Consider the following 72,089-nt stretch of genomic DNA (forward strand, 5'->3'; position numbering starts at 1 on the left):
GAGGGAGGGAGGGAGGGAGGGAGGGAGGGAGGAAGGAAGGGCAGCCATAAAATCAGATTGACTGGAGAAGGCTTGTGTTAGACCCAGTTATAAAGGGCTTTAAATGCTAGATAAAAGATTGTAAAACATTGCCCTGCCAGAAACTAGTACGTTTTAAAAGTAGAGGGCAATTGCTCTCCTATACGTGGTTTAGGAAGGTTAACAAAACAGTGGTAGACAGTGGGTTGTAGGGAGGCTCGTCTTCAGAGTGGGACACCAGTGAGGAATCTTTCATAATAATATAGGGAAGAGGTGCCAAACTGAACCAGGGAGGCTAAAATGTGGATTGAAAAGAAATGGATGTGCCTCTCCCTTTATAGTGCTTTTATTTACATGTGATACACAGTAATGTGGCACAGGAAGAATAATAACTAACTTAGGTTCTCATAAAGACATCAAGATAGAACATGTGTGAATTTTTTTTAACTATATGTAGGCAGAGGCAGAATCAGCCACAGAAAACACTTTCACTGCCTCAGAGGGCAGATCTGTGGTTCTCTTCTCAGCATATAATCTAACTGTCATGGAGGTTTCTGGTCAAGAATTAAAAAATGAATATTTTAGGAGAAATTGAATATTACAACTTAAGTGCTTCACCAATGATGACTTGCAGTGGCTCAGCAATTCAATGTCATTCCACTGTTGACATTTTTGTGACTGCGACAGTTTGTAAAGGCATTATGTCCACACCCAACCTGCGGCCATGTAATCAGTAGTTTATAGTTGGTGACTTCATGGGACCAGCTGTGAACCAAAATTTTGGCTACTTTATTAAGCAAGATTGAATTTAGGGGCAAGGAGACTCAGTCAGGACCTCCAAGGATTGCCAGCAGGTTGTGTCCGGCACATGGCACTCAGCTGAAGGGGTGAGCAGAAGCAGGTTCTGCTTCCCAAGCCACGCACGCTGTGGCTAGGCTGCTTCCTTTTTTTCAATGATCCACATGGAAGGCCTCATAGGCTAGGCCAAGGAGACTTCTAGAGGGAAAAGGAGAGTCACAATGGAGAGTATCAGAGGAGAGTCAGGAACATATCTGCATTTTGGAAGAGCTCCTTTGCCCCCAGGGAGGAATCAGAGGAGGGAATCCATATTTTCTATTTGAAAAAAATAAAATATTTCTGAAAGAGACTGGACATGCACACATCATCAAAAGAAATTTCATTACACACATCATCAAAATAAATGTAACACTATAATAGACTAATTACCAGTTAAAATGGACTAACTTCTCCAAGCATCACTTAGATACTAAACATTGGTTCTGACTTTCCAAAGAATTCCGTCCTAGATATTTTGGTACAGTAGATTTTAAAATGATGACCAAAAATGATGGAACAATATCAGAATCACCTTGGGTGCTTCATAATTCAGATTATGAATCAGTAGGACTGGATTCAGATGTAAAAATATGTGGCCACAGATTTTGGAAATATTGCTCCAAGACAAACTGTGACCAATAAATAGTTCACATGCAACTCATGAGAATAAATTAGTTTTTACCTTTAAATGCCATAATAGCTTCTATTTTTCAGTGTATTTCATGCCATTCTTTCCCAAGCAACCAATCTCTGTCTTTCAAGATAATTACAGTAATGGTTGATACTAACTATATATGAAAACCACGTATTCTTTTGTGTCTGACATCTTTTAAGATTATTCATGGTATAGTGTGCATCAGTATTGTGTTCATTTTTATTACTGAGCATAATAAGAAGGTTGGAAATGAAGGAGTAATCCTGATAACAAGTGAGATTTTTTCAGTCATGAAAATTTTTCTTTTTTTTTTTTTTTTTTTTTTTGAGACGGAGTCTCGCGCTGTGTCACCCAGGCTGGAGTGCAGTGGCGCGATCTCGGCTCACTGCAAGCTCCGCCTCCCAGGTTCAGGCCATTCTCCTGCCTCAGCCTCCGAGTAGCTGGGACTACAGGCGCCCGCCACCACGCCCGGCTAGTTTTTTGTATTTTTAGTAGAGACGGGGTTTCTTGATTAGTAAATGTTTACATATATAGGCACACACATATATACATGCTACAAACTTCATTTACAGTTTCGAGATTGTTCTATTTGTATCTATAAGGTATAATTTATTGGCTTTGAACAACTATTATATATTTAATGTCTCCCAAAAAGTGTTATTCAACAAAGAGAAGAACAAAAAGGTCATTTTGGTCAAATTCTTTGAAGGACAGACCTTTTAGGTTATTGCATTTATAATGAATTTACTCCACTTCTCTAGTAAAATATCTTCAATACTTCTTGATTATTCTAGAGAAACAAACATAAATATCTGATAGGTATTTTGTATAAACTCTAAAAAGTCATCAGGGAAAGGACCAGGAAAAAATACTCCAAAGCAAATCTCCACAGACATTTTCTGTGAAGAGCCAGACAGTAATAGTTTAGACTTTGTGGGCCATATGGTGTCGGTGACAACTCTGCCATTGTTGCATGAGAGCAGCCACAGGCAATATGTAAACGAATGAGCATGGCTATGTTCCAGTAAAATTATATTTACAAAAACAGGCAATTAGAAGCTATGAGATACCACTAAGCACCTACTAGAGTGGCTAAAATACAAAACACTGTCAACAGTAAATGCTGGCAAGAATGTGAAGCAACGAAATCTCTCATTCATTGCTGGTGTCAATGCAAAATGGTACAACCGCTTTAGAAGACATCTTGACAGTTTCTTACAAAGCTAAGCATAGTATATTACCAAATGACCCAGCAATGGTCCTCCTAGATATTTACTTAAATAAGATAACACTAACATTCATACCAAAACCTGCACATGGGTGTTTGCAGTAGCTTTTTTCATAATCTCCAATAATGGGAAGCAATTAAGATAAACAACCTGTGATACAGTTGAACAATGGGATATCATTCAGCAATTAGAATAAATGTGCTATCAAATCATGACTAGACATAGAGGAACCTAAAATGCATATTGCTAAGCGAAAGAAGCCAGTCTGAAAAGGCTACATACTGTATGCTTCCCACTATATAACATTCTGCAAAAGTCAAACTAAACGACAATGGTTACGGGTAGGGTGGGGAAGGATGAACAGGTGGAGCACAGGAGAATTTGAGAGCAGTGAAGGTATTTGATGACACTGTGATAGTGTGTATGTGACATTAGGCACTGGGAAAGACCCATACAATATACAACACAAACAGTGAACCCTAATGTAAACTATGGACTTTAGTTAATAATAATGCATCAATATTGGTTTACAAATTTTAACACATATACCAAAGGGAAGATATTAATAGCAATGGAAACTATGGTCGGGGTGGACAGAGTATAGGGGAACTCCCTATAGTTTCTGTTCAGTATTTTTGTAAACCATAAATCAGATCTAAGAAAAAAAACAAAACAAAACAGAAAACAGGCAATGAGCCCCATTTGGCCTGTGGGCTACAGTTTGCTGATACCTGTTCTAAACAATGAAAACGTCATCAGAGAACACTTGGAATATATAAAGTTGTCATTGTGAATTTCACTTACTTTGAGGAAATTCATTCAATGTGGCTTTCAGAATTTTTTTGGAAAAGGAGTCTTCTCATAATAGCCATCCTGACAATTACACTCATATGCTTATTTCTACAGCAGAAAGTTATCCATTATATCATCTTTTCATACATGCCAACAGTTAAGCCTATCCTTGCTCCAGCATTAAGGGACTTCCCCGTAACCCAGCAGAACCCCTGAGCTGGAAAACCTGGCACACTTTATCTCAAACACAAGCAGAGCTCAAGCTATGTCTCACCGAGGCTGCTGGAAAATTCTCCATGTGATTGGATACTTTATGGCTCTCTTTAATAGTTTCATCTTCTATACTTTAGAAAGCTTCATCTTCTACAGTTTTCCCTTGTTATGTTGCCACTAGTAGCACAGGAAATAAGCCTAGCATTATTTTTTAGGTTCTATAAACTTAATCTTCCTCAATCTTCATGGATGCTTACCGAATAAATGTTTATTGCATTTTAAGATACTTAACAGAATATGAGTAGAATTTGTTTTACTCAAAATGATACATGTATTCTTGGTAACAATACCATAAATAATCTGTTTTACATTTAATGTGACATTAAAAATACATATTCAATGCTGTCATTATTATTCTACATACTGAGTTGTTTTGGTTTGTGTTGCAAAATTGTAGCAATAAAATTTAATTGCAATTGTGGATGCAAGTATGACTTTTATTTTCTTATAATTTGCCATAAATCATAAATAATATAATGCTTATAAAAAGCACAGCTGTCCTTCTTGGAAAAAAAAATGGTTTTTTATTCTTGTAATTAGAGTAGAATCTGTTAGGAGTCAAGAGTAGAATTTAGCTAACCCGGCATCCCTCAGCTGCTAGGTGATATCGGATGTGTAAAAGCCTTATTTTCTTTAGGAAAAAACTATAGCTGCTCTGAGAAATGTAACATGCACAGTCTTGTCCCATTTATGTAATTTTTAACGGAGAATATACTGAGTAAAAGTGGTAAAAGAGTCAAACTTCACGTAGCATGAGGATCAGATTGATTAGCTTGTGGGGGTAGGATGTCTGAGTTGAAATGAAAGATTTTTCTTAATATTTGTACACATAGTTACTTTCTATCTATAAAAGACTGACAATGTTCTTTCCTGACCATGTCCATAACTAGGCTAGCAGCCATTTTGAAAAGTGGTGGATGTGTGTATATTGTGGAGAGGGTAAAATAGAAAAGGGAGTAGCCGGAATATTCTATTAAGTAGAAGCAAGAGTATCTCAGTTATGAATTGAGTTTATCAAGTGTTCTATTCCTGAGAAAGTATAAATAATCTTTAGAGACATAACAGAGACATCTTAGACAACCAGCTATTTATCACATGCAATGCTATCACAGAAGCCAATACATAAATAAAGCAAGGTTAAATACATAAGACTCCCTGTGCCATATAACTGCAGTTTGTCCCAATATCCTTTTTCTTTTTGTCTCTGGATTTGTATGTGTCGGAGGAAGGCAAGGAGAGAATCAGAGCTTGCAAGGAGAATTTCGCCTTGTTATTTTGCTAATTTAATGTTCAGTATCTGGTCCACCTGCTGCTGTGCATGAGCTGCGGTGATCTGACACCGATCATGAAATGCTGATTGAAAAATAATGAAGAGTTGACTTTAGACTGAAATTCTTTGTCAGTGAACTAGCAACATTCAAGCTTATTAGGAGCAGTCAATAACTAACCAAATTTGCGCTTTTGAACTATTTTAACAGATGGCTGCTTTATGTGGTTTCATATATCTTTCATAAGCTCGAAAACTACTCATTTGCATTTTCTTTACATCTTAGAAACTAATTGCTGTGTTTTTTCACTTTTTATTCCCTTATGCATTTAAATTTCCATGTTGAAATTGTCACCTGGACTTTTTCTACTTTACAGTGGCAAGATTAGAATAAGTTAGTAATAATTAAGTGTGAGCCAGAAGCATATGTAATTTTTAACATATGCCTTGGAAATTCAAGTTGCCTAAGGAAAACACTTATTTCCTCAACTGAAAAATGTGAGATTTTGAGTTTGTCAGAGTATCTTCTTATATAAGAAAATTTTTCAAAAGTTAGAAAAATCTTAAGGCAATAACATGATTTTTCTAATAGTGACAGTGACTTTTCATAACTGCAAACAGATATTTAAGCAATTATGACAAAGCCACATCTCCAAGGTGCTTATAGGGCAAAGTTTTTCAATGGCTCTGTGCAATTTATACACCATCCTAAATCTAGAAATCTTTAACAAGTATCATATATAATATGGTGCATTACACCAATATGAAATTTATCCCAATCAGTAGATACTTTCCTCTCCTATTGTCTAACATAATTTACTTCTTCCAGAAACACTTGAAAGACTTTTTTTCCTCTCACTGACAGGGCTTCCCTTTAATCAAGTGCAATAACTGTTGTATGAAAGAAAGAGTAAGCTTTGATCTTCGAGAAGAAACATATAGACATGTATGGTGAAGAGATGATCAATTAAAGTATTCAAAAAACGTCTTAAAAAATGGTAGCAGGTCTAAGAATATCATCACCATCTGAAAAAAACAAGCAAACTACTTTACTATACAAACTAGTTCAATGATTCTGCAGCCAATCAGTAACATTACATCCAAAGTTACCCGAAGTACTCAGAGAGAACAAAGCTTGTTCTTCCTGTTACACTTCCCAAACACAAATAAAACCTAGGATGAGGTGGTAGATTGGTTGCATGAATATTCCCAAATACTACCTTCCCTACACCCAGGATCTTTGCCCTTAACTGTATTCCTGTCTCACTCTGACTCTGGGATTGAACATTCGACTTGTTTTGCCCAATGGGATATTAGTCCATGTGTTGCAAGCAGAGCAGAAGGCATGGACATTTCTGCTTGCTCTCCTGCATAATTGGACTGACTCATTCCTGGAACTTACTACCACCAAATGAGCATGGCTAGGCTTCTCTGATGAAAAGATATGAGAGACTTATGGAGTAAAGCTCCAAAGGCAAACAAAGCTCCAAAGTAAAACACAGTGATTTTCTCCATTTCTCCCATGCTTCCTCAATACTTTGAAATAAAATGCTTCATTACAGCTTTAAATATCTCTCTATTATTACCATTAATAATATGTACATTTCAGGTGTGATTATTTATTCAGCTTCCAGGTCAATGTTTCACAGTTGCAGTACACCTTTTACCTAAAAGTAGTCTTAGATATGAAGAGAAACTTCTAAAAAAGAGAATGCTTAATCTGAAAAATAAAAATCCTTAAGAGCTTTGAGTAAACAAACCAAACAACAAACAAACAAAACCCTATTCCAGAATATCAGATAAGATCTTACTTACTTTGAGTAATGCAATTTCTTGCTACTATATTTTTCTCTTTTTGCATTTTCAACCAAAGACAGCTGATGATAATTAGAATCCATCAATCTACGTATTTCTTGTTGTTACAGTCAAATGTCCTTTTATAGGGACCCTCGGCTTCTTGCCAAGTTTTCCACAACTTTCTCAAGGACAGTATATATCAACATGAGCATACTCATCAGATGAAGTGAAATACTTAAATAAATTATTTTACCATGGAGGGCATTCCAAGATGGCCAAATGGGAACAGCTGTGGTCTGCAGCACCCAGTGTGATTGACACAGAAGATGGGTGATTTCTGCATTTCCAACTGAGGTACCTGGTTCATCTTATTGGGACTGGCTGGACAGTGGGTGCAGCCCACAGAGGGCAAGCTGAAGCATGGCAGGGCATTGCTTCACCCACGAAGTGCAAGGAGTTGGGGGATTTCCCTTTCCTAGCCAAGGGAAGCTGTGACAGACTACCTGGAAAATCGGGACACTCCTGCCCAAATACTGTGCTTTTCCCAAGGTGTCAGTCACCGACAGACAAGGTGATTCTCTCCCATGCCTGGCTTGGTGGCTTCCACGCCCACAAAGCCTTGCTCACTGTAAATGCAGTGGTCTGAGATCAATCTGGGAGACAGCAGCCTGGCTGGGGGAGGGGCGTCCTCCATTGCTGAGGCTTCAGTAGATAAACAAAGCCACCGGGAAGCTTGAACTGGGTGGAGCCCACTGCAGCTCAACAAGGCCTACTGTCTCTAGACTCCACCTCTGTAGGCAGGGCATAGCCGAACAAAAGGCAGAAGACAACTTTTGCAGACTTAAACGTTCCTGTCTGACAGCTCTGAAGAGAGCAGTGGTTCTGCCAGCACAGCATTTGAGCTCTGAGAATGGACAGACTGCCTCCTCAAGTGGGTTCCTGACCCCTGTGAAGCCTAACTGAGAGACACTTCCCAGTAGGGGCTGACAGACACCTCATAGAGGCAGCTGCCCCTCTGGGATGAAGCTTCCCAAGGAAGGATCAGGCAGCAATACTTGCTGTTCTGCAATATTTGCTGTTCTGCAGCCTCTGCTGGTGATACCAGGCAAAGAGGATCTGGAGTGGACCCCCAGCAAACTCGAACAGACCTGCAGCTGAGGGACTTGACTGTTAGAAGGAAAACTAACAAACAGAAAGGAATAGTAATGACGTCAACAAAAAGGTCATCTACACCAAAACCTCATCCGTAGGTCACCAACATCAAAGACCAAAGGTAGATAAAACCGCAAATATGGGGAGAAACCAGAGCAGAAAAGCTGAAAATTCTAAAACTCAGAGCACCTCTTCTCCTCCAAAGGATTGCAGTTCCTCCCCAGTAATGGAACAAAGCTGCACGAAGAATGACTCTGACGAGTTGACAGAAGTAGGCTTCAAAAGGTTGATAACAACAAACTTCTCTGAGCTAAAGGAGGATGTTCAAACCCATTGCAAGGAAGCTAAAAACTTTGAAAAAAGAGGAGATGAATGGCTAACTAGAATAAACAGTGTAGAGAAGATGTTAAATGACCTGATGGAGCTGAAAACCATGGCACGAGAACTTTGTGACATATGCACAAGTTTCAATAGCTGATTCGATCAAGTGGAAGAAAGGGTATCAGTGATTGAAGATCAAATTAATGAAAAAAAAAAAACAAGAAAAACAAAGTTAGAGAAAAAAGAGTAAAAAGAAACGAACAAAGCCTCCAAGATATATGGGACTATGTGAAAAAAAACAAAACTATGTTTGATTGGTGTACATGAAAGTGAGGGGGAGAATGGAACCAAGTTGGAAAACACTCTTCAGGGTATAATCCAGGAGAACTTCCCCAACCTAGAAGGCAGGCCAACATTCAAATTCAGAAAATACAGAGAATACCACAAAGATACTCTGTGAGAAGAGCAACCCCAAGACACATAATCATCACATTCACCAAAGTTGAAATGAGGGAAAAAGTGTTAAGGGCAGCCAGAGAGAAAAGTCAAGTTACCCACAAAGGAAAGCCCATCAGACTAACAGCAGATCTCTCTGCAGAAACCCTACAAGCCAGAAGAGAGTGGGAGCCAAAATTCAACATTCTTAAAGAAAAGAATTTTCAAACCAGAATGTCATATCCAGCCAAACTAAGCTTCATAAATGAAGGAGAAATAAAATCCTTTACAGACAACCAAATGCTGAGAGATTTTGTCACCACCAGGCCTGCCTTACAAGAGATCCTGAAGGAAGCACTAAACATGGAAAGGAACAAGTGGTACCAGCCACTGCAAAAACATGCTAAATTGTAAAGACCATTGATGCTATGAAGAAACTGTATCAATTAATGGGCAAAATAACCAGTGAACTTTAGAATGACAGGATCAAATTCACACATAACAATATTAAAATTAAATGTAAATGAGCTAAATGCCCCAATTAAAAGACACAGACTGGCAAATTGGATAAAGAGTCAAGACCCATCAGTGTGCTGTATTCAGAAGACCCACCTCATGTGCAGAGACACACATAGGCTCAAAATAAAGGGATGGAGGAATACTTAGCAAGCAAATGGAAAGCAATAAAAAAAAGCAGGAGTTTCATTTGTAGTCTCAGATAAAACAGACTTTAAAGCAACAAAGATCAAAAGAGACAAAGACGACCATTACATAATGATAAAGGGATCAATTCAAGAAGAAGAGCTAACTATCCTAAATATATATGCACCCAATACAGGAGCACCCAGATTCATAAACCAAGTACATAGAGACCTACGAAGAGACTTAGACTCCCACACAATAATAATGGGAGACTTTAACACCCTACTGTCAATATTACACAGATCAATGAGACAGAAGGTTAACAAGGATAACCAGGACTTAAACTCAGCTCTGCACCAAGTGGACCTAAAGACATCTACAGAACTCTCCACCCCAAATCAACAGAATATACATTCTTCTCAGCACCACATCACACTTATTCTAAAAGTGACCACATAATTCAAAGTAAAGCACTCCTCAGCAAATGTAAAAGAACAGAAATCACAACAAACTGTCTCTCAGACCATAGTGCAATCAAATTACAAGTCAGGATTAAAAAACTCACTCAAAACTGCACAACTACATGGAAACTGAACAACCTGCTCCTGAATGACTACTGGGTAAATAACGAAATTAAGGCAGAAATAAATAAGTTCTTTGAAACCAATGAGAACAAAGACCCAACATACCAGAATCTCTGGAATGCATTTAAAGCAGTGTGTAGAAGGAAAGTTATAGCACTAAATGCCCACAAGAGAAAGCAGGAAACATCTAAAATTGACACCCTAACATCACAATTAAAAGATCTAGAGAAGCAAGGGCAAACAAATTCAAAAGCTAGCAGAAGGCAAGAAACAACTAAGATCAGAGCAGAACTGAAAGAGATAGAGACACAAAAAACCTTTCAAAAAATCAATGAATCCAGGAGCTGGTTTTTCAAAAAGATCAACAAAATTGGTAGACCTGTACCCAGACTAACAAAGAAGAAAAGAGAGAAGAATCAAATAGACACAGTAAAAAATTATAAATGGGATATCACCACCGATCTCACAGAAATACAAACTACCATCAGAGAACACTATAAACACTTCTGTGCAAATAAACTAGAAAATATAGAAGAAATGGATAAATTCATGAACACATACACCCACCCAAGACTAAACCAGGAAGAAGTTGAATCTCCGAATAGACCAATAACAGGCTCTGAAATTGAGGCAATAATTAATAGCCTACCAACCAAAAAAAGTCCAGGACCAGATGGATTCACAGCCAAATTCCACCAGAGGTACAAAAAGGAGCTGGTACCATTCCTTCTGAAACTATTCCAATCACTAGAAAAAGAGGGAATCCTCCCTAACTCATTTTATGAGGCCAACATCATTCTGATACCAAAACCTGGCAGAGACACAACAAAAAAAGAGAATTTTAGACCAATATGCCTGATGAACATCGATGGGAAAATCCTCAATACAATACTGGCAACCCGAATCCAGCAGCACATCAAAAAGCTCATCCACCGTGATCAAGTTGGCTTCATCCCTGGGATGCAAGGCTGGTTCAATATATGCAAATCAATAAACGTAATCCATCACATAAACAGAAAGAAAGACAAAAACCACATGATTATCTCAATAGATGCAGAAAGGCCTTCAACAAAATTAAACAGCCCTTCATGCTAAAAACTCTCAATAAAATAGGTATTGATGAAACATATCTCAAAATAACAAAAGCTATTTATGACAAACCCACAGCCAATATCATACTGAATGGGCAAAAACTGGAACCATTCCCTTTGAAAACCGGCACAGGACAAGAATGCCTTCTCTCAACACTCCTATTCAACATAGTGTTGGAAGTGCTGGCCAGGGTAATCAGGCAAGAGAAAGAAATAAAGGGTATTCAATTAGGAAATGAGGAAGTCAAATTGTCCCTATTTGCAGATGACATGATTGTATATTTAGAAAACCCCATTGTCTCAGCCCCAAATCTCCTTAAGCTGATAAGCAACTTCAGCAAGGTCTCAGGATACAAAATCAATGTGCAAAAATCACAAGCATTCCTATACACCATTAACAGACAGAGAGCTAAATCATGAGTGAACTCCCATTCACAATTGCTACAAAGAGAATGAAACACCTAGGAATACAACTTACAAGGGATGTGAAGGACCTCTTCAAGGAGAACAACAAACCACAGCTCAACGAAATAAAAGAAGACACAAACAAATGGAAGAATATTCCATGCTCATGGATAGGAAGAATCAATATTGTGAAAATGGCCATACTGCCCAAAGTAATTTATAGATTCAATATCATCCCCATCAAGCTACCAATAACTTTCCTCACAGAATTAGAAAAAAACTACTTTAAAGTTCATATGGAACCAAAAAAGAGTTGCATTGCCAAGACAATCCTAAGGAAAAAGAACAAAACTGGAGACATCACACTACCTGACTTCAAACTATACTACAAGGCTACAGTAACCAAAACAGCAAGGTACTGGTACCAAAACAGATATATAGACCAAAGGAACAGAACAGAGGCCTCAGAAATAACACCACACATCTACAACCATCTATTCTTTGACAAACCTGACAAAAACAAGATATGGGGAAATGATTCCCTGTTTAATAAATGGTGATGGGAAAACTGGCTAGCCATATGTAGAAGGCTGAAACTGGATCCCTTCCTTACACCTTATACAAAAATTAATTCAAGACGGATTAAAGACTTAAATGTTAGACCTAAAACCATAAAAACCCGAGAAGAAAACCTAGGCAATACCATTTAGGACGTAGGCATGGGCAAGGACTTCATGACTAAAACACCAAAAGCAATGGCAACAAAAGCCAAAATAGACGAATGGGATCTAATTAAAGAGCTTCTGCACAGCAAAAGAAACTATCATCAGAGTGAACATGCAACCTACAGAATAGGAAAAAATTTTTGCAATCTATCCATCTGACAAAGGGCTAATATCCAGAATCTACAAAGAACTCAAACAAATTTACAAGAAGAAAACAAACAACCCCATCAAAAAGTGGGCATAGGATATGAACAGATACTTCTCAAAAGAAGACATCTATGCAGCCAACAGACACATGAAAAAAATGCTCATCATCACTGGTTATCAGAGAAATGCAATTCAAAACCACAATGAGATAACACCTCACACCAGTTAGAATGGCAATCATTAAAAAGTCAGGAAACAACAGATGCTGGAGAGGATGTGGAGAAATAGGAATGCTTTTACACTGTGGGTGGGAGTGTAAACTAGTTCAACCATTGTGGAAGACAGTGTGGCGATTCCTCAAGGATCTAGAACTAGAATTACCATTTGACCCAGCAATCCCATTACTGGGTATATATCCGAAGGATTATAAATCATGCTACTATAAAGACATATGCACATGTACATTTATTGCCACGCTATTCACAACAGAAAAGATTTGGAACCAACCCAAATGTCCATCAATGATAGACTGGATTAAGAAAATGTGGCACACATACACCATGGAATACTATGTAGCCATAAAAAAGGATGAGTTCATGTCCTTTGCAGGGACATGGATGAAGCTGGAAACCATCATTCTTAGCAAACTATCACAAGGATAGAAAAACCAAACACTGCATGTTCTCACTCATAGGTGGGATTGGAACAATGAGATCACTTGGACACAGGGTGGGGAACATCGCACACTGGGCATGTCATGGGGTGAGGGGTTGGGAGAGGGATAGCATTAGGAGAAATACCTAATGTAAATGATTAGTTGATGGGTGCAGCAAACCAACATGGCACATGCATACCTATTTCTCAAACCTGCACGTTGTACACATGTACCCTAGGACTTAAAGTATAATAAAAATAAATAAGTAAATAATTTTACCTTATTCCTGTGATGTCTTTCACGGAGGGACAGGAAATTATCAATAATTATATATAAGGGAAACCTGGGGCATTGTGGATATCATTTGCTTTTTGCTCAACCTCTTAGAATCTTGTTTTTTCCTCTTATCACAAATCAAATGATGTTGCTGGGCAGCGAAAGGCTTGGAAAATATGGTACCCTGCCCCCCAAAATGATTCTTTTCTCCATATTTCTGTGGGAGTAGGAAATACTACAAACCAGAACCTAGAAATCATTTGTTTATATCTTAAATTCATCAACCCCAGTTAAAGTTATACATAGAAATTTAATGAGAAAGTGGTAAATTTTTACTTTTTAAAGACAGAATATCATTATTTCCAGTGACTTTCTCACACGAAAAGATAGTGTAAGATAAGAAAACAAGTGGTGACATTGCCAAGCTAACAATCACTTCTTATTTCCTTGATATTGATAATAACTATGATACATCTGCTTCCTATAAGTCTTATTCTCTGCTAAGTGATTTTCAGACATTTTATTTAATCCTACAACAATGATGATTCAACAGCAAACGTCTCTAGTTGGCAGATCCAAGAGTCAATTCCCTTATCCTTCTTTCATACTGCCTTCCCCTGTTGTGGCTAGAAAAGTGAAATACTCAATTTTCTAATCTTTCTTACGGCAAGAGATGGCTATGACAAGTATTGGCCAACAATCTATAAACAGAAGTAGATTTAAGAGATTTCTAGAAAAGCTTTTGGTTTTCTGATTGAAGAAACTGCCAAAATGGACATAATTGCTCTTCCTTTCTTCTGCTTTGAATGTGGATCTGATGCCTAGAGCTGTGGCAGTCATCTTGTCACCATATGAAGAAGACCAAGAGCATTGCAGAAGACCCAACCCTGGTATTACTGAACCATCAAACCAATTCCAGCAGCCATCTATCTCCAGATTTCTTGCCATGAAAAGGAAAATAAGCCCCTACTTATTATAATTATTGTTAGTCAAATGTTTTACTATCGCAACATGTAAATATTCCTCACTCAAGTTTCATATCCCATTTTCTTAACCAAGCCCAATATTTCTTCTCTCCCTGTACTCAGTATTAAACTAGATATTGCATCAGTAATATCTCCCAAACTTCCCAACACAAATTTTTATGCTAAGTTCCAAGTACATGTGAGGTGCTGGTTGCAAGATGAAGCCAATTGATTGCTGATTTTAGTATACTCATCATGAAGAGAAGGACAGTAACTAGTAACTGCCACAGGTTTCCTTATAATCTGTCTGTAACTTAAATATTAAAAAAAAAAAAAAAGAAAGCAAGACTAACACCAAAGTATAAAATGTAGGACTTTAAGAGAGCTTATTTCTTGGGTATAGAACTTTCATTCATCCTTTTATTTCTGAAGGCTCTGGAATCATCAAGCTGCTCCTAATTTAGATAACCTTAGAACTACTAGAATCATTTCCTGGGAAATTTGAGTTATGAAGACAATTGAAGTGAAATCGCATTCACAGATTGTAGTATCATAGAAAGAGGACAGACTTTGAAGCCAGATAGTAGCTTAAGCACCTGGGATGATTTATTTAGCCTGCTTGTGTTTCAGAATTCTCATCTGCAACAGGTAAGTTGCAGACCAAAGATATCATTTCTGTAACACGCTTTGTACAGATGATGGAATATATTAAATGTTCAGTAAATATTTCCTATTTTTCTTAATTTGATTATCTTTCTGATATCTTGGCTTTTAAAAAATCTTTAGACAAAGCCAGAGAAGAAACATCCCAGTAGGTTCAACCAGTCTTATCCTTACTCAAAATGACTTTCAGGCCTCAAAATAAAATCTTTTTTTCAACTTATAAATCTCTAAGTACAAAGCAAGGATATTGTGGTGAGAGCAGTCATTGATTCTGATGAGATCTCTGACTGGGTTGAGCAAACACTGGGTAAACTCCAAGTTCAATGAGGGCTGAGCAAATAAAATCACAGCCTGTTCTGTTTGCTCCATCTGCCTAAGATGTGAAGAAAGTGCAAATGGGGTGTTCTGTTAGCCTTCATTTTATTTATTTAGCAAATGTAAAATCGGTCATGGAACCTGTAGTACATTCTACAGCCCAGGTCACAAAATGTTAGCAATAAATGAAAACCAAGATTTTATAACATCTTCATAGTTTTTTTCCCCCTCCAGACAGTTCATGTAACAAGTATTTGAGATCCTTCTGTTTGTTAGGCATTGAGGATACAAAGATTAATAAGATACTGCTCCTGCCCCCTTGAAAGGCTCTTAATCTCTTAGAATCAGAAGCTGGTTTCTGGGGTGACCATGATGGGTAGCAACGGCAGTTCAGAATGAGTTTTTGGTAGAGATCATGGAAAATAAATGCTTGACAGCTCAAGTGATGTGATAAAAGGTCTTCCCTTCTTGTGCCTCCCACAAAAGTCTTCTCTACGCAAGTGCCAAGGCTGCGAGACTGGATCAAGTCAGACAAGATTATCTAGGCTTGGGCAGAACTAAGATTATAAAATCAGCCCAAGAAAGGACAGAACTGTAAGTCACCTGTTCCATGGGTCTGACTCAAATGTCAAATGTCTATTCTGCCAAGCAGCTCAGGTGGGCAACCTGGAAGCTTGGCTTATGTCTTCATGTGGTAGCTTCATCCTGAGCAGCAATAGTGGAAATAGTGCCCTGATAACAAATTGAGAGGCTCTCTTCTTGCCAAACCCAACCATATACAATTTGTCTGCAGCTACTGTGCTTCCTCTCCCTGCAATAGCTGAGTGAACAGAGATGGAGGAGTAATAACGAAACAGACATGCACATAAGTCATTAAAATGCAATGAACTATGGAAGTATAGATTAATGATCAATTAATTCATCTTGTTCCCAGAAACAGATGCTCACAGAAAACTCAGAAGACTTCTCAAGTGCTGATACTTCACAGAGAATATAGAGGTTTTGTTGAGCTGGTGCATGAAAAGAGGAGAAGGTAAGGAGAGAGCATGCTGGCCAATGGAAGAGCATGCAAAGCGCAAAAAGGTAGGAAAGCAACTGATGTATTCTGGAAACGTCAAACAACTCAACATTGGACATGAGGTGTTCCGTATGTGTAAAGGGTGAGAGCAGCCATTGATGCGGATGCAGTGTCCCTGGAGGGGCTAATCATTAGACAACACATACATGCATCAAAACATCACACTGTACCTTAGAAATAGGTACAATCATTATCTGTCAATTAAGAAATAAGTATTAATATCTTAATCTGTGGTGGGAAAAAGAAAATTAAAATCAGTTGGATCTCGCTTTTTGTGATTAAAGAGTCAGTGCAGCTCAAATTTGCTTCATAAAAGGACACATTTTTCATTTCCTATAGATTACATAGCAGGGAGATATCACATGTTAAAAACCCATATTTTTGTTTTTTCTTGAAAACTCAGATGTGGCAGCATTCATGGAGGTGAAAGGCAGCAGTCATTTAGAAAAATATGATCCAGTTGGCCACCAACCCTGACCAGCCCATTTCATTTTTGTTTCCTGCCAGGCCTTGGAAAGAAGTGAGTTTTTTCCTTCTGCACTCAGGGATGAAAAGATACAATTTTTAAACAGGAGACCAATGGGATTACATTAGTTTTGTGTTCAACATGGTGAGCAGAGAAGGAAGGGATACCACACACACTCTGCTATCCCCTGCCAGGATTTTAGTAATTTAAAAATCCCTCGCTGCTGCTTAGGCAAGTTTTAATAGTGGGTAAGTGGACCTCTGAAATCTAGCTTCCTTGCTACCAAATTCCCCTTTTTCTCTCCTTTAGTAAAAGGATTTTCAAATTATAGAGTCCATTTTCAGAAAACCACATGAGATAATCGATTTTATTGTGTTGAATGTCTTTAAATAATTCAAATCAAAGTACACCATGAACTTAATATCACTCATCTATGATGTTTTAATGGTTATTAAATACCTAGATTTGCTCCAATGAGTTAAATTAAAAGTTTATCCTGAATGTGTGATGTTTGCAAAGCCCTTCGGCATGTGTGTTGCTGTGGCATGTGGACTCAGTACTCAATGGTGGTTAAGAAGTTTTGCCCCCAAGTCAGAGGAAAGTTGAGTTTAATAATATCAACATATATCATTGCAATGCACTGATTTAAAACCAAATTAATATTTTATCCTCAGGTAATTCTTACTATAATCCAAAAAGTCTCATCAAAAGAGATTTATTTGAAAAACTTTTCTTTTATTAAGTTTACTAACCAGAGTTATTTTTAAGAGTCTCCAAGATGAATACCTGAGATGTAGTAAGATGTAAAATTTCTGGAGAAATTGAGGTTGCAAGATCCTGTAAAGTGAAATACTGACTAATGGGAATTTTGAACAGATATGTCTAATGCTATTATAATGAACGAACACAAGTGGATAAAAATGATTGACAAAAGGATAGAAGATCTCTAATATTTACTGAGTTCCTTCTACGTGTCAGGTACTATTTTAGGTCTTTCATAAATCATATAATACATCTAAACCTCACAATAAACCTGTGTCAGGTTACTATCCTCACTTTACAGGTGCAGAAACTGAAACACAGAGAGGTTAAGTAACATATACAAGGTTGCACAGTTGCAAATGGCAATCAATTTTGAACTTAAGATTTGTCTAATTCCAAGGCTATGCTTTGGAGAGAAAGTAAACACTGAAAATGATCAAGAGTTTCACCAAGCATTACCCAATCCTGCTGAAAGACTGCTGCTAACCTTAGTTGTATGGGTGAATCTGAAGCCAAATGTACACATTGGGAAAGGCAGGTTCACAGGTCCCCTACATTAGTTCTTCTGTTCAGGGGTGCTCCTGCAATATTACATAGGCCCCTTTCCCCACTTTCTCTCTCTCACACACACACACCACAGCAGTGCTAAATGTCTAGGAAGTTATGACAGGATGGGCCATTACTTCTACCCAAAGATATAAATCCTTTTAAAAAATACCAAATGTTGGGCACCTGGACAGACAGTGCCCCATTCATTAGCATAGGTAAATATATACAATCCACTATAAGAAAACTGAAATAAATACACTCACACGCTGTCAATCTTTGCCAACATTATGAAGTGAAGTGAGCACCAGAGGCCATTGGTAACCTTCAGATAAGAAATCCTTAAGCCAGAGACCCTCTTTCACTTTTTCTTTCATGTTTTACTAGGTTTAAATAAAGGCTGGCAAATCACTGCACCACAGTAGCAATAGTTCCACCTCGATATTTTTATATGTGAAGAAACCAACCAATAAGACTTAAGAACAAGAACAAAGCTGCTAAAGGAGATGGATGTGATGGCAGCATGAAAGACCATGATGTCCACCTGATGTGCAAGAGGAGGAGGGCTGCACTGCACAGGCTAGGAAACCAAACGTGGCTCATTGGGTTCATCTGAAGCTCTTTAAGTGAAGACCAGGTCACAACAGAAATCCCCAAAGAGAAGTTCTGAAAGAGCTGTTCTTTTCCTGATGACTTCGTTTCATTTAGGGATTCGCAAAAGTACATGCCTACTTTCAAATTTTGTTACTTACCTGCTATGAACAAGCAAAAAGAGCAGAAAATAATGTCCTCCAAAAAAAAAGTCACTTGTAATAGCAGTTATCAGAATTTTTAATGGAATCATCATTCTACTTGATGGCAACAGCTCTTCTGTAGATAGGCACATTTCGAGAATCTTGACACTTGTTTTATATCCAGATTTCACAATTTTCTCCAGTTACAGTAAAATGTGCAGGGAGTACTTTTGTTCCTGCTCATATATTATCTTAGATTTTAAAATCTTGGAGGCAATGATATATTCTATACTTATTTTTATATAACCTACTGCACTTTCTTTTAAATAATAACTCATTGCCTTCATAAAGCAGATTATATATTTCATTTGAGTACTTCCATTATGTCATTTTATTTGACTCTTATTATCCTGTGAGAGAAAGTAGGATGGCATTATTTCTATTTTACAGATAAAGCCTTAAAAGAAGATAGTTTCCCAAGAACACACAGCTGTTCAACAAGAGGGTTGAGGCAAGATCCTGAATCTTCTGATCTATGGATAAATGAACCCAATTTTTTTGATTCATTCATTTTCAAAAAAGAATAAGGGTGTAGTGATTTTCATGTAATCCTCTTAAGTCTACTCAGCCTAAAGCATGGATCAAATGCTGGGAACCGTTGGCAAAAATCTTTAGAATACATGGTGTTTAGCACAGCTGCTGCAGTAAAGGGCAATAGCAAATTAGTAGTTTGTGGAAATGTGGGTTAGATAGCTCCTTTAAGGACAAAGTTCATTTTCATTGGGTTTATGTTAGTTTTTAATGAATATAATGGTCTATCAAATGGCTTAAAAATAAAGCAAAGGTCATTGCTATGAACTGAATATTTGTGTCCCCTTAAATTCATGTGATGGTATTTGGAGAAGCAGTTTTGGGGAGGTAACTAAGATTAGGTTAGATCATGAGGGTTTGTTCCCGTAATGAGATTAGTGTCCTTATTAAATAAAAATTTAAAAAGGAATAGACAGGGGATCTACTTCATGGTTTCTGGAGAAGAAAGCTGTGTGAAGACATAATCAGGAAGAGGATTTTCTTTTTTTTTTTTTTTTTAAATTTATTTATTATTATTATACTTTAAGTTGTAGGGTACATGTGCATAACGTGCAGGTTTGTTACATATGTATACTTGTGCCTTGTTGGTGTGCTGCACCCATCAACTCGTCATTTACATCAGGTATAACTCCCAATGCAATCCCTCCCCCCTCCCCCCTCCCCATGATAGGCCCCGGTGTGTGATGTTCCTCTTCCTGAGTCCAAGTGATCTCATTGTTCAGTTCCCACCTAAGAGTGAGAACATGCGGTGTTTGGTTTTCTGTTCTTGTGATAGTTTGCTAAGAATGATGGATTCCAGCTGCATCCATGTCCCTACAAAGGACACAAACTCATCCTTTTTTATGGCTGCATAGTATTCCATGGTGTATATGTGCCACATTTTCTTAATCTAATCTGTCACTGATGGACATTTGGGTTGATTCCAAGTCTTTGCTATTGTGAATAGTGCTGCAATAAACATACGTGTGCATGTGTCTTTATAGCAGCATAATTTATAATCCTTTGGGTATATACCCAGTAATGGGATGGCTGGGTCATATGGTACATCTAGTTTTAGATCCTTGAGGAATCGCCATACTGTTTTCCATAATGGTTGAACTACTTTACAATCCCACCAACCGTGTAAAAGTGTTCCTATTTCTCCACATCCTCTCCAGCACCTGTTGTTTCCTGACTTTTTAATGATCGCCATTCTAACTGGTGTGAGATGGTATCTCATTGTGGTTTTGATTTGCATTTCTCTGATGGCCAGTGATGATGAGCATTTTTTCATGTGTCTGTTGGCTGTATGAATGTCTTCTTTTGAGAAATGTCTGTTCATATCCTTTGCCCACTTTTTGATGGGGTTGTTTGTTTTTTTCTTGTAAATTTGTTTGAGTTCTTTGTAGATTCTGGATATTAGCCCTTTGTCAGATGAGTAGATTGCAAAAATTTTCTCCCATTCTGTAGGTTGCCTGTTCACTCTGATGGTAGTTTCTTTTGCTGTGCAGAAGCTCTTTAGTTTAATGAGATCCCATTTGTCAATTTTGGCTATTGCTGCCGTTGCTTTTGGTGTTTTAGACATGAAGTCTTTGCCCATGCCTATGTCCTGAATGGTACTACCTAGGTTTTCCTCTAGGATTTTTATGGTATTAGGTCTAACATTTAAGTCTCTAATCCATCTTGAATTAATTTTCGTATAAGGAGTAAGGAAAGGATCCAGTTGCAGCTTTCTACTTATGGCTAGCCAATTTTCCCAGCACCATTTATTAAATAGGGAATCCTTTCCCCATTTCTTGTTTTTCTCAGGTTTGTCAAAGATCAGATGGCTGTAGATGTGTGGTATTATTTCTGAGGACTCTGTTCTGTTCCATTGGTCTATATCTCTGTTTTGGTACCAGTACCATGCTGTTTTGGTTACTGTAGCCTTGTAGTATAGTTTGAAGTCAGGTAGCGTGATGCCTCCAGCTTTGTTCTTTTGACTTAGGATTGTCTTGGAGATGCGGGCTCTTTTTTGGTTCCATATGAACTTTAAAGCAGTTTTTTCCAATTCTGTGAAGAAACTCATTGGTAGCTTGATGGGGATGGCATTGAATCTATAAATTACCTTGGGCAGTATGGCCATTTTCACGATATTGATTCTTCCTATCCATGAGCATGGTATGTTCTTCCATTTGTTTGTGTCCTCTTTTATTTCACTGAGCAGTGGTTTGTAGTTCTCCTTGAAGAGGTCCTTTATATCCCTTGTAAGTTGGATTCCTAGGTATTTTATTCTCTTTGAAGCAATTGTGAATGGAAGTTCATTCCTGATTTGGCTCTCTGTTTGTCTGTTACTGGTGTATAAGAATGCTTGTGATTTTTGCACATTAATTTTGTATCCTGAGACTTTGCTGAAGTTGCTTATCAGCTTAAGGAGATTTTGGGCCGAGACAATGGGGTTTTCTAAATATACAATCATGTCATCTGCAAACAGGGACAATTTGGCTTCTTCTTTTCCTAACTGAATACCCTTGATTTCTTTCTCTTGCCTGATTGCCCTAGCCAGAACTTCCAACACTATGTTGAATAGGAGTGGTGAGAGAGGGCATCCCTGTCTTGTGCCAGTTTTCAAAGGGAATTTTTCCAGTTTTTGCCCATTCAGTATGATATTGGCTGTGGGTTTGTCATAAATAGCTCTTATTATTTTGAGGTACGTTCCATCAATACCAAATTTATTGAGCGTTTTTAGCATGAAGGGCTGTTGAATTTTGTCAAAAGCCTTTTCTGCATCTATTGAAATAATCATGTGGTTCTTGTCTTTGGTTCTGTTTATATGCTGGATTATGTTTATTGATTTGTGAATGTTGAACCAGCCTTGCATCCCAGGGATGAAGCCCACTTGATCATGGTGGATAAGCTTTTTGATGTGTTGCTGAATCCAGTTTGCCAGTATTTTATTGAGGATTTTTGCATCGATGTTCATCAGGGATATTGGTCTAAAATTCTCTTTTTTTGTTGTATCTCTGCCAGGCTTTGGTATCAGGATGATGTTGGCCTCATAAAATGAGTTAGGGAGGATTCCCTCTTTTTCTATTGATTGGAATAGTTTCACAAGGAATGGTACCAACTCCTCCTTGTACCTCTGGTAGAATTCAGCTGTGAATCCATCTGGTCCTGGACTTTTTTTGGTTGGTAGGCTATTAATTGTTGCCTCAATTTCAGAGCCTGCTATTGGTCTATTCAGGGAATCAACTTCTTCCTGGTTTAGTCTTGGAAGAGTGTAAGTGTCCAGGAAATTATCCATTTCTTCTAGATTTTCCAGTTTATTTGTGTAGAGGTGTTTATAGTATTCTCTGATGGTAGTTTGTATTTCTGTGGGGTTGGTGGTGATATCCCCTTTATCATTTTTAATTGCGTCGATTTGATTCTTCTCTCTTTTCTTCTTTATTAGTCTTGCTAGTGGTCTGTCAATTTTGTTGATCTTTTCAAAAAACCAACTCCTGGATTCATTGATTTTTTGGAGGGTTTTTTGTGTCTCTATCTCCTTCAGTTCTGCTCTGATCTTAGTTATTTCTTGCCTTCTGCTAGCTTTCGAATGTGTTTGCTCTTGCTTCTCTAGTTCTTTTAATTGCGATGTTAGAGTGTCAATTTTAGATCTTTCCTGCTTTCTCTTGTGGGCATTTAGTGCTATAAATTTCCCTCTACACACTGCTTTAAATGTGTCCCAGAGATTCTGGTATGTTGTATCTTTGTTCTCATTGGTTTCAAAGAACATCTTTATTTCTGCCTTCATTTCGTTATGTACCCAGTAGTCATTCAGGAGCAGGTTGTTCAGTTTCCATGTAGTTGAGCGGTTTTGATTGAGTTTCTTAGTCCTGAGTTCTAGTTTGATTGCACTGTGGTCTGAGAGACAGTTTGTTATAATTTCTGTTCTTGTACATTTGCTGAGGAGTGCTTTACTTCCAATTACATGGTCAATTTTGGAGTAAGTACGATGTGTTGCTGAGAAGAATGTATATTCTGTTGATTTGGGGTGGAGAGTTCTATAGATGTCTATTAGGTCTGCTTGCTGCAGAGATGAGTTCAATTCCTGGATATCCTTGTTCACTTTCTGTCTCGTTGATCTGTCTAATGTTGACAGTGGAGTGTTGAAGTCTCCCATTATTATTGTATGGGAGTCTAAGTCTCTTTGTAAGTCCCTAAGGACTTGCTTTATGAATCTGGGTGCTCCTGTATTGGGTGCATATATATTTAGGATAGTTAGCTCTTCCTGTTGAATTGATCCCTTTACCATTATGTAATGGCCTTCTTTGTCTCTTCTGATCTTTGATGGTTTAAAGTCTGTTTTATCAGAGACTAGTATTGCAACCCCCGCTTTTTTTTGTTTTCCATTTGCTTGGTAAATCTTCCTCCATCCCTTTATTTTGAGCCTATGTATGTCTCTGCGTGTGAGATGGGTCTCCTGAATACAGCAGACTGATGGGTCTTGAGTCTTTATCCAGTTTGCCAGTCTGTGTCTCTTAATTGGAGCATTTAGTCCATTTACATTTAAGGTTAAGATTGTTATGTGTGAACTTGATCCTGCCATTATGATATTAACTGGTTATTTTGCTCGTTAGTTGATGCAGTTTCTTCCTAGCCTCGATGGTCTTTACATTTTGGCATGTTTTGGAGATGGCTGGTACCGGTTGTTCCTTTCCATGTTTAGTGCTTCCTTCAGGGTCTCTTGTAAGGCAGGCCTAGTGGTGACAAAATCTCTAAGCATTTGCTTATCTGTAAAGGATTTTATTTCTCCTTCACTTATGAAACTTAGTTTGGCTGGATATGAAATTCTGGGTTGAAAATTCTTTTCTTTAAGAATGTTGAATATTGGCCCCCACTGTCTTCTGGCTTGTAGAGTTTCTGCCGAGAGATCTGCTGTTAGTCTGATGGGCTTCCCTTTGTGGGTAACCCGACCTTTCTCTCTGGCTGCCCTTAAGATTTTTTCCTTCATTTCAACTTTGGGGAATCTGGCAATTATGTGTCTTGGAGTTGCTCTTCTCGAGGAGTATCTTTGTGGCGTTCTCTGTATTTCCTGGATTTGAATGTTGGCCTGCCCAACTAGGTTGGGGAAGTTCTCCTGGATGATATCCTGAAGAGTGTTTTCCAACTTGGTTCCATTTTCCCCCTCACTTTCAGGCACCCCAATCAGATGGAGATTTGGTCTTTTTACATAATCCCATACTTCTTGCAGGCTTTGTTCATTTCTTTTTCTTCTTTTTTCTTTTGGTTTCTCTTCTCGCTTCATTTCATTCATTTGATCCTCAATCGCTGATACTCTTTCTTCCAGTTGATCGAGTCGGTTACTGAAGCTTGTGCATTTGTCACGTATTTCTCGTGTCATGGTTTTCATCTCTTTCATTTCGTTTAGGACCTTCTCTGCATTAATTACTCTAGCCATCAATTCTTCCACTTTTTTCCCAAGATTTTTAGTTTCTTTGCGCTGGGTACGTAATTCCTCCTTTAGCTCTGAGAAATTTGATGGACTGAAGCCTTCTTCTCTCATCTTGTCAAAGTCAATCTCCGTCCAGCTTTGATCCACTGCTGGTGATGAGCTGCGCTCCTTTGCCGGGGGAGATGCGCTCTTATTTTTTGAATTTCCAGCTTTTCTGCCCTGCTTTTTCCCCATCTTTGTGGTTTTATCTGCCTCTGGTCTTTGATGATGGTGATGTACTGATGGGGTTTTGGTGTAGGTGTCCTTCCTGTTTGATAGTTTTCCTTCTAACAGTCAGGACCCTCAGCTGTAGATCTGTTGGAGATTGCTTGAGGTCCACTCCAGACCCTGTTTGCCTGGGTATCAGCAGCAGAGGCTGCAGAAGATAGAATATTTCTGAACAGCGAGTGTACCTGTCTGATTCTTGCTTTGGAAGCTTCCTCTCAGGGGTGTACCCCACCTTGTGAGGTGTGGGGTGTCAGACTGCCCCTAGTGGGGGATGTCTCCCAGTTAGGCTACTCAGGGGTCAGGGACCCGCTTGAGCAGGGAGTCTGTCCCTTCTCAGATCTCAACCTCTGTGTTGGGAGATCCACTGCTCTCTTCAAAGCTGTCAGACAGAGTCGTTTGTGTCTGCAGAGGTGTCTGCTGCTTTGTTATTGTTTACTGTGCCCTGCCCCCAGAGGTGGAGTCTACAGAGACAGGCAGGTTTCCTTGAGCTGCTGTGAGCTCCACCCAGTTCGAGCTTCCCAGCAGCTTTGTTTACCTACTTAAGCCTCAGCAATGGCGGGCGCCCCTCCCCCAGCCTCGCTGCTGCCTTGCCGGTAGATCACAGACTGCTGTGATAGCAATGAGGGAGGCTCCGTGGGTGTGGGATCCTCCCGGCCAGGTGTGGGATATGATCTCCTGGTGTGCCTGTTTGCTCAAAGCGCAGTATTGGGGTGGGAGTTACCCAATTCTCCAGGTGTAGTGTGTCTCAGTTCCCCTGGCTAGGAAAAGGGATTCCCTTCCCCCTTGCGCTTCCCAGGTGAGGCAATGCCACGCCCTGCTTCAGCTCTCGCTGGTCGGACTGCAGCAGCTGACCAGTACCGATCGTCCGGCACTCCCCAGTGAGATGAACCCAGTACCTCAGTTGAAAATGCCGAAATCACCGGTCTTCTGTGTCGCTGGCGCTGGGAGTTGAAGACTGGAGCTGCTCCTACTCGGCCATCTTGCTCCGCCCCCTCCAGGAAGAGGATTTTCACCAAGAACCTGACCATGCTGGCTGGCTCCTTGATCTTAGACTTCCAACCTCGATAGGACTGTGAGAAATAACATCTGCCATTTAACCTATCCAGTCTATGGTATTGGTATTCTGTTCTAGTACACTGAGAAGACAGAGAGAGTCATATAAGTGGGAAAGTGTCATGAATGGTCACAAAATAAGCAGCTTAACACCAGTTCCTTATACCAAATGGCCTCTGTTGTTATCTGAAATTGTGAGCCTGAGCCCCAAATAATAATTTGTTCTTACTGTCTTCTAAAAGGCAGTACACTGGAAATCCTGTTCCTCGTCAGTTATAGCTCCTAAAATGCTACCAATAAGAAAACATTGCAAAACAAAGTTAAAATATATATAAACCGAATTAATTTAAAAATCTGTAATATTGACTAATTAAGCCCTCCAGACTATTACATCCATACATAATTCACTGTTCAATGAGATGTCACATATTGTTATCCTAAATAAAAGTTTAAAACTTCCAAAAAGACCTTCTAGAGACACTTTTACAGAGCTATAATACCTAAATACACAGCACAATACACTCTTCATATATATTAACAGCATTAATACAATTCCAAGGAAAAGTATAAGAACTATAATAGTCTTTTGTCAGATATATAGATTGTGAAGATTTTCTCCCACTCTGTGGGTTGACTTTTTACTCTGCTGACTATTCCTTTTGTTGTGCAAAAGCTCTTTAGTTTAATTAGGTCCCAGCTATTTATCTTTGTTTTCATTGCATTTGCTTTTGGGATCTTGGTCATGAAATCCTTGCTTAAGCCAATGTCTGGAAGGGTTTCTCCAATTTTATCTTCTGGAATTTTTATACTTTCAGGTCTTAGGTTTAAGTCCTTAATACATCTTGAGTTGATTTTGTATAAGGTGAGAGATGAGGATCCAGTTTCATTCTCCTACATGTGGCTTGCCAATTATCCCAGCACCATTTGTTGAAAAGGGTGTCCTTTCCCCACTTTATGTTTTTGTTTGTTTTGTCAAAGATCAGTTGGCTGTAAGTATTTGGGTTTATTTCTGGGTTGGCTATTCTGTTCCATTGGTCTTTGTGCCTATTTTTATACCAGTACCATGCTGTTTTGGTGACTATGGCTTTATAGTATAGTTTGAAATCAGGTAGTGTGATGCCTCCAGATTTGTTCTTTTTGCTTAGTCTTGCTTTGGCTATGTGAGCTCCTTTTGGTTCCATATGAATTTTAGAATTTTTTTCTAATTCTGTGAAGAATGATGGTGGTACTTTGATGGGAATTGCATTGAATTTGTGGATTGCTTTTGGCAGTATGGTCATTTCACAATATCAATGCTACCCATCTGTGAGCATGTGATGTGTTTCCATTTGTTTGTGTCATCTCTGATTTCTTTCAGCAATGTTTTGTAGTTTTCCTTGTAAGAGGTATTTTGACTCCTTAGATATTCCTAAGGGCTTTTTTGTGTGTGTGTGTTTTTTTCTTTTTTTGCAGCTATTGTAAAAGGGGTTGAGTTCTTGATTTGATTCTCCACTTGGTCGCTGTCAGTGTATAGAAGAGCTACTGATTTGTGTACATTAATCTTGTATCTAGAAATTTTGTGGAACTCTTTTATCAGTTCTAGGAGCTTTCTGGAGGAGTCCTTATTGTTTTCAAGGTAAACAATCATATTGTCAGCAAACAGCGACAGTTTGATTTCCTCTTTACTGATCTGGATGCCCTTTAGTTCTTTCTCTTGTCTGACTGCTCTGTGAACTCAAACAAATCAGTAAGAAAAAAATAAACAATCCCATCAAAAAGTGGGCTAAGGACATGAATAGACAATTCTCAAAAGAAGATATACAAATGGCCCGCATACATATGAAAAAATGCTCAACATCACTAATGATCAGGGAAATGCAAATCAGAACCACAATGTGATACCACAGGGAAATGCAAATCAGAACCACAATGTGATACCACCTTACTCCTGCAAGAATGGCCATAATCAAAAAAATCAAAAAACGGTAGATGTTGGCATGGATGTGGTGAACAGGGAACACTTCACCGCTGGTGGGAATGTAAACTAGTACAGTCACTAAAGAAAACACAAAAATTACTCGGGTGTGGTGTAGTCCCAGTTACTCGGGAGGCTGAGGCAGGAGAATCGCTTGAACCCGTGAGGCGGAGGTTGCAGTGAGTCATGATGTCGCCACTGCACTCCAGCCTGGGAGACAGAGCGAGACTCTCTCTCAAAAAAAGAAAAGAGAAAAGAAGATAAAAGTAACAGAATACCTGATGTGTTTGAGCAGGTTGAAAGGAGACATAGAAATATGTAAGGGAAGTGAGAAAAATATATATATATATATCTATATACACACACACACATATGAAGAAAACATTACTGTTAGCAATTAAGGAAAAATGGGAAGTTATGCAACAAATGAGTAGTGGTCAGAACATACTACTGTTGTGACTAGAATTCACAAGATCATAGTAAACATAAAGGCTGAAAATTGGTCTACTCAAAACAATGACATAACTATTTTGGCTGAATGAGAGGTTATGTTTTTATGCATGCCTGTGCAGGGAGAGGTGATGAAGAAAAGGTAAATTGTCCTCCTCCATGGTGAGAAGTTAATAGATGTTGGTTAAAACAAAATGAATAATGCCATAAGCTGTTGCTCAGAAATGTGCAGTTGCTTTCTACAAAATTCTGTTGAAAATGGTTGCTTCTGGAATGCAAGAAATGGGTAAGAGAACCTGGGAACAGATATTCTTCCAATAGCTTTGTATAACTTTATAAGTCTTTAAACTAGGTGCTGAAAAATTTTTTTTTAATTAAAATAACTTTAATTTTAAAAAATTTAAGCATTTACCTTACTATTTTTTTCCACATTAAATAAGCAAACTTTTAAGCATTCCTTCCATTGGCCAAAGCTTTTGCTACTTAACCATTAAATCATACATGTTTATTCTAGCAAACATTAGAGAATGCATTGTGTGTGTGTGTGTGTGTGTGTATGTGTGTGTGTGTGTACTACTCTTATGAGAAAATTATTCTCCTACTGGATTTCTGCTAGCAAGAAAGACTGCCTGAAATGGTTATGAGAATCACTTTTAATAGCTTGGAAGAAAGGACGATTTTTCTAAGAAATTGTCCCCAAGTTCACCAGAGAATAATGAAGCTACTTTCTAAAAATCCCCAATGCAAACCTTTGTCCTACTTCTTGGGCCTCATCCATCTTCTCAGAATTGGTAGGCATGAACAAATGTAGCAAAAAACCCTTTCCTAATTTTACAGATACTGATAAATACAATTAACTGATGAATGTAACCAAAACACCTAGGCAAACTGGGTAACAATTTAACACTTAAATTTTCCTTATTAAAGAGAATATGCTGATCTAGCAGTACACCTCTAGATATGGGGGGCATGATAGCCCCCTTAACTAATGTGTCATTCAGAATCTTTCTGTCTTATTTAGTAATTTTTCATGCTTGTGGGGATCCAAGGTGTTTTGTTTTTTGGGTTTTTTTTAGAGTTTTCCGTTGAGTAGGTTAAAATGGGGATATTTTACTATCATCTTCATGTTTAAAACTCTATGCCACTGCACGATGCTTTCCTGAAAATATTTAACTGGAACAAAAACATTCTTAAGATGTGCACACAGAAGATGCATCCCATAGGCTCCTCAAACACACGCACTGACATACAGCAATCTCTAGCTGATCTGGAGGCTGTAGCCATATCAACAGATTATTTTAGTTTATGCTGTATTGTTCCTCCACCAGTTTTCTATTCTCTTTAGCAGCGACCCTCAATCTCTAGTTGGGTATATGAGCATTACCCAAGGTATATTTTAAATAGGCAGATTTTCTACTATGCAGCCATAGAAAAGAATGAGTTCATGTCCTTTGCGGGGTCACCAATGAAGCTGGAAGACATTATTCTCAGCAAACTAAGACAGGAGCAGAAAACCAAACACCGCATGTTCTCACTCATAAGTGGGAGCTGAACAATGAGAACACAGGGACACAGGGAGGGGAACATCATACACCGGAGTCTGTCAGGGGGTGGGGGCCAAGGGGAGGGAGAACATTAGGACAAATACCTAATGCATGTGGGGCTTAAAACCTAGATGATGGGTTGATAGATGCAGCAAACCACCATGGCACATGTACACCTATGTAACAAACCTGCATGTTCTGCACATGCATCCCAGAACTTAAAGGAAAATTAAAATAAATAAATAAAAATAAAAATGCAGATTCTCAGGCACCCCATTATTTGGATTCTTTGTGCTTAGTGTTGAGCTTGTGAATCAGCATTTTAACAAATCCCCCTCCATCCTATGAGTCTGCTGCCATATTTACAACATACTGGCCTGCAGGATACAATTTAAATCCCTTACCAGAATATACATAGTTCTCCCAACCTGGTCCTTGCCTATTTCTCTAACCTATATTTCTTACATCCCAGAATGAACGCTATTGCACAAACTGAACTATCACCTTTCCATGCTATTTCAAATATTTGTAGCATATTTCATTTTATTTCCTGGAATGCACTTCTCCAGCCAGTATTTATTATTTTCCCATCATACCAAGTATCTCCTGTGAATAATGGACTTTTGGGGGAGGGGATGCTCTTTTATCTTCACTTCTCACTCAAAACCTGTTCTAATTAGAGTTGCTAACTATAGCATCTACTCCCTTGGCCACAGGAAACCAGTGGAGGGTATGTGAGGCCAACCAAATACTTTCCCTGGGATTTTCTGAACTAGAAATTTTATCTTTCTGTGCCTGGCTTATTTCAAAAAGAAATAGAACTTTAACAGTGAAAAAGCTGAGAGACGTGTGGGTCAACAGCTATATGAAATCTTGTTCCTTAAAAATGGAGGAATAAAGCCAAGGAGAATAAAGCTAACATCCACAAAGAAGCAGGAATAGTTAATGAATGTACACTGATCAAACATAATTTTGATATAGGTAATACTGTTATACATTATTAAGCTAAATATATAGAAACAAATATTACTTGACTGAACCTGAATGAATACAGGCTGAGGTCTGCATGGGTATGTTTTATATGGGAAAAATGTATTAAATTCTAAGATTTATTTAGGACATTAGGACTGTTCATAGTTTATTTAAACAGGCCAATACTTTAATATAATATCGTACATTAATCAGGAACTAAGAGAAATCATTTCCTATAAATAACTCTAAATTGAAGGAAATTATAACATTTTTCTGGATCACAGATTCCTTTGAGAGAATGATAAAAGTTTGAATTCTTTTAGGGAAAAAAAATGCATATTTACCCCAAATTTAATAAACAGTTTCTGGAGAATCACAGATGACCGAAAATCCATTCATGGAGCTCTTTTAGAATTTCCAGGGCTCAACCAGACTTGTTTCTATTCTGCTCTATATGACTGCCACACCAGCCTACCTGTATACATAAGAATGAACAAAGTAAACTGGAATCAGGGAGGTTTGAAATGGATTTAGTTTCTAGGTTAGATATGGCAGACAGTAACATAGATAAGATAATTCCAAGTGATAATTAAGAACCAAAGGACAAGTTTAACATAGCCAGTTTTAGAAACATATTTCTTGGCAGTGCGCAGTGGCTCACACCTATAATCCTGGCACTTTGGGAGGCCAAAGCAGGTAGATCGTTTGAGGTCAGGAGTTTGAGACCAGCCTGACCAACAGGGTGAAACCCTGTCTCTACTAAAAATAGAAAAATTAGCCAGGCGTGGTGGCACGAGCCTGTAGTCCCAGCTACTTGGGAGGCTGAGGCAGAAGAATGACTTGAACCTGGGAGGCAGAGATTGCAGTGAGCCAAGATCGCACCACTGCACTCCAGTCTGGGCAAAGGAGTGAGACTCCAACTCAAACAAAACAAAAAGAAACGTATTTCTTTACTCCACTTTTCATTTTAATTTTTTTTATTTGTGTCATTGTTTTTGCTATTTGTAGAAGTATCAGTTTGTTTAATTTTCTTATAATTTCTTATATTTATTTTATCTAATGCAAAATGCCAGCAATTTTATTATTTTTCTTTATATTTCCTTATGATTTTTATCTGATGCAAAATACCCGTGCTTTTATGCCACATTCCAGGTACTTTGTCTTCATATCTGTTGACTCTGAAGCTGGGGCAGCACTTTCAAATGCCAAATAGGTAACTTAAGATTGAATGGAGGTTCTACATATGAAGTAGAAATTTCATACTGTCTACCGCAAGTATGTCATGAGATAATGTTGAGACCATTTCACAGTCTGACATCTCATGATATGTTTTATACTGTTTTTAGTTACTGCATGCCTGTCTATCTTCTTTATCCCACTACATGGCAAATTACTTTGGAGAAGACTCCAGGTTTTCTGTTTCCCATGTTATTTCCATGTGGTCTTTTGGTCAACATTAGGAGTTGCATGTGACAGAAACAACTCAAACTGCCTTAGGGGGTAAGGAGGAAGTAAGGGTTATTGGCTTCAAAAACTGAAGAATTCAATGAATCATTCTTCCTTTGGACACAGCTGGATCCAAGTGCTCCAACAGTGTTGTCAAAGATCAACGCTTCTACAGCTTGCACAGTTCTCTCTGTGTTGGCATCATCATTTGATGAGTTCTTCCCAACTGAAAGTGCTCAGCACCTCCAAGCTTACATTCCCCTTGACTTCTCTCTCCCAACTGTACATTCTTACACACTCCTGGAATTGAGTGCCATGTACCTACCCAATAATATACCCAATGCTGAAAAGTCCGGAGACAGGAGTCAACTTTATCCAAATTATGTGGGTTAAAAAGTGAGAAGAGATACTTGCCAAAGGGAAAATAAAAGTAAAATTATCAAAATGATGGCAATTATGAGATGGAAATTAGGTTCTGGACACGTGAAAACAACACATATTCACTACACAGAATTTACTAGCTTTAAGCATGAGGTAAGAAGCAGGACTTAACTCAAAGGTGGGGCTAGAACTGCAGACCAGATTGAAGACTAGCTGAAACAGGGAAGTGATGAAAGCACCTCTCTATAAGACATGTCCACCAGTGCCATGTCAGTTTACCATTGCCATAGCAACACCTGGAAGTTACCACCCCTTTCCAAGGCAACAACTTGAAAATTACCACTCTTATTTTAGAAATTTCTGCATAGTCTGTTTCTTAATTTGCATGTAATTCAAAGTGGGTATAAGTATGGCTGCAGAACTGCTTCTGGGCTGCTACTCTGGGCATACTGCCTATGGGGTAGCTCTACTGCACAAGGAGCAGTACCTCTGCTGCTACTGTACACTACTGCTTCAACAAAAGTTGCTGTCTAACACCACTGGCTCACCCTTGAATTCTTTCCTGGGTGAAGCCAAGAACCCTCCCAGGCTAAGCCCCAGTTGTGAGATACACTTGTCCTGCATCAAGTACATATCAAACAGTCCTCGGTTGATAGAGCATTCACTCTTACTAAGGACTGAAAATAAATAATCATTTTTTGTCCATCTTATACAGGGCCCATTTGATTGTAAGGCATAGAAACAACTCCATATACTTCAAGTAAAAATTAGTTTTATTTTATTCTCAACCAGTCTCACTGTAAGAATTACAGCAGGGCCTCCAGAAAACCAAGAGAAAAAAAAAAAAAAAACCAGCGGCTAGAGTTACATGAGGGTGTTGGGGTGGGGACTACAGAGTAGCGAGGAGGATATGTCTGATGAATTCTACATGTCTTTGTGCATCAGTGTGCCTCTTTCATTCTTTAAACCAGCTTCCCGTAAGTTTGGTCCACAGTACAGTATTTCCTTACCTAGGACATCTTGAAATAAGAACTCAACACCATAATGCATTTGGGGCATTTAGCTTAGCTGCCCACAAAAACCTCAGTTCTCTGGTCCAGATCAGATCGGCCCAACTGAGGTCAGGAATCCACTCCCGGTTCCCTAGAGGAGCTGTCTGAAGTAGGAATTAGAGCAGAGGGACTGGAGGTGAAGGTATTAGAGCTCAAAGAGCTTCTTTTTGTGGCTCCAGTGGCAGGGCAGGTCCCTTGACGGTGGTTGTGGAGGCAAAGAGGAAGTTATTAACATCTTTAATCCAATTTGATACAAAATTTAATTCTGCATTTTATCTCAACTACAAGAGAGTAACACAAAGAGAATTTTAAAAGACAGTAAGACTCTAATAATGAAAATTCCATTCTATTTGTAGGCCAAAACCAAATTATTATTTAAGGAAAATGGTGAATAATGAGATGATCTGTGTATCAAAATAAGAATTTCATTTATTTTCAAGCAAGGTTACTAAAAGTGCTTTATCTTATAAGTTAGGTAAGTAATGGTTACAATCAGTAGAATTTGAAGTTTTAAGGGATAATAAAGGTAACCAACTTTTGCTTCCCACTAAATGCATGAATGTCTGATATCCATATGTATATATCTTTAAAATTCATATTGGAGTGAATAACAAACTAGTAGAGAATATTTGAACAAATAAGTTATTTTAAAAACAGTAAGACAGCATACATAGTACAATTTCAGCTTCTAAAGACCCACTAAAAGTTTTTAAATTGTCTTAGCTATATTTACCATTTACTTTACATCTGTTGATATTAAAGAAATGGAAATGAACACATCTTTTCATTAGATTTGAGTAAATTGAATCAACTACACATAAATGCGCTCCTTTTTCAGTGTTCTACTGAAAATTAACCACCTACCAAAAGCCAAATGCGATTTACCATAGCACCTTCCAATAGAGGGCAAAGCAAAACTGATCTGATTCATACATATGGCAACATTTAAACCATCTTACAGTTCAAACTCTGCAAAATGTTTTCTATTTGTTTTTACATATATATGTTCATACTCCTACACGAGGTGAGTAGCTATCAATAGGTTGCAATGAACTAGTAACTTGTTTATATTCTGAATGTTTTCTTAACTCTGTGTTCGTTAGTTGTGGTAATAATAAAACTGTTGCCATGAAATCTCTAGTGCATAAAGAAAAAAATATATATATATATACACACACACACACACACATATATATATATCAAAGAATGTCTCTGAAATTTTATCATCTCTAGTTCCTTGAGATTCCTGAAATTGTCTTTCTGGAATTTTCATCTCCCAGATCCCACATCAGCATTTACCTTTCCAGGGAAGCAATTATACAAAGTAGTTAAGGCAAAGGACTTAAAGTGAGATGGAATAGAAGTTAAACTCCTCCTTCTTCACTTACAAAGTGTAGGATCTAGGACAAGGCATTTAACTCCTCTCAGCCTGTTTCCTAACCTAATAGAATGTATACCTACCTCACAAGTCAGTGTGTGGATTAACTGATATAAAATAGATAAAGCACTTAGGACAGTACCCAACACAAAATACTCAGTTAATTATAGCCATTGTTGAGAAATAATAATGATTAAGCCAGGCGCGGTGGCTCATGCCTGTAATTCTAGCACTTTGGGAGGCCAAGGCGGGTGGATTACCTGAGGTGAGGAGTTCGAGACCAGCCTGGCCAACATGGTGAAATCCTGTCTCTACTAAAAACACAAAAATTAGCAGGGTGTGATGGCACACGCCTGTAATCCCAGCTACTCGGGAGGCTGAGGCAGAATTGCTTGAGCCCTGGGAGACGGAAGTTGAAGTGAGTCGCGACAGTGTCACTGCGCTCCAGCCTAGTCGACAGAGTGAGGCTGTGTCTCGAAAAAATAAAAATTAAAAAAAAAGAGAAATAATCATCATTTAAAATAAATAATAATAGTAATAATGACAGGGCCATTTCTACCTCTGAACTGATATATATTGCTTTTATAATACATATGGTAATGATCTTTACATAACTGTCCTACCCATCCTCATCAGACAGTGAACTCCTTGAAGATGATGATTTTGCTTTATATTTTCATATTTAATCTTGGTACATAGTATGTATTAAACAATTCCTGTAAATGGAATTAAAGCTAAAAATAGCTACAAGCCAATTATTTCTTCTAGGATAAAAACTATGCAGCTCTTTATTCTGCTTTATACATTTGAAGTGTGTAAGACATATACTCTCTGAAACCTTCCATCAAATACAAGAATCAGTGAGGCAGGTGTTCATGGTAAAACAGGCTATGCAGAGTTCTTAAACGGTAGCCGAGTTTAAACTCTCAAGGCAAGTACTGAGTTAATGTCTAACAAAACCTGACTGCTATTCCATTTTAAGTTCTGACAGTGTTCTTAGCAATCTGTATAGCAGAAAGAGGCTGCAACATTCTTTGAGATATTGCATCAGAACTCCTGGTTCTGGGCTTCAGCCCTTACTGCATCAATTTATATTCTGAAGGTTATCTTTAAAGCCAGAAAGGTGAGGAACAGAAAGTTTTAAAATAAAAATTTTCTAGGGTTTACTATATCTAAAACTCCTTATATTTTAAAATTGGCTTCACCTTGATAATAGGGCTCTGATTGCAGTAAGAAACAGCCTTAACTTTTATTTCCCTTTGAAAATGTACTTTTCCAGTGTGGGAGAATGCACTGAACTACTTTTAAAATTATGTTCATGGATATTTCATAGGCTGCAGTAGACTTGTGAGTCCTAAAAGAGTTAGCATTTTTCTTCTCTGGAATCCTGACTCAACCCCAGGACCAATAATCAGCAAACTAAACTGAATCTGAGTGAGGAGCTTAGAGCACCTCCCACTTGTTTCTGAAGGTGCCTCAAGGGCTTACCTGGCCTAGATAAAATTCGAGAAACATTGAAGATGGGTGCTAAATTACAGAGTGGAGAAAGGCTGACTAAAGTCAGATAATCTAACACCTGCCTGAAGAGTAATGAAGAAACATTTATTCTGATCTAGGAACAGAAAAGAAGGTGATGAGTTTGCAATAAGGATAAAGAGAAAAGAGAAAGAACTTCAAGGTTAAGGGCAAAGCATAGAAGTAGAATGTCATCAATGGTCACGTTGAGTTAGTGTGTATCACGGTGATACACAATTAAGCATTCGAGTACATTCTCTGATCTGATTATTCATTCTGGGAAAAGGCCACAGAAGGCTTCAGCAAAACACTGCACATTGGGAGAAACTTTTGACCCTCCAAATCTAGTATATCTTGATGGATTTAAATGTATTTAATCCCTTCATTACTCAGTTCTCCAAATACACAGTGTTTATTGTGTCACTAGGACTTGCCAAGCACAATGTGTTTTGAAGGGTCACCACCGATGAAGACATGCTGCTTCATACTTTCAACTATCAGAACACAATGCATACACACACATACATGAAAACACACTCCCAAAGAAATACAATATTCTCCCAAATGTAAAGTAATCTGCAAAAATGTCCCCTGTCCACAGGGCAGGTAGCATTTTACATATTAATGCAGAGCAGTTTTAGTTCCCCTATACGCACTTATTCACATCAAGTCAGGCTTTCTTTGCATAAGACATCAGCAGATAATGGTACATGTACAAGCAACAAAGATATCTGCCTCGTATCACCATTCTAAGGTACAAAAAATGACTTTAAAAAAGCTTCGAAATGATCTTTCTGTTAGTTTATTTTTCCTTTTATCTTCATCTAAATTCCTCTCGATCCCCCACTTCCCCACAACTGGTTTCTGTAGCCAAAAGGGAAACAGTATGGGCTGAGGAGGATGTATTTTTCTTCTATTTTATAAATACATACTATGTAAATATATGCATATACATATATATTTACACAGTCAAATTTGATGTATCTTAAAATAAAACATAAGTTGTAAGACGAAAGCTTTTTTTTCAAACGCAACATTGTAAGATGGAATCTTAAAGTAAGATGATACTGCAGTCACTGGGTTCCTGAAAGGTGACCTTCACCCCCAGTCACATTAGTCAGCAATTCAATTTTCTCAGTATCTTTAAGAGGTGAAAATAGCTGCAAATTGTCTTGACATATGCTACCAGCTGCTTCTGTTAAGCAACAGTTACACAACTTGCTTTCTCTCCATTTGAATCAGAAAAAAAAAAATGTTCTTTAACAGTTGTTTTTACATTTTCCAACTCAAGTTTGGAACTACATGTTGGAACTCCTATGTGCAGGAGTATCCAAGAGCCAGTCTCGTTGAAATATATGAAACCCACTCTTACTGATACACAATTTTACCTTCTCTCAATCTCATTATTTTTAAAAAGCAATTTGTAATGTCATCCTATTTGATCACATTTCTATCATTTGTCATTGCAATTTCACACTGCATCTGAAATAACACTAAGGGAGAGGACTGCCCCTCATATTGTCTTACGCCCAATTTCTGCCTCCAAAGAAAGAAGAAGTAAAAACTAAAAGGCAGAAATGAAATCCACACGCACACAGCCTGACGCCACACCCTGGGCCTGGTAGTTAAACATCGACCCCTGACCTAATCAGTTATGTTATCTATAGATTACAGACATTGCATAGAAAAGCACTGTGAAAATCCCTGTCCTGTTCTGTTCTGTTCTAATTACTGGTGTATGCAGCCCCCAGTCACATCCTGCTTGCTCAATCGATCACGACCTCTCACGTGGACCCCCTTAGAGTTGTGAGCCCTTAAAAGGAACAGGAATTGCTCACTTGGGGAGCTCGGTTGTTGGAGACTTTAGTCGTGCCCAAGCTCCTGATCAAATAAAGCCCTTCCTTCTTTAACTCGGTGTCTGAGGGGTTTTGTCTGCAGCTTGCCCTGCTACAACACCATATTTTGCCAAAGAATGCTCACATCACTCATTCCATGAGAGCCTCTCAACCACTGTGAGTATGGTAGGTGGGGTGGGTAATACTAACCACACAGTTCACATAGCAGAAATGGAAACTCAAAAAATTAGAGTATGAATATTTTCAATAACTGTCTTGAGTTCCTGTATCTTCTTTCATCCTCCAAGAGAACTCTTGTACTACAGCATTGTAGACTCAACACTCAACTTCATGAAATGGCCTCGAAAAATTCTATCTTTAATTCCTCCCACTTACTCAAGCTCCACACTTGATTTCAAATGTCTCTTGAAAATTTCTTGTATATTTGGCCCATAGGCCAAATTAAACAGAACATCTCCTACGAGCTTCCCTTCCTTCATGAATTCCTGTTGCTGTCACCTTAGTAGCCAACTGTGACTTCACCTTCAGATTTTCAGGAATTCTTCCATGTCTTTCCACAAATAAAATTAGTTTCTTGTCATCCAACTCCCCACCTCAGAAATCTCCAGTAGCTCTCCATTTCTTACTACAATAGGCTGAAACTTTTGCCAAGAACCCAGAGTCCTTTAATAACAACCTAGAATCACCCTATCTACCAATCTCATTCAAATGCTACCCATTTCTTGCCCTTGGCGCTAATCAGTTTACCCACTTTATTGTCTTATAAAGACATCAGCATCATTCTTGAATGTCTGCCATTTATGTTTTTTTTTACCCAAAATTCTTTCCACCAATGATTCAGTTATCACTATTCTCTCCCTACATGCCCACAAAACTGAGTGTCTATTTCACATATTCAACACTTTGATAATGTATATCCATCGTTCTCTGAAAATTTTCTCATCTTTGAGCGCTTAAAGACAAGATGAACATAGATAATAATAAATTCTCTGTTCTTTCCCAAGTACCTTAGTCCAGAGATTAGATGCATGCAAACAACATAGATGGTGAGGGTAATTCTGGGGTAGGAATCAGAAAGTTTAGCCTACTAGCAAGTTGTAGAATGTGGACCACCCAATTAACCTCCTGGATTTTAAGAGCTCTATCTACAAACAGAGGAATATTAGAATAAGAAAAAGTTTCTCAAAAGTCAATCATTCATATCGCATCTTTGTGATTCACTGATGGGAATACAGTTACTACTAATGTATATGACGATGGGCATATACATACACACACACACACACACACACACACACACACACACACACACATAACTGACTACTGAATCTCCTCAATCCAATATTACCTTTTACCTGCCACTCTTCTTTTTCAGTCCCCTTTATGGCTCAAAAATTTTTTTCTGTTTTGTTCTGGATCCCATTTCTTCCCTTCTATGTTTCTCTTCAATCCCTTCTAATTAGGCTTTTTGTTTCTTATGTGCCAGTAAGCTATATCTGTCAAGGTAATAAATTATCTCCATCTTACCAAATCCGATGATCAGTTCTCAGTTCTCATCTTCCTGAACCTGATGGCAGTATTTACGATAGTTGATCACTATATCCATCTTGAGGCACATTATTAACCGGGCTTCTAGGATACCACACTATCCTGAGATTTTCTGCTACCTCACTGGCCACTTCTTTTCAGTATTCTTTGCCAATTTCTTCTCTTCCTGATCTCTAAAAGTTGAAATGTTCCAGAACTTAATCTTCAGCCTATTTCTCTCTTCAATCTATACTTGTTCACTAGTCACCCATTTGACTTTAATTATCATCTATACTCTTAAACATATATCCATTTGTAACATTTTGAGCTCCAAATTCATATATACTACTTTTTATTAAACATCACCAGTGAGATATCTAATAGGCATCTCGTATTTAATATGTCCAAAGTGAAACTCTTCAACAAAACCCTGCCCCCTTTAAAGTGCCCACATTTATTCTTTCCTTGGGCTTCCTCAAATCTGTAAATGGCACTACCCATCACCCAGTAGTTCAAGCCAAAAGTATTGGAAAAATTCTTGATGTTTCTCTTTTCTTCAACCCATACATCCAATCTATTAGCAAATCTTATTGGTTAAACTTTTGAAATGTATCAGGAATCCATTTCTTTTCTCACCAATTCCATCAGCACAGCCCCAGTAGAAGCAAGGATGCTACTAGCTTAAAATTGTCATCGTGCAAAGAGTTTAAAGGTACCCATTTGGGGTAGGCATATAGTTGAATGAGAAAGTGGGAGACCAAAGAGATTTATAAAAATGTTGTCCTTCTGTGGGCACATGGCTTAGCAGCAGATGACTTTGCAAAGATTTTTTATTAATGTCCATCAATGATAGACTAGATAAAGAAAATGTGGTACATATACACCATGGAATACTATGCAGTCATAAAAAGGAATGAGATCATTTCCTTCATAGGGATATGGATGGAGCTGGAAGCCATCATCTTCAGCAAACTAATGGAGGAACAGAAAACCAAACACTGCATGTTCTCTCTTGTAAGTAGGAGTTGAACAATGAGAACACATGGACACAGGAAAGGGAGCAACACACACTGGGGCCTGTCGGGTGGGGCAAGGGGAGAGAGAGCATCAGGAAAAATAGCTAATGCATGCTAGGCTTAATACCTAGGTGATGGGTTGATCTGTGCAGCAAACTACCATGGCACATGTTTACCTATATAACAAACCTGCACATCCTGCACGTGTATCCCAGAATAAAATAAAATAAAAAAGACTCTCCTTTCTTCAGTAGAATATAACCTGTGTCAGGGCACTTGAAGAACAGAGCTCTAGATACACTTCAGCCCTTACTTGATTCTCGACCTACATAACTGTACTTAGTGGCCATGAGTCAGAGCCGCCGTCATCACTTGCCTAGAATGCTACAATCACTTCCTGTTCACCTCGTCATTTTAACTGGTGTCCCCCTGCATTAAGTTCCCCATAAAACTTCCAAAGTAATATTTCTAAATTATAAAGCAGACAGAGACCCTCTCCTTGACCAAACGTGAGTCAAGATCCTCTGAGCCCTCTTTTCACCTAGGCCTCAACACTGGCCTCTATCCTTGGCCCATTTAGTCCAATTTTAACCAAGAATCCTGCTGGGTCAGTTTATCAGGAATCCCCCACCACTGATATCTGATCAAATTCTTCATCCCCTACCTTTGGTATCTGATCTTTCTTGACATCTTATCACTCTGGTCTGAGTTCAGTAAGAATCCTGCCAAGTCCATTTAGCCAGAGTCCCCCTTACTCCTAATGCTTCTTCTTAGTAATTTGCCATCTATTGATTCCCCACCCTGCTCCTTGGCTGTAATCATCACTTGTCATTGTACTTGGAGTTGAACTCACTTTATCTCCCTTAGTGCAAAACCCCCATTATAAAAGTCTTCTTTAACACTGTCATGAAAATGTTTTCTTTAATAAAGCGGGTTGTGGCATACTCCAACTAAAACATCTCCAGAGACTTTCCATTACACTCAGAACACCATACAAACTCCCTACCATGGCCAATGAGGCCCTGCATGCTCTCACCTTTCCTCTTCCTTAACCTCATCTTTCTACATTATCTGCCTTACTCACTCAAGTCTAGCCACATGGCTCTCTTGCTGTTTCTCTGGTATACCAAGTTTATCCTGCTTCTGGCATTGAGAGTTGCTACTCCTTTTGGCTACAATCACTTTCCCCAAGATCTTTGCATAGATTATCCTTCTATTTATTCCATTCCTCCTAAAAAAAACTATTTCCTGACTATCTTAACTAAAACAGTACACACATAAACACACACAGACATGCTTTCTCTCTGTATCCCTACCCTGCCTTATTTTCATATAATTTATCACAACGTAAAATATTTTATATTTACTCAATTTGTTTCATTATGTTCTTTTTCCTCAAAATTTTAAGTTTCCTGGCCAGGCATGGTGGCTCATTCCTGTAATCCCAGCACTTTTGGAGGCCGAGGCGGGTGGATCACCTGAAGTCAGGAGTTCGAGACCAGCCTGGCCAACATGCCAAAACCCTGTCTTTATTAAAAATACAAAAATTAGCTGGGTGTGGTGGCACGTGCCTGTAATCCCAGCTACTCAGGAGGCTGAGACAGGAGGATCACTTGAACCCAGGAGGCAGAGGTTGCAGTGAGCCAAGATCATGCCACTGCACAGAGCAAGACTCCATCTCAAAAACAAAAAAAAAACAAAAACTTAAGCTTCTGAAAAAGAATCATATCTAGTTTTTTTTTGCTATATTCCCCCAATGTTTAGAACAGAGACTGGCATTAGCAGATATTTAATGTTTGCTGATTGAATAATTGTTATATTTATGTACCATGTTTACTATTGTTTACTAACATTTTATTTAAATTGAATGCTTTTGTTACTAAATGGTTATATTTAAAATGAAAAAAACTTGAAAGTAACTAATTAACAGTAGCATTAGCCACAAATAGAAGGTAATCTAAAAATTGATTTATTGAAAACAAAATAATATTATTGCTATCAGTTAGCTATTTTTTTGGTCAAAGACTCTGAGCTTAAGCCTCACTTTATTAAAAAGAAGATTACAAGGTATTGGAGAAGTCCCAAGGACACACTAGCCCAAACTCAGGCTTCCTCCTCCTAAGAAAATCTGAGTAAACAAGAGGGAAATGTTTCAACTTGTAAGATTCAAAGGTATTGAATGCCATGCCATATTACTGCTTAAAATCATCGTACATATCATCAGTAGTAGACTTTTCTAACTTTGGAATGCCCTGGCCTAGACAGTGAAGCCTTGTGTCTCAGATTCTAGGACTGTATAAGGAATAAAAAAAACAGCCTCCTCAAGTTCACATAACTGGCCAGAATAAACTATAGCTTGGAAACCGATTTTCTGATCCTAGCCCAGGGTTCTATAAAATAAGTTAACCATTTTCCCCATTTTACATTAAAAAAAAAAAGTGCCTCTATATTTTTCCATATTTTTAACCTAGCTTTGGCATTCCCTGAAGCGATTAGATTTCCCAAGTCTTTGGTCATGAATTGCACTCAAATTTTACCCACGGGTTAAAGCAAGGTCTGGAACAACATTTCACACCCCTGGTGGTGCACGCCTGTAGTCCCAGCTACTTGGGAGACTGAGGTAGGAGGATCGCTTGAACCCAGGAAGCAGAGGTTGCAGTGAGCGGAGACGGCGCCACTGCGCTGCAACCTGGGGAACAGAGCAAGACTGTATCTCAAAAACAAAAAATGAAACATTTCACATCCCTTAATACAAAGTCAATTATACCAAGGGTCTCTTTTTGTAAAAGCTTACATCATTTGCATATGTGAGAAGTTGATGTACAGTCAAAATGACAGAAACAGATGCTTTCTGCCATCACTTAATAGGAGACATATTTTTCCATGCTGGTGAACAGAAGGCTATCAGTTGCAGAGGCTACAGGTGAAAAGGTTCTTACATTTTAGAACCTGTTGAGGATAAAACGCCATCAAACATTTTCTAAATTAAAATGCATTTTGTTTTGTTCATCTGAAAGTGATACATTTCTATACTGGGTTAGGGTATAAAATCTGCTGCTTAATGGTTGTCCACAGGTTGATGTTTTCTCCCCTGCTTCTAAGACATAAAAATCCAGGTTGAAAACCTGAGCTTCTAACAATCCTGGGCATGGTAAGCAGTGGTTCACTATAAATGGTTGTCATAGAAATGAGCAGAGTATTGCAAAATCAAGTTAGAACAATTTAGTTACAAAAATTAGATAACTTAAATCACCCAAAGATATTTATGATAAAAGACTAAATCCACTATAGTATAATGGAGTTTTATATGTCCATATTTACAAGGCTTTTCAGTCTTAATTTATTCATTTATTCAACAACAGTAATTTATTGTTCGGAGGCAACGTGGTATCGTGCATAGGGTAAAAAAATTAGCATATATCCCTGTCTGTTAATTTCTCCTCACCTCTCCCACTTATTCATTCCATGGCCTTGGATAAGAAATCTGGTTTTTCAGGGGCTCCATTTCCTCTTCTACATAAAAGTGATAATATCTTTCAAGGCTATTGTGGAATTAAATGAAATATCATTTGAGTCCAGTATGGTGTTTGACAGCTACTAGACAATTACTAAATGTCGATCTACTCAAAGATCCCTCTACTTTGGCCAAGCGCAGTGGCTCACGCCTGTAATCACAGCACTTTGGGATGCTGAGGTAGGAGGCTCCCTTGAGGCAGGAGGATCCCTTGAGGCTGAGAGGATCCCTTGAGACCAGGAGTTCAAAACCAGCCTGGTCAACATAGTGAGACCCTGTACCTACAAAAGGAAAATTTTTTAAATCAGCTGGGTGTGGAGGTGCATGCCTATAGTCACCGCTACTCAGGAGGTTAAGGCAGGAGGATCACTTGAGTCCAGGAGTATGATCCATGAGCCATGATAGTGACACAGCACTTCAGCCTAGTCTAGGTGACACAGGTAGACCCTATCTTTAAAAAAACAAAACAAAACAAAAAGGATGTGCTGCTATGTGTACGTAATGAATACAAAGTTGTGTGGTATGGTCTTTCTCTCAGGAGTCACAGTGTGAAATAATTCAAGCTCCTTTCTACCTTAGTGTCATACATATGATTTCCCAGTCTGAAAGCTGAATCACAATTCTACTATCTTCTGTTGTCTCATTCTTTCTCATCTTTTGGATCTCAGCTTAAATGTCACTTCCAAAGAGAAGTCTATGAGACTAACCCCTAACGCATACAGTTAGTCCTAATTCTCAAGATCTCATTTATTTCTTTCGCACTGCTTCTATTTACATAGTTTTGTGTGTGTGTGTGTGTGTGTGTGTGTGTGTGTATTATTTGCTTTTACCAGTAAACTGCAAGAGGGCTGGGAACACATTTTTCTTGTTGCTTATATCCCCAGTTCCTAGATTAATGCCTAACATTTAGTAAACACTCAAAAATATTTGTTCAATAAATGAACAGAGTTACAGTGTTGAACGACAAGAACACATCTTTCACCTAGGAAAATATTCTAAAGTGAGAAACAAATATAAAAAACCAATTAAAAATAATTATTAAATCATAATAGCAATAAGAGCATCACGTACATAAAATATGCTAAGAACACTTATTTTTGAGTGAGGAAATACCTATAATATCATTGGTCAAGCACTATAATCAATGAATTTTCAAAGTGTTTTGTGAACAAACATAGTGGAGAGAAAGATTGGTTGTACTTAGGCAGAGAAGGGAAACCTGAAGTGTCGTGTAGCTGACGTTCTGATCTAGGACTCGAAGTGTAAGTATGATATTGCCAGAAGTTGAAGGAGTAGGAGAGTATTCATGATAGAGGTAAAAAAAAACCTCACATCTTCCATTGAACATTTGTCATAGAGTGGAAAGATATCCCAAATGAGGAATAAATAGATCGAAAAATGACAGCATAGAACTTCATGTTTGGTTCTACCATGTTAAAGTTTAGAAGTCATTATATCTATCCTTACTAAAAAAAGCTGGACATAAGGACAAACTGAAAATCAATGACTTTTCTTGGACTCTTTAGAGAACTGAGTTTGCAGAGTGAACTGCCATCCCAAAATCTAAAGAGACTCATTCAAAGAGACAAAGCCAGAATCTGTTTAGCTAGATAGAAAATGCTGAAGCCATAAACTTAAACATTATTATTTTCTAGGGTCCCTGCAACAAATTACCACAAACTCGGAGGCTTAAAACAGTAGGGATTTATTCTTCCACCAAAAGTATAAAATAAACATTCATCAATCCATACTGATATTAACAAATGAGTGAATAAGGGGGGAGAATAGACAAATCTGCTCAGAATTCTGAATTCAACAGAAGAGTGAATGTAGACACTGACCCCTCAAGGAGATGGAGCATAATTAACTCCCTAGTCCTTAAGTGTGGGCTGCTCAGAGTGGTTTTTTTTTTTCCCAAAGAGTAGAGTATAAAAAGAAGAAAAAAAGAGTAAATCTACAGAGGAGAAACCAAACACACACTATCTCTGCCAGGTGATTAGGTGAGTATCAACAGTGAGAGCTCATGCTATTAGTATGTTCCCTGGATATAGTGTGGTGAGAATCACATTTTACCTCTGTGGTTCCTCCAGGAACACATCACTGCAGTCTAATCATGAGAAAACTACCAATAAATTCCAATTGAGGAACATTTTACAAATTACCTGACCAGAACTCCTCAAAACTGTCAAGGACATTAGAAATAAAGAAAGTCTGAGAAACTTTAATAGCCAAACAGACCAAAGGAGACAAGAAATGTGGTATCCAGGAAGAGAAAAAAAAAAGACATTAGGTACAAACAAATAAAATCTGAATAAACTATGCATTTCAGTTAATAATTTGTTGATACTGATTCACAAATTGTGACAAATATATGATATTTATTTAAGATGCATTAATTACTAAGTAACCCCAGTCTCTGTATTGCATATGGGAACTCTCTATACTGTTAATATCTTCACAATTTTGCTATAAATCTAATCTAAAATAAATTTAAAGTTAAAATTACTTAAAAATAAGTATTTTCAGTGGCTACTTTATGAAAAAAAACCTATATACATTATAGAAAACCCTACCTCTATAACACTTTCAAATAGTTGTGGAAGAAAAATGCTAGCAAAAGTTATATACAGACAGTTATACTTACTAAAACAATGACTCCTCAAGAACACATTATCTTCATTTTTTCACTCACAAAAATGTTCTATCATACTCCCGAATGGTAGAGAAAGGCTTTGCCTTGGCAAGAAAGGTGAGAGAGCCATGTGCACAAATTTAAATTACAAACCTGCACTCTCCTATTTTTATGCCAGGAAGTCACCATTTTTGTTCTGGCGTTTTGGGTGCTCACTCGTCGGCCATTATCTGTTTTCCCATTTGCTAGCAGAGAGTGCCTTGCACTATAAAGGCTGAAAACATCAGATACTCACCTTCTCAGACACCCCCGAAGTTCAGATTTGGGCATATAATACTATCCTGCTCAATGGAATATGAGGGGAATTCTGCTAAGAGGTTCTGCGAATGGTTTTCATTCCTAATTAAAAGACATGTAAGGAAACTGTCCTCGACCTTCGTTTCATATACACCTCATGGGTGTAACTGTATGAGGACATGATGCCTGGAGCTCTAGCAATCATGTAGCAGCCATGATGGGGTGGTCCTAATAGTAAAAGTTAAATCACCAAGAATGGTCGTTCACTAACGGATATAGAAAACATCATCCTTCAAAGGCATCATTGAGCTGCTGAATTAGCTAATCCTAAAATCTGTCCCCACATCTAGACTTTTTATTAAATGGATAATAAATATCCTCATGGTTTCAGCTTCTTTTAGTTTTATCTTATGTTAGAGTTAAGAGCACCATAACTGTTTTATGTCGAATTATGCTACTCCATTAATTTGTTCTTTCTCACTCCAACTTACGTTTGTCTACCTAAACCTGATCTATATATTAATCATAGTCCAACGACATTTTTGACACCTGAAACCCTCATTCCAAGGGAAGAGAGTCCTACTCTAGTTCATTAACCTTTATTGCCTATAGCATTAGTTTAAACATCTCCCAGCCCATCAGAATCATTTAGGAACTTAAAATATCCAGCTTCCCAGGCTCTACTTCAGACTTATTAAATCAGTCTCTGAAAGAAAAAAATCGGGAAATTTGCATTTTTAACAAGATACTTAGATGACTGTTGTGGTCCTCTATATTTAGGAAGCACTGATCTACATTGCATTAATACTTAGTCTGCAGGCTCATTTTCTAAACTCATAACCAGGGATTCGTTAGTTTCTGGAGGACAGAAACTAAGCCTTGGGGGTGATGATATGTTTCTGTTTTTCTGGCATATTTTCTATCTTCTGAGGTAATATTACTTAAAGAATAGCCCACATCCATGACAGGTGTCGAGATTATTTTAGTTGGGGAATTTTATGAAATGGATAAATGATATACTTAATTTAAAAATATTGCCTAGAATCCAATTTCAAAGTAATTTTTAAGAAGCAATGGGGGTAAAGTCACCTACAGGAGACTAAGTAAAAGAGTCCCGTAAGAATCCTTTGTTCCATTAGACACCAGGAATTCTTCTGATTTTATTTTTATATTTTCATTCTATTTATTTTATATAATGGTAACTTAGACAAAAATAGTATGTAAAAAGGGTGGAGGTGGAACTCAAATGGCTAAATATTGGAGAAGATTGTTCTGTGGGATTGTAGCAAATAGATAAAGTTTTAATTTTTGTTGCTGTGATGGTAATCTCTTTAGAAAAAAAAAATTGAAAGAAAGTATATCTTTCTACTTGCTTTGGTGCCTGGCACTAAGTGTTGCACAGAATAAGAAATACATTAGTAAGAATAGAAATAAAACCACACATTTTCTGCCCTGGACAGTGGGGAGTGCATCTCATTCACACATTCAGTTCTTCATTCATTCAGCAAGTATTCATTGAGCATCCACTATGCAGCAAGCACTTTTCTACTGGCCATTTGGATGCTGCAGTGACTAAGCAATAAAACCTGGACATTTTTATTTTTACTAAGTAATACGGTTTGGATGTTTATGCCTTCCAAACCTCATGTTGAAATGTGATCCCCAGTGTTAGAGGTGGGGCCTGATGATGAGTGGTTTTTGGGTCATGGGGACAGATTCCTCATGAATGGCTTGGTGCCCTACCCATGGCAATAAGTGAGTTCTCACTCTCTTAATTCACTGGAGACCTGGTTGTTTAAAGGAGCCTGGTTTCTCCTCCTCTCTCTCTCACCATGTGACACACCAGTTCCCCCTTTGCCTTACACCATGATTGGAAGCTTCCTGAGGTCCTCACCAGATGCAGATGCTGGCACCACACTACCTGTACAGCCTGCAGAAGCATTAGCCAAAATAAACCTCATTTATTTATAAATTATCCAGTCTCAGGTATTCTTTTATAGCAAGCATGTCCAACCCACAGCTGATGGGCCACATGTGGCCCAGGATGACTTTGACTGTGGCCCAACACAAATTCATAAACTTTCATAAAACATGAGTTTTTTTGCAATTTTTAATCTCATCAGCTATCATTAGTGTTAGTGTATTTTATGTGCGGTCCAAGACAATTTTTCTTCTTCCAGTGTGGCCCACGGAAGTCAAAAGGTTGGACACCACTGCCTTATAGCAATGCAAACGGACTAACACACCAAGCCACTTAGATGATTGTGATGATCCTTCAGGTTTCAGAAGCACCAGTCAATATTACACAGGTATTTCATTCATATGTTCATTAACACTCATCTCACAGAGCATATATTTTCCATGCGGGAGAATATAGACAATAAACAAATTAATAAATAATGCATGGTATAACAGATAATGATAAACACAATACAGAAAAATATATCAAAGTAGTAGCAACTTAGGACAAGTGATATTATTTTATATCCAGTAACAAGAAAAGGTTCCACTAATAAGATAACATTTGAACAAGACCTGCAGAAAGGAAGTAGTAAGTCACGGGATATCTGGGAGAAGGGTGTTCCAGAAAGAAGAATCAAGGAAGTCCCTGGAGCAAGAGCTTAACTGGGATATTTAAGAGACAGCAAGGACACCAGTATGACTGGGAAGCTGAGTGACAAGGAAAAGATTAGAGAATCGGGTTAAAGAAGTAGTGGAGGGGCTGATCTTGAAAACCTAGTAAGCTATTGAAAAGTCTTTAGTATTTATTCTGGATGAAAAGAGAAGCCAGTTGAAGAATCTGAGAACAGCATGATCTCATTTATGTTTAAAAAAATATATTCTGGCTGCTGTGTTGAGTGTAGACCATAGAAGAAGTGGGGAAGCAGGAAGATGAGTTGGATGATGAAAGCAGTAATGTGGGCAGGTTGAAGTATGATAGTCATGATGAAAGGGAAAAGAAAGAGATCAATTCTCTATATATGTTGACAATAGAGCCAACAGGATTTCCTGAAGACTTAGAAGTGGAATTCTGAAAAAACAAAGGAATAAACGATAACTGCATGGTTTTTTGTTTTGTTCTTTTGTTTTGCTTACTTTGGGGCTTTTTTATGTTTTTTTGTATTTTGTTTTGTCTTGTCTGAGCAACTGGAAGGAAAGAATTTCCATTTATTAAAGTAAGAATGACTCTTAGAAGAGTAATGTTGGAAAAGAAAGGGCAAAATTGGAGTTCACTTTAGTATCTATAATATTAAGTTTAATATGTCTACAGTTTATCAAAGTGGAATGACAAGCAGACATCTGAATATATGAGTCCGGAGATGAGGAAAGAGGTCAAGAGTGGGACAAATTTTGGAGTTGTTAATATTTAGAAGATATTAAAGTCATGAGATCTGAAAGATTCACAAAGTAGGGCAGTCTGGATAAAGAAAATTCAACGGTGTAAAGATTTAGCTCTGAAGCAACACAAATAAGCTGGGGAGATAAGGCGAAACTAGCAAAAACCGAAAGAAAGAGCCCAATGAGGTACAAAAAGAACCAAGAAAACTGGTATCCACAAAACTAAGTTGAAAATTAGGGCATGAACACTAGTGTTAAATGATCTGAAAGGTCAAATGAAATAAGAACTAGGGACTGAATATTACATTAAATAAAAGGAAAATCACTGATGATCTTGACAAGCACAATTATGACAGATTGGGGGGGAAAGGCCAAGAGTGAATGAGAGGAGTGACCTTGGGCACAGCCGATAGAGATAGGTATTTCTAGAAGTTTTGTTATAGAGTTCCTGAAGAATGGGATAGGAGTGAGAGGAGGAAATACAACTAAGATATTTATTTAATGGGTAATTCTCCATCATGTGATTGTGCTGATCAAAAATTACAGTGGAAAAATTGATTTACAGGAGAGAGAAGAATGTCTACATAATATCCTTGAAAAATCACAGGAAAATGGGAGCTAATGTACCAGAAGAAGTGTTAGTCTCAGGTAGGGAAACAGACAGTTTTTCCATAGTCAAAGAAGGGATGTCAAGATAAGTAAAGATGCAAGTGGCTCATGTATGTAGTAGCAACAAATGTACTAGACTCTATCAGACTTCAAAAATCCTAAAACTCTGCATTTTATTTAACAAGGAAGAAAAATATATCATGATTTTGTTTTTACACTAATAGCCTTTATTAGAGGATTTTAGTTGGATCCAAGTACTAAACACGGTTTCACAAAGGTATTCTGACTCAATTAGTTGGGAAGGAAAAGTACAAAAAAAATAATATTCAGATATGTAATCAATCAAAATCATCTTGCATTCAAATGCCTCCTAATAATAAATGAGGGTCTGAAGTTTGAAAACTTTCTTCCACTTTAGTATACTACTCTTACTATTTTTAATATTAGCCATATGATTAATAATAGCATAACTCAATGATGTATAATTTCCTTCTTAGTTGGTCCAAGATACAGGATGAGGCAATCAATTGTAGCCCAATATAGTCAATGATGACATATGTTTATCAACGTTCCCAAACAATTTGACTTAACAGTCCCCAAGTTATAATAAATTTGACATTGAAATGATATTTTCAAAGCCTGGAAAAACTGATAATGCTACTAAATGGTGCACATCTGGATGGCATCCAAAGGTGATTAACTGCTTACTCTCTTACTTCAGGCCAAAGTCCATGGAACGCTGAAGCATCAAGTTCTTAGATCAGGGTCAGACTTGATTAACGCCCAAAATAAATCAATAATATAGAAAAGTTGAACAAGATTGGCTGTTAAGCCCTTGAGAACAACGGAGGTTTGCATTTCTCATTCTGATGAGCTAACGAAAAAAGAAAAAGAAATACTGAAATTACTCAAGCAGTTGCAAAACGCAAGTGTATTTTTCCATAGACTAGAAGTATATGAGAATATATGCCATATTTCCAATATTCAACAACACCCCTAAGTGAAAAAAAATCTTTGCCCTATTTGAGACTATCTGATATTTATATGTATAAATATTACTATCTATATTTATGTACATATATATTATAAGGATGTTTATATGAAACCTTCTCACAGTTGGCCACAAAATTATGGCTGAACCAAGACCTGCAATTACTTTATTTTTGTTACTTGTTGAGAATCAGTCATTCTTCTGCTTCTGATGTATTATATTATTTGTATCTCTTTCCAAATTAGCAGACACAGAGTCTCCCTAAAAGCAGAACAGTTCTTTACAGCAGTACAAAATTAAATTACTTACTTTCAAATATTGAAAGCATTTAGAACTTGAACCTCAACTTTATCCATCATATGGTAACCTATCCTTCAGTGTGGTCAAATGAAAATATAAAATACTTTGCTCTGAAAGGGACAAATGTCATTATGTAATAGGCAAGACTGTCATTTTCTGGTATATTACTTGCTGAGTCATTAATAAATAGATAAATCTGCATGAGGTGCATGTCCTTGGAAAACCAACACAGGTAATTTGAAAGAAATGCAAGCATCTGACAATCAGAAGAGATGGTTTTGTAAAGGACAATTGGAGCCTTTCAAGTGTTCTAACCTGCATGAATCATTAATATTTCTTCAATTATTTAGGATACAATTTTTAGTTTTTACTGAAGGCATCATGAGATTTCTAATAGCTGTGTTTAGTGGTTACAATACCACTTCTATTAACCTAAATGAGAATATCTCATTTTATATATGTGCCCACAACCACATCTCAATACTAAAGATCCAATGCAAATTTCAACAGATTTTTTTAACATTAACCAGTTTCTCTGTATTAATCTCCAGAGTTACTAAAAACACTTTCACATTTTAAAATACCTGTGTCACAAGGAACAGCAGCAGAGACAACTAGAAATATAATTGGGCCCACTATCATTAGCTGATTTATAATTCCACATGTAAAATATAATAATATACATGCACTAATGGTTCTAACCACAGTTTTCTACCTATGGAACCAAATGTAGCTTTTCTCATTTTTTTCCTAACTAGAAATTTCAGGCTGAATCAGAGCTAGAACTCAAAACAAAGCAGGGAAATTTAGGCAGGAAGTCTTTGACACAAGCTATTAAAAAGTACCTAATTTTCTTATCCATATTAATAGAAAACAATTCTCTCTATATAAATGCAAAGTAATGTCATCTGTAAAATAGACTGTCACTAACATTAGAAGCATTTCTTCGCGATTCAGGCCCCCCCAGCTCCTTGTTTTTGAGACAAGATCTCACTCTGTTGCTCAGGCTGGACTGTAGTTCCATAACTATAGCTCACTAGAACCTCTAACTCCTGGCGCCAGTAATCTTCCCACCTCAGCCTCCTGAGTAGCTGAGACTACAGGCACATGCTACCACGTGTGGCTAATTTAAAAAAAAAAAAAAAATTAGAGATAGGGTCTTTCTGTGTTGCCCAGCCTCATCTTGAACCATTGGCCTCAAGCAATCTTCCTGCCTCAGCCTCCCAAAGTGCTAGGTTTACAGGTGTGAGCTACCACCCCTGGCCAGGATCCACTTCTTCACTCTTTGCATCTTTTTTGTGGTTGGGAAGTGCATAAAACGTACAGAATTCTCACCCTTGATTATATGTAAGAACAAGCCCTGTTTATCTGAACTCTATCTTTTTCACCAGGAGGAACGCCGTTCCACAACTTGCGAGGAATGCATGGCTTAGATTTCATTATTTATGATTTGTGTTCTGATTATGAGGCAACATTCAGAAAGCAAGATAAATGGAAGTGTTTTTGAGTTTTCATTAGTGACAGCAGCTTGTCATGTCCCTGTGGCAAACTCCAGCAGTTGTTCACACATGGCATAAATGGTAGAAGTTAGTTACCACTCCACATCTTACCAAACTGTGAACGTTATTTCTTATCCTCTTGCTTTCCACTCTACCCTCCAGTAAGGTTATAGCCATTAAATATTCAGTAGATGACATATTCAACAATTCTATAGACCCAAATACACCCAAACAGTATTTTTCATTAAAAAGTAGTGTTTTTTCCATTTATCAATAATGCATTAAAAATGTGTTTCCATACATTCTAATGGCAATATAGCTTAGTAGAGAAAAACAAGGCGTTAATGATTGAAGACCTGTAGGCTACTCTAAACTACTAAACATTTACTATTGCAATTCTGTCATTTTCCAGCTTCCCTTGCTAGGATATGGGACTGGGACCTGATTACAAACAAGGGCTGTGAGATTTTTATTGAGAGAATGCTAGATACATAGTTACAACAGACAGTCAAGGGCAGCACGCACTTTCCAATTCTATCATCATGACACTCCTCCCCATCAGGGAATAGGCAATGACATAGTGAGATAACAAGTTCAATGGAGAATGTCTTTGGGATTGAGTAGGGTCTCAAGGCAGAATTTTTTAAAGTGTGTATCCTGGCAATCCCAGGATTTTTACAGTCTTTTCCTTTCACTTGTTTAAACAGAAGCAAGGATCCATCTATTACCTTCCCAACCTGTCCATCGTGGCTACTTCAGAAACCAGAGTTCACATCTAATTGGCTTACTCATTCTGAGAGCAGAGACACAGAAAGGGAATCTAATTTCATAGCACAAGTTGTGTTTTTATTAACTTGTGCATTGAAGAAAAGTCCAGCCATTTTCCTTAAAATCTGTAAATAAGTACAAAGCACAAAGCAGTTCCTTCTCTATGAACACTTTCCTCTGGAAAAAAATTTCTAATTTTTTTCATAGTACCAGTTGTGTTTTTATTAACTTGTGCATTGAAGAAAAGTCAGGCCATTTTTTTAAAAATCTATAAATAAGTACAAAGCACAAAGCAGTTCCTTCTCTATGAACACTTTCCTCTGGAAAAAAATTTCATAACTGACTTTCAGCTAAATTACTCACTAGATTAACAAACTCACTCTATTCCCTCTGATAAATTCAGGAAACTGTCTAATATCCATGTCATAATAAAATTATAGGAATCTGTAAGAGATAAGAAAAGGAAAGTGTTTTTCCTCCTCTCACACACTGAACACAGCACAGTTCACCTCTGGTCACCAAAGTGTTATGGGGGATTTCTTTCCAACACAATCAATTCTCCAGCACATACCAACTGGTTGTCCTATAATTCACTTCAATTCCAATATTACCTGCCTGGAGATAGCATCAGGTCTCACATATTAAGAGCTCAGTCCCACAAGACTGCTCCCACTTCAGATGTCATTGTAAGCAGCAGGTTGTGACCTGTGCTTCTGACCAACTAGCTATAAATCAAGGCTCCCATGACCCCCTCCTTGAGTTTGATTATTTTGCTAGAATGGCTCACAGAACTCAGGTAACACTTCCATTGACTGGTTTGTTTAGAGGATATAACGAACGATACAGATGAACAGCCAGATGAAAGAGGTGCAGAGGGCAAGGCGTGTGGCAGGAGCAAGGAGCTTCCATGCTCTTTCTGGGCACCTCACACTCCAGGAACCTCCACGTGTTCAGCAATCTGGAAGTTCTTGACCCCTTCAAACCTAGTCCTTTTGGGGTTTTATAAATGCTTCCTTATGTAGATAAGATTGATTAAATTATGTACCATTGGTGAATGACTAATCTTCAGCTCCTATTCACTCCAAGAAGGTTGGGGTGTTGGGCTGAAAGATCCAACCCTCTAATTCTGCCTTTCTCTCTGGTGACCAGCCTCCATTATGAAGCTATGTAGGGGCCCCCAGGCACCAATCATCTCATTCGTGTTCAAAAAGATGTCGCTTTGGACATTTCAAGGGTTTTAGGCACTGTGTACTAGGAACAAGAAGCAGAGACCAAATACATTTTTCTTATTGTATCACAATATCACGGCATCCTCCTAGCACCCTACCCAATTATGGACCCACCAGTTGGGCTGTAAGAGTCAGTTGTGTTTGTTTGTTCCTATTGCCTTTCTACCAGCTGCACTTGTTGAGGTAATTAAAACATTTTATTGACTATTACGTAAACCACTGAAATAAGAGTTCAAAAAGAATGAAAAGGTGTTTTGCTAAGAAAACTAAATTGGATGTTTCAAAAACATGTTCTAAATGTGACCACTATCAAAAATTGCTATTTAATTTGGTGTGAAAGAGGTGGAGGCATTACATCCTCAAAAGTCTAGATGGAGAGTGGACTGGCAGCTCCACAAAGATTTTAACATTCTGACCCTTTTTGAAGAACTAGAATCTGGAAACAGGATGTGAGAGACAAAGTATCATGGGTGTAGTTTAGCCATGAAAAAAGATGCAGAATGTCAATCATCGAGGCTCATCTCAAAGGAAGGCCTCAAATTATTTTAATGAAATTGGCAAAGGAATAGAAAGTGTTGCATTCTTAGGATGGTTCAACTTACAATTTTTCAACTTTCCAACAGATTTTCTGGGTATTAAATGCATTTCGACTTACGATACTTTCAATTTACCTTAAGTTTATTAGGACTTAGCTCCACTTTAAGTTGAGTGTATGCGCTTCATTTTTTTATGATTCCCTCACCAAATAACTCTCTCAATTAATCCACCACCCATTGTTCCTAATTGCCTCGAGTAGGAGGGCTTCTTTTGTTTTCCTAATCTAACCATGTTTCACTTTCTCCTGATGCTCACTTTGCTTCTCCCAAGCCAAATCCGACTGAATTGTATTTATTAAGAAATCTCTCTGTAGCAGGACTGAAAATGCTGGCAAGTAAAAAGGCTGAAAGGCTTTGCACTCTAACAGGGAGTAGTGATAAATCCTATCAACCTGAATGAATCAAGGTTTCATCTGGCTTCCATTTACTTTTTTTTTAATTATCCTACTTCAAGTTCTGGGATACATGTGCAGAACGTGCAGGTTTGTCACATATGTATACACGTGCCAATGGTGGTTTGCTGCACCTATTAACCCATCATCTACATTAAGTATTTCTCCTAATGCAATTCCTCCCTTAGCCCCAACCCCCCGACAGGCCCCAGTGTGTGATTTTCCCCTCCCTGTGCCCATGTGTTCTCACTGTTCAACTCCCACTTATAAGTGAGAACATGCGGTGTTTGGTTTTCTGTTCTTGTATTAGTTTGCTGAGAATGATGACTTCCAGCTGTATCCATGTCCCTGCAAAGGACATGAACTCATCCTTTTTATGGCTGCATAGTATTCCATGGTGTATATATGCCACATTTTCTTTATCCAATCTATCATTGATGGGCATTAACCCTGTTATCATCCCATGACATTTGGAGCAAAGAAGGTAGCCGAGTTGTTCATCCAGGTGTAATTTATGGCATTTTAAACTGAGTCTAGAAGTTAATAACTATAAAATAATGCATGCACCTCATACTGAGTTTAATCAGGGTTTATTAAAAGATGGGTGATTTATACATTTTTGCCCTTCATGTATGATCCTTTAAAAACACGTTTACCAGGAACTGAATAAAAACTTTCATGGCACTCTCAATATTTTCTGAATTGTCAGCTTTAAAAAAAAAAAAAAAAAAAAAACACACACACAGCTTGTCAGAACTTAAATGGTTAAAAATGATTCACCAGCTTACCTATAATTCCTCTTCAGGCACAATATCAGCAGAAAGCACATTTCTCTTCACTCTGAAATTGTAGAAAGTGACACCGTTGTGAAGCCTCTGGGACTCCTCACTAAACATGAATATTCAGCACCAAGGACAGAAACTTTGGCACATCAAATTAAATGTAACCTTAAGAAGGCTTATCATTTTAAAGTCATTTGCATCTTATTCCCCCAGATTTCCCTTCCTAACTGTCTAAGATGACTCGGCATCTCAACCCAGTCAGCATTCATTTCACATACCTGAGGGGGAAGGAAAGAGAATAGCTCCGTGGCTGAAGCTCTAGCGTGAGGAGTTTGGGCCAGTCACCTGTAACAGCCATGCAACCACCAAATATTCAGTATTAAATCAACCAAGGCTATCAGGAGCAAGCCTTGCATACTGTTCAAGTCCTTTGAGGGTAAGAATGTATTAGAAAGTTTCAGCTAGAATTCTTTGGTTGCAAATATCAGAAACTCAAGTTAAGCAAGAGCAGGAATATATTGTTTCACTTATCCTAGAGGTGGGGGGGGTGGCGGTGAGGTGACCTCAGGCACAGATAGTTGACAGATTCAAACAGTGTCATCATGTATCTCACTCCTTGACTAATCTCTACTTTTCTAGTTAACCTGCACTGTATAAATACAGAGATGATGTGTATATGGTCCTCAGAACCTGCAAATTCAGTAACAACAGCACCCCTGAGTGTCTATGTCAGTTATTTGACTATACCACTCCTATTTGCTTTACATGCCCATGCTTTGGTAGGAAACTCAGGACCACATACTTTATTTTATTTTATTTTATTTTTTTGAGGGAGTCTTTCTCTGTCACCCAGGCTGGAGTGCAGTGGCGCAATCTTGGTTCAAGCGATTCTTCTGCCTCAGACTCCTGAGTAGCTGAGATTACAGGTGCACACCACGACGTTTGGCTAATTTTTGTATTTTAATAGAGATGGGGTTTCACCAGATTGTTCAGGCTTGTCTCAAATTCCTGACCTTAAATGATCTGCCCACCTCAGCCTCCCAAAGTGCTGGGATCACAGGCTTGAGCCACTGCGCCCAGCCAGGACCACATATTTAAGAACGCTTTCAGAATTGCAGGATGTGGGGTCCAGGCCCTGTGGCTCACACCTATAATCCCAGCACTTTAGGAGGCTGAGGCAAGAGGATCACTTGAGGCCAGGAATTCGAGATCAGCTTGGATAACATGGTGAAACTCCATCTCTCCTAAAAAAATATATACAAAAATTAGCCAGGTGTGGTGGCACATGCCTGTAATCCCAGATACTTGGGAGGCTGAGGCACAAGAATTGCTTGAACCCAGGTGGTGGAGGTTGTAAAAGTCAGTAAAAGACAGTTATTATTTGGGTGGAGCAAAAGAGCCAAGATTAATGTTAAATCTCAACCAAAAGAAGCAGAGAGTTGGAAAGATATTTAAAGCATAAATTTACCCTCTTTAATAGCGCGTAAATAAATTACCATAATTTCTTTTAAACATTTCAAATTAGAATTAGCATTAACTGGCTGGGCACGGTGGCTCACATCTGTAATCCCAGCACTTTGGGAAGCAGAGATGAGAAGATCACTTGAGGTCAGGGGTTCAAGACCAGTCTGGCCAACATGGTGAAACCCCATCTCTACTAAAAATACAAAAATTAGCCAGGCATGGTGGCGCATGCCTGTAATCCCAGCTACTTGGGAGGCTGAGGCATGAGAATCACTTAAACCCAGGAGGCAGAGGTTGCAGTGGGCCGAGATGATGCCACTGCACTCCAGCCTGGGCTACAGAGCAAGACTCTGTATTTAAAAAAAAAAAAAAAAAAAATTAGCATTAACTTATAAAATACGTTGTATTTCACATAAGAATCCTTTTTTTTTTTTTTTTTTTGAGACAGGGTATCTCTCTGTCACCCAGGGTGAAGTGCAGTGGCAAGATCATAGCTCACTGCAGCCTCAAACTCCTGGGCTCAGGCGCTCTTCCCCATCCCAGCCCCCCAAGTAGCAAGGACTGTAGGTGCACACCACCACACCTGGCTAATTCTTTTATTTTCTTGTAGAGAAAGGGTCTCGCTATGTTGCCCAGGTTGGTTTCAAACTCCTGACCTCAAGTGATCCTCCCATCTCGGCCTCCCAAAGTGCTGGGATTACAGGCATGAGCCACTGAACTAGGCCTTAATATACTGTTATATGGTGTTTGTTGAAGTATTACAGTGGCTCATTTACAAACAAAGCATGTGCTCAGGGTGTGCAGTTGCAATAAATATGTTGGGAATGTTTTCAGTCTCAATATTCACAGTGATATTTAATACACTGAATAATTAGCACAAATCAAAATGGGATAAGTATGTTTCTAAAACCAGCACTAAGCTCAGGAAAGAGCAAAGCCTTAAGGGTATGAAGTGAAAGGCTATTTAGTATTTTAAATCCCATTTCTGACTCTCACACTAACCCCCTGTAACCCCAACTGCCAGTGCACTGACTTCTCAGTGCTCCTCTAGCTGCGAAAGAGGAAGCTGCTGGGCCCCAATCACCTCCAAAAGATTGTGTTTGAGAACACGGCATGGAAAAAGAAAAAAAATTATTTCAATTCTTAAATTTCACTTGCCTCTCAGGACAATTTCAGTAAGTGAACACTTAGTATGTATCTATCCCTTTTATTATACACAAAGATTATATAGGTTTTAATGTATAACACCAAATTTATTAAATAGTTAGATTTCATAGTTAACGTAGGAATTCAAGCTCACAGAATCACAGAATAATATAGCCAGAGGTAACCCTAAAATTGAACTACTCCAATACCTTTATTTTACAGATGAGGAGAATAAGGATAGAGTTCATATTTTCTAGGCATAAGTACAGAGAACTTTCATTTTACCATCCCATATAAGCAGGAAATTGTTAAAGGTTTAAAAGTAACTTTTAAAGCAGTATTAGTTCTTTCAACTATAAAGAGACAAAGAATATAAATAAGAAAACAAATATGTAGGAGAAAGCATTGAACACAGATATACAGGTTAGGGTCTAGAAACTGGTTGAAAAGATTCAGAAAAACCATCAACCAAAGAGATGAATAGGACAGGAGGAGAAAGACAGCCTCTGAGAATTTTCACTCTATAACTTCCGCATCTCACAAAGATTGCACATGACTATCTCCAGAGTAGAGTCAGACAGACATACCTCAGAGGGGGAACTAAATACTAGAATTACATGAAAAATTTCACCATACTAACCAATGTAAAGTTACTAAATTAGCATTTGATAAGGGAAATGTTAAAGAAAATGTCATCATATCATATAGCTGTTTTGGGCAACTATGAGCAAGTTCTAAACAAATAAAAGACAATTACTAGTGAGCAACACGTGCCAAATGCCTATAAAGCCAACAAATTGATTGCGTTCAATGACAAATTTTCAAGAACACAACAGCTGCCAAAATGTGACTGGATTGAACAGGACTTTGGGATGGTGGAGAGAGGAGTTCACCAAATCCTCTTCTCAAAAAGAAATGACAAAACTGAACAAAATTGTCCAACACTAAGATTTCAGGATTCTGGAATAGACCAAAGGTACAATTTCTTTAGAAATGGACCAAAGGCATAAAGCAAAATAAGATATTTAGATTCAAGAATAAAAAAAGAAAAACTAAACCCTGGATAATAACAGTGTGAATCTGTGGGGTTTTAGCCTGAAGCTGCTCCCTACCTGTCCTTCCCAGCACCCAATAGCTTAGTAGCTCTATAAGGTTGGGGGCAAGCTGTGAAGCCAGCAGCTCTATTGCCCAAGGAGGGGATGTCTTAATTTGGAGCAAAGGTCAGAAAAAGAAACCCACGGTCCTGGGCTCTGTCAGAAACAGCAGCCATAGTGATGTTAAAGGAATAGGGAAAACCAAAGGTCACAGCTATCCTGATGTAATGATCCTGGATGGGTCTAGTAACAAACTGGCAGACTAGCCAGAAATTTAACAGGAAGATGCAGGGGATGAGTGAGCCTTGATAAGCAACTACACATCCCTGGTAGTCTGGAAGGTTGTGCGTGAGGCCATGCACACATGCAGAGGTGAAACAAGCAGACTGAGCAGAAAGTAAAAGCCAGGGAAGACTTACAAATGCATCTGAATGCATCCCCCAAGCCACAGATATATTCATTAGTAAAAAGTGGAACTGTTACTGGCTTGAGATGATTAAACATGACCTCTGACCAATCACTGGCCCAATACCAAGTTATGCTCACCCAAGGTTACTCCTAGAAAGCCAGATTAAAGAAAGAAAGAAAGAAAGAAAGAAAGAAAGAAAGAAAGAAAGAAAGAAAGAAAGAAAGAAAGAAAGAAAGAAAGAAAGAAAGAAAGAAAATCATTCAGAAGAGTCAGCAGCGTCCACTGAGAGGGAGACAGATTTCACAGAATTAGCGCAGGCAACTCACTAAACAAATAAACAAAATAGCAGCAGCAAAAACCCCCAGCTAGGGAAACATCTGAATCCAGAGTTGCTACAATATGCCAAAAATGTCCAGTTTTCAACAAGAAAAAAGTGACATCTGACAAGAAATGTGAAATTTTGACTGCTAGGAATGAAAAAAAAAAAAATCCACTGAAACTGTTTCTAAAAGTTTCCAAATGTTTAACTTAGGAGAAAAAGACTAACAGACAATGATCATAAATATGCTCTAAATACTAAAAGAACCATGTTTATAAGAATTAAAGGAAATTATGATAACAATGACACATTAGAGAATCTCAATAAAGCGACTAAAATGAATGAATTGATGATAGATAATAGATAACCACACACATACATACAGTGAGGGTAAGTATAATTCTTATCACTTGCAAATATTATACCTTGAAATTACACCTAGTAAGCTAAAACAAATTCTATGAGTCCTTGATATTCCTTACAGTACGGGACAGATCAGTCAGTCCTCTACCAATTTCAACTCATGAGTTGAAGATTTGGGAACTGAGCTGAATAAAAGAGACAAGTGAGGCAAGAGGCTTTAAAGAGAAACTAAAAACATAAGTCCCAATATATGGCATATAGTAATAAGATCAAGATGACACATAGATACACTATATTTTATATTATTTCATATAAATCATGTGTAAGGTAGATGATACTTGGATTAAATCATACATGTTGATATCTCCTCATCCTATATATTTCCATGAGAGACACCTAACAACCAAAAATAATCTTAAAGAACAGTTCTAAGGGCAGAAAAATTAAATATGCACACTATGTATTTTTCTTTCAGTCATAACCAAGAGACTGATAAACTGTGAAGTTTTTGAAATCATTGTTTCCCCACATAAAGTGCTACAAAAATCCTTTTCCCACAATCCCAATAACACTTTACCTTTGTTTTCTTTAAGATGAGTAAGTTGCCGGGCGCGGTGGCTCAAGCCTGTAATCCCAGCACTTTGGGAGGCCGAGACGGGTGGATCACCAGGTCAGGAGATCGAGACCATCCTGGCTAACACGGTGAAACCCCGTCTCTACTAAAAAATACAAAAAACTAGCCGGGCGAGGTGGCGGGCGCCTATAGTCCCAGCTACTCGGGAGGCTGAGGCAGGAGAATGGCGTGAACCCGGGAGGCGGAGCTTGCAGTGAGCCGAGATTGCGCCACTGCACTCCAGCGTGGGCAACAGAGCGAGACTCCGACTCAAAAAAAAAAAAAAAAAAAAAAAAAGATGAGTAAGTTTTTTTTCTTCTTTCTGAAGATTGGCTAACACTGAAGAAAGTATGTTTTTCTTGTATCTTACATGCATTCAGAGAAAATTATATTTTTTAAAATTTATTGATACTGGTGTAACAACCACAAAACTTAAAATATTATTATAGTAGGCACTGGGGAGTCCAGAATGCTTGGAAACTACAACCTAATTGGCAGGGTGGTAGATCACAGAGTGTCAATAAGAGCAAAGGTTCCCTGAAAAGCAAACATCAAAAAGCTAGTGAAAACTGTCTCCTAATTAGTAACTTCAGTTGCTTATGGGATATGGGTTGTTATGGAAACTGAAGTAAGAAAGAAAAATGGGGAGACTGAAAAATATTGTCATAATGGGCAGGAGCTTATCCATAATTTTTTTTTTTTTTTTTTTTTTTTTTTTGAGACAGAGTCTGTCTCTCTTGCCCAGGCTGGAATGCAGTGGCAGGATCCCAGCTCACTGCAACCTCCATCTCCTGGGTTCGAGCGATTCTCCTGCCTCAGCCTCCCAAGTAGCTAGTATTACAGGCATAAGCCAACACAGCCCAACTAATTTTTGTATTTTTAGTAGAGAGAGGGTTTCACCATGTTGGACAGGCTTGTCTTGAACTTTGGACCTCAAGCAATCTGCCCGCCTCGGCCTCCCAAAGTGCTGAGATTACAGGTGTGAGCCACTGTGCCTGACCATCTATAAATTCTTTATAAAACCTTTCTTCTTTGAGTTATCAAGTTGCCAGCTTGATCTCATGTTATCATCAAATTCAAAATGTCTTTCAAAGTTGTAGGAGTGAGTCTGATCTCTAGTCCAGAATTCTTAAGAGCCTGAGTTACAGGGTACTGGGGAAAGTTTTTTGGTATTAGTAACAGATTGATCTTATTTAACAAGCTTAGGGGATTACAAAGATCTTGCTGTACATGCTAGTACATACATCACATGCCTCATAGGCCTTTTAATTCTCCACCCAAGGGTGTCTTTTACTATTATAATGAGCATAAGTCAGCCTAAAGACACTAATCATGGTTTTCTGCACTTGGATGAATTTGAGGATTTTCCCTTCTGCTCTTTTACCTCCTTGCTGCAAAGTGTTCTAACCATGAGCCCAAAATGCAGTTCATACACTGCGGAGCGGATGGTTATCTCCATCTATTTGGCAGATTTGCTCCCCTTTATCTACTTCAAGTGGAGGCATCTCTCATAGAAATCTTGTATCTCTCAATAAGTGTGTCTCCTCTCAGCACAGGTAAAGAAGTGCAAGCCTCTGTGTTCACTGAGTGTTCATCTAAATTACATCTAGTCTGCATTTTCACGACATCAAAAATGACTTACTTGTTTTTCACTACAGCATATTACTTCCTGGTGTTTTCACCGGGTGTTTTTAGATGTCAGTGTTAATGTTATTATCATTTTTGAGTGACTGTTTTTCAAATCATGAAGGTAGTTATAAGATATATATAAGATATATGTAAGATACATAAGATATATATAAAATATATAAGCAACAAGGCATTTGCATTTATTTCAATCTTTTTGGCTACCTAGGAAAAACAATACTTTAGTCCAAAGAGGTTTGGCATCAATAGACTTAAACAGAAATCTAGACGTTGTCACTAACCAGCTATGAACATTGGCCAATTTCCTTTACCCTGAGACTGCTAAATACAAAATCTTTGGCAAAAATTCTGGAAGAAAAAAAAACCCCACAGATTACAAATAAAATTAAGGCCAAGTATTGAAAAAAATAAAAGAAAATTCTGGAAGAACATAGCATGGTTGTGGCCCCATGACATTTCTTAGAAATCCTACATTTTAAGTAGTGGGAAGTTGAAAGTAAAAATAAGCTGTTTTAACAGATTTGCCCCTGAAATTATCAATAGTCAGGTAACTTGTAGAACACGTTTATTACTAAGTGTACTTGTTAGCTTGAGTGATATTCAGGTAACAAAAAGTCACAGAAATGTTATCTTACGGGCACTAAGAGTCATTTTTCATGTGTGTCTGTTTTTAAACTTTAAACAATTAACAGTACTCAAGTGACAGAGACTCATGAAAGATGACAGTCTGTCAGCACTTCTCAACAAGGATTCCAGGAGAGCATTAAGCCCTGATGGCCCAAGACATCCATCATATTTAAGGAATTAACTTATCTCCTGTGTATATAGAATATTACTAGCATACCATCCTTGGGAAAACTGAGAAAAGAGTAGCCCGATCATGGCTTAATTTTCTCACAGATCACCGGTAAATGAAAGCTGATAGCTACGGGGTTGAAGGACCTAGGATTTAGTCACATTTTCTTGACAAGGCCTATAAATGCTCTACTCTTTGTCCCAAGGATCATCTTGATGTCTATGATAGACAATAAACAAGGTCATACATACCTTACTAGGCAATTTTGGGTTTTCACCAACTTTTTTCTTTCTTTCTTTTTTTTTTTTTTTTGAGATGGAGTCTCACTCTGTTGCCCAGCTGGAGTGTAGTGGGGCGATCTCTGCTCACTGCAAGCTCTGCCTCCCAGGTTCACACCATCCTCCTGCCTCAGTCTCCCAAATACCTGGGACTACAGGTGCCCGCCACCACACCTGGCTAATTTTTGTATTTTTAGTACAGACAGGGTTTCACCATGTTATCCAAGATTGTCTCAGTCTCCTGACCTCGTGATCTGTCTGCCTCGGCCTCCCAAAGTGCTGAGATTACAGGTATGAGCCACCGCACCCGGCCGCCCATTTTATTCTTTAAAAGATTTTGACTAACAGAGTTATTTAGCATTTTGAGTTGTGTGTTTTATTTAGCAAGTGAGTAAAAATATTGGAATACTGAAATATTTGCATAAAAAAGAAATGGTAGTGTTTTGTAATCTCTATTTTATTTCCTATTAAAGTTTTATATGTAAAAAAACTGTCTATGGAGTATGAATTAGAGACAGACTAGGACGAGGCTACAAGGAACCCACAGAATCGTCACAGATCTGGAGTCAGACACCTACGAGCTGTGAAACTTGGGACAACGATTTAATTTTCTGAGCTTTAGTTTATGTGTAAAATGAGTATAAGTAATAACTTCTTCATAAGGCTGATGAAAGGATTAAATGCAATAAACCTGGTTAAATGTTTAGAAGAAATTCATTAAACAACACTAGAACAGTAGATATTACGTCTTCTTACTGTTACATCTAATTCTTAAAGTCTTCCAGAAGAAAGAACTACCCTGCTTTAAATGCAGCATACCTACCAATCAGAGCCCCAGTGAGTAGGATATCTGGAAGACAGGAATTGGCTTAGAAATGGAGAAAGTAAGCCGGGCGCGGTGGCTCAAGCCTGTAATCCCAGCACTTTGGGAGGCCGAGACGGGCGAATCACGAGGTCAGGAGATCGAGACCATCCTGGCTAACATGGTGAAACACCCTCTCTACTAAAAAATACAAAAAAAAACTAGCGGGGCGAGGTGGCGGGCGCCTGTAGTCCCAGCTACTCGGGAGGCTGAGGCAGGAGAATGACGTGAACCCGGGAGGCGGAGCTTGCAGTGAGCTGAGATCCGGTCACCGCACTCTAGCCTGGGCGACAGAGCGAGACTCCGTCTCAAAAAAAAAAAAAGAAATGGAGAAAGTAATTGGGAATATCTTTTGGCTTTTCAGTAGTCACAGAGTCAAATAATTCAAAGATTTAAAACGATTAAGAGTCACTGCTCTTATCATCCCTTGAATTTCTGAAATAATGATTCAAATCTAAGTAGAAGGACTGGAGAACATGGGTTTCCAGAGAATAAAGAATTGGATGTTCAAGAAAATTTCATTGGTAATTAGGGAAATGCAAATAAAGTATCAATAAGATATTTTTTACACACAGTTGGTAAGAAGTAAAACTAAATAATAAATGTCTACATTTGACAATGGTATGGAGACCAAAACTGCCACACTGGGGGAAGGAGAAATTGGTGCAGCCTTTTTAGAGGGTAATTTGGCATCTATTCTACATATGCATGTCTTTTTTACTCAGAATTCCACGTCTATGAATCTATGCTACAGGATTCTGACATGTTCAAAGATAAACATTCTAAAATATCATTTCTTTTTGTAATTAAAATGAAACAAAAATTTCACCAATAGGAAAATATGTATATTAATCACGATTATGCTATGCTATAGATGCAATGCAACCATTTTAAATCATGAAACAATTTCTATATGTGATTTGGAGAGTCATCCCAGATATATCACTAATTGAAAAAGAAAAGAAAAAATAAAGCAAGTTCCAAAACAATCTTCAGAGTACGATATTATTTATTTATATACATATATGTATATACAGCATTGGGAATCATGTGTGTGCGCATGTGTGTACAAATGCACCTATCCACATGAATGATTTACACATCCTATCCACATGAATGAATTAAATATGTGAAATAGTAGAGTGTAAAAATTATTAACTCCCCTTTCACAACCTTCTGTCAATCCCTTCCCGTCTCCAAAGAGAATCACTATCATCTGTTTCGCATATATCTTGCTCTTTCTCTCCCTCTCTCTCTCTGTGTGTGTGTGTATGTGTGTGTGTGTATACATATATACACATATATATACATATATATGGCATTTTCAATGCTCTATATATACCATATATATGTTATATTATAATATATAATATGTATATGCGATACAGAAATTGCTTCCACTAAACCAAGAACTCCTTGAGGCCAGAGGCTATACGTATTTTAATATTCTCTCAATACCAGGCAACTCACACTGATTTACAGACTGCTAGTATTAAATCTGTTGGTTCACGATTTAAATTTGTTGAATTTAAATTGAGGGCATTCATTTTGTGTATATATTATATATTATATATATATGCTATATTCCCAATGCTATTAATAATTTTTACACTGTAGTACTTCATATATTTAAATTTCCCATCAAGCACACATTACTATTGTGATTACAAGTATTTTAAATCACCAAACATGGTGGCTGTTGCCTGTAATCCCAACATTTTAGGAGGCTGAGGCAGGAGGATTGCTTGAGCCCAGGAGTTCAAGACCGGTCTGGGTAACATAGAGAGGCTCCATCTCTACAAAAAAATAAAATTTTATCCAGGCAGGTGGTGCATGCCTGTAGCTACTGGGGAGGCTGAGGCAGGAGGATCATCATAGCCTGGGAAGCCAAAGCTGCAGCGAGCCATGGTCACACCACTACACTCCAGTCTGGGCAATAAAGAGAGATTTTGTCTCCAAAAAACAAAAAGAAGTATTTTAAATAATTACTAATGAATTTAATATCTGTCTTTGTCATTTGGTCGAGGTACAGCCCTGGAAGTTTGATCTAATAATCAAAACTTCTTCTTGATTAATCCTCTACCATAAATTAATCAGGTAGCAAAAATAGAGCTAAAGCAAAAAATAATAGAAATGCTAGGAGAGTCATAAAAACTACAAAATGAATGTCCTCAATTTAAATTCAACACATTTAAATTGTGAACAAACAGACTTAATACTAGCAGCGTGTAAATCAGTGTGAGTTGCCTGGCATTGAGAGAATATTGAAATACGTATAGCCCCTAGCTTCAAGGAGTTCTCAGTTTAGTGGAAGCAATTTCTGTATAAGCAGATCATTTCAATATTCCAACATAAACTCTGTGCTTAAGGGTATGTTCAAAAGCTTATAAAAACAATAAGAAGGAGTCCCAGAAAGGAAGTCTGGATAATGTTTGCTCCTAGACTCTAAGGATTAATCTTAGAACTGAGGCTCTCATCCACCTGATTGCAAATAAGCCAAATCAAAAAAAATAAATAAATACGTAGTGACTTCTTAATAACTGTCCTATATATTTCAATTTATTGTTTTCCTTAAGAAGTTAAAAATTAGGTATCTATGCCAATACCATGTTATATTTTAGTTTACTATGAACAAATTAGAAGATTTAGGATTGCATCATTTATTTATTACTGAATTCCCACCAATAATAGCCACCGACAATTATTTAATCATGTATAATATACAGAGTACCTATGTGTATATCATTTTATCTTACAACTTTTGTGTTAGGCAGGAAGAATTTTCCCCGTTGTATAGATTAGGAAATAGAGATTCAGAGATATTAAAATAGACTGTTCTTAGACAGTGCAATTATGCCATAAATGGGGCATTTTTCTCTATCCTGAAGAAGATTCTAGATTTGCAAATACCATATTTAACAATTAGGCAAAATATAACAAAGTGTTCCTGTTTTCTCCACTATTAACTGCAGGACCTTTTTTAGACCATGCTGATATGATTTACAGTAATTATCACAGTAACAAGAATAGAACATATTGTAAAATAAGGGGAAAGTATCGACCTAAACTTTCCTTAGAACTCCTAGAAGTGCTCAAAATGGCACCTTATACTATTCAGATCAGAGTTCTCTTCACGTAGTTGTTTTCTCCATCCAAAACATTTTTAGTAATTTAATTTTTCATGTCCATGACTTAGTTCAGTAAGATACTGCTTCAGCAACGAGACTTTCAGGAAATTCGGCACAAATGGCTTATTTTTAAAAAAGGAAGTTGTTGAAATCATACAATTGAAGCTCCAAGAATATGTTTGCTTCAGGTATGTCTTGATCCAGCAGTTCAATGACATAAAGACCTAGACTCCCTTCATCTACTGGTTCCATTCTCCCAGAGTACAAAATGGTTACCAGCAGTTCCAGACCACAGGCTTGCAGGTTCAAATCCAGTAGGCCAAGTCCACATATCTCTTTCCTTAGCTGCTCACATAAGTTTTGTTGCGCCTTATTGGCTCTTACTGAGCGACATACTTATTCCTGAACTTTGGAAGTTCAGGAGAAAAGTGATACTTTGGTTAGGTCTAAATCTCAAGTCAACCTTTTGAGCTGGGAATAAGTCAATGTCATGCAAAGCACACAAAATAAGAGAAAAAGGAGCGGATCTCAGAGGAAAATCAGTATACCCTTACCAGAAAAAGTTTAATAAATTGTGGTTCATGAAAACAAGTCATTTAGGACAATTTCTTATAGATCTGATATTAATAATCCAAGTATAATTTTATATTGACTGAATGAAGGCTGAGAATTTGTTTTGTGGCATAAAATTATATAAGGGTAAGGAAAGGTGCTGTTGATTAACCTTCCTGGAGAAGAGACTCTGAAATGGAAATGTGCAGGCATGAAGTTCAACAGGAAGTGATTTCAGTATTAACATTTGTAAGACAGTGAAAGAAGAAGTGAGCAGTGGAAAAAGTTGAACCCTGAGAAAGCTGGCCACAGACAATCCCTTGGAGATTTCTGAAACTAGCCTACTCTTCCAATAGTCTAGTCTTCTACATTGTCCAGAATTGAGGCAAGGGGACCAGGCCCTTACCCTCTTGCTTTGTAATTGGATGTAGGTTACTCCTGAAGAGCAAATGTAAATTTGGGTGAGGCAAAGGCCTCCTGCTGAGGGCATTTTGGGGGACAAACTCAGCTGTGCCCTGTCGGCAGTTAACGCTTCCAGAAGCCAGGGGAATGAGGGCCTTGAAACTAAAGTGAGTGATCTGGGCAGCACTCCAACACATTCATGGGTCTACCCCTTGTTCCACCCATATCCATCAGTAGTAATTAAGTCCACCCCATCCTGGAATACTTCCTCTAGGATTTGGTCATTCTCTTTCCTGGGGACACACACAAGTGAAAGGTTAGTGGGATAAATGACAATCCCTCCACCACTGCAGCTCTTCTCGGTGTCTCAACTGATATACATCATCTCTTTCTTCTGTTGCCAATTCTAGATTTCCCCCACACTCAGTTAGCACCTCTGCCAGTCTAAGCTCCAGGATGTAAGCCCCTGCCTACCACAGCATTTTTATACTATAGTTGCTGCACTTGTCGATTGATGATCACAAGTGGGCGGAGGTGTACCAAGAAACACCTAGTGGATCCTCTGGTGTTCACTGAAGGACAACAGTCCTATCCTCTTCTGATGATGAGGGTCAATTGTCACTGCTACGTGCCTCCTTTACTTGCCTTCTGATTTCTTGGAACAAAGATTCTAAAGTGTTTAAAACCTCAGCCATAAAATTTAATAGGATCCTTGCTGTGTCTCCCGGTGAAAGCACTCTCCCTCTGGGAGTCATAATCTCTAGACCCACACAGCCCAAAGTTGTGGGGATAAGAAAGACAAATTCTATAATAGAATCATTGAAAGTGATGGGAAACTGGTCAA

Source organism: Theropithecus gelada, chromosome 6 (assembly GCF_003255815.1).
Source record: "Theropithecus gelada isolate Dixy chromosome 6, Tgel_1.0, whole genome shotgun sequence".
Classification (NCBI taxonomy): domain Eukaryota; kingdom Metazoa; phylum Chordata; class Mammalia; order Primates; family Cercopithecidae; genus Theropithecus; species Theropithecus gelada.